This window comes from Tachypleus tridentatus, chromosome 3 (genome assembly GCF_004210375.1).
Source record: "Tachypleus tridentatus isolate NWPU-2018 chromosome 3, ASM421037v1, whole genome shotgun sequence".
Taxonomy (NCBI): domain Eukaryota; kingdom Metazoa; phylum Arthropoda; class Merostomata; order Xiphosura; family Limulidae; genus Tachypleus; species Tachypleus tridentatus.
In genome coordinates, this window is record NC_134827.1 from 118,485,270 (window position 1) to 118,545,193 (window position 59,924).

Sequence of the window (59,924 nt, forward strand, 5' to 3'; positions counted from 1 at the left end):
ACAGTGTTCACTATCAACATATCACTCATACAGTTAATTACCATCAGTTAACAGTGTTCACTATCAACATATCACTCATACAGTTAATTACCATCAGTTAACAGTGTTCACTATCAACATATCACTCATACAGTTAATTACCATCAGTTAACAGTGTTCACTATCAACATATCACTCATACAGTTAATTACCATCAGTTAACAGTGTTCACTATCAACATATCACTCATACAGTTAATTACCATCAGTTAACAGTGTTCACTATCAACATATCACTCATACAGTTAATTACCATCAGTTAACAGTGTTCACTATCAACATATCACTCATACAGTTAATTACCATCAGTTAACAGTGTTCACTATCAACATATCACTCATACAGTTAATTACCATCAGTTAACAGTGTTCACTATCAACATATCACTCATACAGTTAATTACCATCAGTTAACAGTGTTCACTATCAACATATCACTCATACAGTTAATACCATTAGTTAACAATGTTCACTATCAACATATCACTCATACAGTTAATTACCATCAGTTAACAGTGTTCACTATCAACATATCACTCATACAGTTAATTACCACAGTTTAGTGTTCACTATCAACATATCAGTTAACAGTTGTTCACTATCAACATATCACTCACTCACAGTTAATTACCATCAGTTAACAGTGTTCACTATCAACATATCACTCATACAGTTAATTACCATCAGTTAACAGTGTTCACTATCAACATATCACTCATACAGTTAATTACCATCAGTTAACAGTGTTCACTATCAACATATCACTCATACAGTTAATTACCATCAGTTAACAGTGTTCACTATCAACATATCACTCATACAGTTAATTACCATCAGTTAACAGTGTTCACTATCAACATATCACTCATACAGTTAATTACCATCAGTTAACAGTGTTCACTATCAACATATCACTCATACAGTTAATTACCATCAGTTAACAGTGTTCACTATCAACATATCACTCATACAGTTAATTACCATCAGTTAACAGTGTTCACTATCAACATATCACTCATACAGTTAATTACCATCAGTTAACAGTGTTCACTATCAACATATCACTACAGTTAATACCATCAGTTAACAGTGTTCACTATCAACATCACTCATACAGTTAATTACCATCAGTTAACAGTGTTCACTATCAACATATCACTCATACAGTTAATTACCATCAGTTAACAGTGTTCACTATCAACATATCACTCATACAGTTAATTACCATCAGTTAACAGTGTTCACTATCAACATATGACTCACACAGTTAATTACCATCAGTTAACAGTGTTCACTATCAACATATCACTCATACAGTTAATTACCATCAGTTAACAGTGTTCACTATCAACATATCACTCATAATTACCACAGTTAATTACCATCAGTTAACAGTGTTCACTATCAACATATCACTCATACAGTTAATTACCATCAGTTAACAGTGTGTTCACTATCAACATATCACTCATACAGTTAATTACCATTAGTTAACAGTGTTCACTATCAACATATCACTCATACAGTTAATTACCATCAGTTAACAGTGTTCACTATCAACATATCATACAGTTAATTACCATCAGTTAACAGTGTTCACTATCAACATATCACTCACAGTTAATTACCATCAGTTAACAGTGTTCACTATCAACATATCACTCATACAGTTAATTACCAGTTAACAGTGTTCACTATCAACCATACAGTTAACAGTGTTCACTATCAACATATCACTCATACAGTTAATTACCATCAGTTAACAGTGTTCACTATCAACATATCACTCACATATCACAGTTAATTACCATCAGTTAACAGTGTTCACTATCAACATATCACTCATACAGTTAATTACCATCAGTTAACAGTGTTCACATATCACTATCAACATATCACTCATACAGTTAATTACCATCAGTTAACAGTGTTCACTATCAACATATCACTCACTCACACAGTTAATTACCATCAGTTAACAGTGTTCACTATCAACATATCACTCATACAGTTAATTACCATCAGTTAACAGTGTTCACTATCAACATATCACTCATACAGTTAATTACCATCAGTTAACAGTGTTCACTATCAACATATCACTCATACAGTTAATTACCATCAGTTAACAGTGTTCACTATCAACATATCACTCATATACCATCAGTTAACAGTGTTTCAACATATCACTCATACAGTTTACCATCAGTTAACAGTGTTCACTATCAACATATCACTCATACAGTTAATTACCATCAGTTAACAGTGTTCACTATCAACATATCACTCATACAGTTAATTACCATCAGTTAACAGTGTTCACTATCAACATATCACTCATACAGTTAATTACCATCAGTTAACAGTGTTCACTATCAACATATCACTCATACAGTTAATTACCATCAGTTAACAGTGTTCACTATCAACATATCACCTCATACAGTTAATCAACATACCATCAGTTAACAGTTGTTCACTATCAACATATCATCACTCATACAGTTAATTACCATCAGTTAACAGTGTTCACTATCAACATATCACTCATACAGTTAATTACCATCAGTTAACAGTGTTCACTATCAACATATCACTCATACAGTTAATTACCATCAGTTAACAGTGTTCACTATCAACATATCAGTGTTCACTATCATACAGTTAATTACCATCAGTTAACAGTGTTCACTATCAACATATCACTCATACAGTTAATTACCATCAGTTAACAGTGTTCACTATCAACATATCACTCATACAGTTAATTACCATCAGTTAACAGTGTTCACTATCAACATATCACTCATACAGTTAATTACCATCAGTTAACAGTGTTCACTATCAACATATCACTCATACAGTTAATTACCACAGTTAACAGTGTTCACTATCAACATATCACTCATACAGTTAATTACCATCAGTTAACAGTGTTCACTATCAACATATCACTCATACAGTTAATTACCATCAGTTAACAGTGTTCACTATCAACATATCACTCACTATCAACAGTTAAGTTTACCATCAGTTAACAGTGTTCACTATCAACATATCACTCATACAGTTAATTACCATCAGTTAACAGTGTTCACTATCAACATATCACTCATACAGTTAATTACCATCAGTTAACAGTGTTCACTATCAACATATCACTCACACAGTTAATTACCATCAGTTAACAGTGTTCACTATCAACATATCACTCATACAGTTAATTACCATCAGTTAACAGTGTTCACTATCAACATATCACTCATACAGTTAATTACCATCAGTTAACAGTGTTCACTATCAACATATCACTCATACAGTTAATTACCATCAGTTAACAGTGTTCACTATCAACATATCACTCATACAGTTAATTACCATCAGTTAACAGTGTTCACTATCAACATATCACTCATACAGTTAATTACCATCAGTTAACAGTGTTCACTATCAACATATCACTCATACAGTTAATTACCATCAGTTAACAGTGTTCACTATCAACATATCACAGTTAATTACCACAGTTAATTACCATCAGTTAACAGTGTTCACTATCAACATATCACTCATACAGTTAATTACCATTAGTTAACAGTGTTCACTATCAACATATCACTCATACAGTTAATTACCATCAGTTAACAGTGTTCACTATCAACATATCACTCATACAGTTAATTACCATCAGTTAACAGTGTTCACTATCAACATATCACTCATACAGTTAATTACCATCAGTTAACAGTGTTCACTATCAACATATCACTCATACAGTTAATCACCATTAGTTAACAATGTTCACTATCAACATATCACTCATACAGTTAATTACCATCAGTTAACAGTGTTCACTATCAACATATCACTCATACAGTTAATACCATCAGTTAACAGTGTTCACTATCAACATATCACTCACAGTGTTCAGTTAGTTACCATCAGTTAATCAGTGTTCACTATCAACATATCACTCATACAGTTAATTACCATCAGTTAACAGTGTTCACTATCAACATATCACTCATACAGTTAATTACCATCAGTTAACAGTGTTCACTATCAACATATCACTCATACAGTTAATTACCATCAGTTAACAGTGTTCACTATCAACATATCACTCATACAGTTAATTACCATCAGTTAACAGTGTTCACTATCAACATATATCAACACTCATACAGTTCACTATTACCATTCAGTTAACAGTGTTCACTATCAACATATCACTCATACAGTTAATTACCATTAGTTAACAGTGTTCACTATCAACATATCACTCATACAGTTAATTACCATCAGTTAACAGTGTTCACTATCAACATATCACTCATACAGTTAATTACCATCAGTTAACAGTGTTCACTATCAACATATCACTCATACACAGTTAATTACCATCAGTTAACAGTGTTCACTATCAACATATCACTCATACAGTTAATTACCATCAGTTAACAGTGTTCACTATCATCAACATATCACTCATACAGTTTACCACAGTTAACAGTGTTCACTATCAACATATCACTCATCATACAGTTAATTACCATTCATACAGTTAACAGTGTTCACTATCAACATATCACTCATACAGTTAATTACCATCAGTTAACAGTGTTCACTATCAACATATCACTCATACAGTTAATTACCATCAGTTAACAGTGTTCACTATCAACATATCACTCATACAGTTAATTACCATCAGTTAACAGTGTTCACTATCAACATATCACTCATACAGTTAATTACCATCAGTTAACAGTGTTCACTATCAACATATCACTCATACAGTTAATTACCATCAGTTAACAGTGTTCACTCATCACTCACACATATCACTCATACAGTTAATTATACCATCAGTTAACAGTGTTCACTATCAACATATCACTCATACAGTTAATTACCATTCAGTTAACAGTGTTCACTATCAACATATCACTCATACAGTTAATTACCATCAGTTAACAGTGTTCACTATCAACATATCACTCATACAGTTAATTACCATCAGTTAACAGTGTTCACTATCAACATATCACTCATACAGTTAATTACCATCAGTTAACAGTGTTCACTATCAACATATCACTCATACAGTTAATTACCATCAGTTAACAGTGTTCACTATCAACATATCACTCTCATACAGTTAATTACCATTAGTTAACAGTGTTCACTATCAACATATCACTCATACAGTTAATTACCATCAGTTAACAGTGTTCACTATCAACATATCACTCATACAGTTAATTACCATCAGTTAACAGTGTTCACTATCAACATATCACTCATACAGTTAATTACCATCAGTTAACAGTGTTCACTATCAACATATCACTCATACAGTTAATTACCATTAGTTAACAGTGTTCACTATCAACATATCACTCATACAGTTAATTACCATCAGTTAACAGTGTTAACTATCAACATATGACTCACACAGTTAATTACCATCAGTTAACAGTGTTCATTATCAACATATCACTCATACAGTTAATTACCATCAGTTAACAGTGTTCACTATCAACATATCACTCATACAGTTAATTACCATCAGTTAACAGTGTTCACTATCAACATATCACTCATACAGTTAATTACCATCAGTTAACAGTGTTCACTATCAACATATCACTCTCATCAGTTAACAGTGTTCACTATCAACATATATACAGTTCAGTTAACAGTGTTCACTATCAACATATCACTCATACAGTTAATTACCATTAGTTAACAGTGTTCACTATCAACATATCACTCATACAGTTAATTACCATCAGTTAACAGTGTTCACTATCAACATATCACTCATACAGTTAATTACCATCAGTTAACAGTGTTCACTATCAACATATCACTCATACAGTTAATTACCATCAGTTAACAGTGTTCACTATCAACATATCACTCATACAGTTAATTACCATCAGTTAACAGTGTTCACTATCAACATATCACTCATACAGTTAATTACCATCAGTTAACAGTGTTCACTATCAACATATCACTCACAGTTAATTACAGTTAATTACCATCAGTTAACAGTGTTCACTATCAACATATCACTCATACAGTTAATTACCATCAGTTAACAGTGTTCTATCAACATATCACTCATACAGTTAATTACCATCAGTTAACAGTGTTCACTATCAACATATCACAGTTATCACTCAGTTAACAGTGTTCACTATCAACATACTCATACAGTTAATTACCATCAGTTAACAGTGTTCACTATCAACATATCACTCATACAGTTAATTACCATCAGTTAACAGTGTTCACTATCAACATATCACTCATACAGTTAATTACCATCAGTTAACATATGTTCACTATCAACATATCACTCATACAGTTAATTACCATCAGTTAACAGTGTTCACTATCAACATATCACTCATACAGTTAATTACCATCAGTTAACAGTGTTCACTATCAACATATCACTCATACAGTTAATTACCATCAGTTAACAGTGTTCACTATCAACATATCACTCATACAGTTAATTACCATCAGTTAACATATGTTCACTATCAACATATCACTCACACAGTTAATTACCATCAGTTAACAGTGTTCACTATCAACATATCACTCATACAGTTAATTACTCATCAGTTAACAGTGTTCACTATCAACATATCACTCATACAGTTAATTACCATCAGTTAACAGTGTTCACTATCAACATATCACTCATACAGTTAATTACCATTCAGTTAACAGTGTTCACTATCAACATATCACTCATACAGTTAATTACCAGTTAACAGTGTTCACTATCAACATATCACTCATACAGTTAATTACCATCAGTTAACAGTGTTCACTATCAACATATCACTCATACAGTTAATTACCATCAGTTAACAGTGTTCACTATCAACATATCACTCATACAGTTAATTACCATCAGTTAACAGTGTTCACTATCAACATATCACTCATACAGTTAACTATCAACATATACCATTAGTTAACAGTGTTCACTATCAACATATCACTCATACAGTTAATTACCATCAGTTAACAGTGTTCACTATCAACATATCACTCACTCACACCAGTTAATTACCATCAGTTAACAGTGTTCACTATCAACATATCACTCATACAGTTAATTACCATTAGTTAACAGTGTTCACTATCAACATATCACTCACAGTTAATACCATCAGTTAACAGTGTTCACTATCAACATATCACTCATACAGTTATACCACAGTTATCAACATACTCATACAGTTATTACAGTGTTCACTATCATCATAACATATCACTCATCAGTTAACAGTGTTCACTATACCATCAGTTAACAGTGTTCACTATCAACATATCACTCATACAGTTAATTACCATCAGTTAACAGTGTTCACTATCAACATATCACTCATACAGTTAATTACCATCAGTTAACAGTGTTCACTATCAACATATACTCATACAGTTAATTACCATCAGTTAACAGTGTTCACTATCAACATATCACTCATACAGTTAATTACCATCAGTTAACAGTGTTCACTATCAACATATCACTCATACAGTTAATTACCATCAGTTAACAGTGTTCACTATCAACATATCACTCACACAGTTAATTACCATCAGTTAACAGTGTTCACTATCAACATATCACTCATACAGTTAATTACAGTTAACAGTGTTCACTATCAACATATCATCAGTTAACAGTGTTCACTATCAACATATCACTCATACAGTTAATTACCATCAGTTAACAGTGTTCACTATCAACATATCACTCATACAGTTAATTACCATCAGTTAACAGTGTTCACTATCAACATATCACTCATACAGTTAATTACCATCAGTTAACAGTGTTCACTATCAACATATCACTCATACAGTTAATTACCATACCAGTTAACAGTGTTCACTATCAACATATCACTCATACAGTTAATTACCATCAGTTAACAGTGTTCACTATCAACATATCACTCATACAGTTAATTACCATTCAGTTAACAGTGTTCACTATCAACATATCACTCATACAGTTAATTACCATCAGTTAACAGTGTTCACTATCAACATATCACTCATACAGTTAATTACCATCAGTTAACAGTGTTCACTATCAACATATCACTCATACAGTTAATTACCATTAGTTAACAGTGTTCAACATATCAACATATCATCAGTTAACAGTGTTCACTATCAACATATCACTCATACAGTTAATTACCATCAGTTAACAGTGTTCACTATCAACATATCACTCATACAGTTAATTACCATCAGTTAACAGTGTTCACTATCAACATATCACTCACACAGTTAATTACCATCAGTTAACAGTGTTCACTATCAACATATCACTCATACAGTTAATTACCATCAGTTAACAGTGTTCACTATCAACATATCACTCATACAGTTAATTACCATCAGTTAACAGTGTTCACTATCAACATATCACTAATTACCATCAGTTAACAGTGTTAAGTTAATACCATTAGTTAACAGTGTTCACTATCAACATATCACTCATACAGTTAATTACCATCAGTTAACAGTGTTCACTATCAACATATCACTCATACAGTTAATTACCATCAGTTAACAGTGTTCACTATCAACATATCACTCATACAGTTAATTACCATCAGTTAACAGTGTTCACTATCAACATATCACTCATACAGTTAATTACCATCAGTTAACAGTGTTCACTATCAACATATCACTCATACAGTTAATTACCAGTTTGTTCACTATCAACATATCACTCATACAGTTAACAGTGTTCACTATCAACATATCACTCATACAGTTAATTACCATCAGTTAACAGTGTTCACTATCAACATATCACTCACAGTTAATTACCATCAGTTAACAGTGTTCACTATCAACATATCACTCATACAGTTAATTACCATCAGTTAACAGTGTTCACTATCAACATATCACTCACTCATACAGTTAATTACCATCAGTTAACAGTGTTCACTATCAACATATCACTCATACAGTTAATTACCATCAGTTAACAGTGTTCACTATCAACATATCACTCATACAGTTAATTACCATTAGTTAACAGTGTTCACTATCAACATATCACTCATACAGTTAATTACCATTCAGTTAACAGTGTTCACTATCAACATATCACTCATACCACAGTTAACTATACCATCAGTTAACAGTGTTCACTATCAACATATCACTCATACAGTTAATTACCATCAGTTAACAGTGTTCACTATCAACATATCACTCATACAGTTAATTACCATCAGTTAACAGTGTTCACTATCAACATATCACTCAGTTAATTACCACAGTTAATTACCATCAGTTAACAGTGTTCACTATCAACATATCACTCATACAGTTAATTACCATCAGTTAACAGTGTTCACTATCAACATATCACTCATACAGTTAATTACCATCAGTTAACAGTGTTCACTATCAACATATCACTCATACAGTACCAAGTTACAGTGTTCACTATCAACATATCACTCATACAGTTAACAGTTAACAGTGTTCACTATCAACATATCACTCATACAGTTAATTACCATTAGTTAACAGTGTTCACTATCAACATATCACTCATACAGTTAATTACCATCAGTTAACAGTGTTCACTATCAACATATCACTCATACAGTTAATTACCATCAGTTAACAGTGTTCACTATCAACATATCACTCATACAGTTAATTACCATTAGTTAACAGTGTTCACTATCAACATATCACTCATACAGTTAATTATCATCAGTTAACAGTGTTCACTATCAACATATACTCAGTTAACAGTTAATACCATTAGTTAACAGTGTTCACTATCAACATATCACTCATACAGTTAATTACCATCAGTTAACAGTGTTCACTATCAACATATCACTCATACAGTTAATTACCATCAGTTAACAGTGTTCACTATCAACATATCACTCAACATACAGTTAATTACCATCAGTTAACAGTGTTCACTATCAACATATCACTCATACAGTTAATTACCATCACTCATACAGTTAACAGTGTTCACTATCAACATATCACTCATACAGTTAATTACCATCAGTTAACAGTGTTCACTATCATCATATCACTATACAGTTACTCAGTTAACAGTGTTCACTATCAACATATCACTCACACAGTTAATTACCATCAGTTAACAGTGTTCACTATCAACATATCACTCATACAGTTAATTACCATCAGTTAACAGTGTTCACTATCAACATATCACTCATACAGTTAATTACCATCAGTTAACAGTGTTCACTATCAACATATACCATCAGTTAACAGTTAATATACTCATACAGTTAACAGTGTTCACTATCAACATATCACTCATACAGTTAATTACCATCAGTTAACAGTGTTCACTATCAACATATCACTCATACAGTTAATTACCATCAGTTAACAGTGTTCACTATCAACATATCACTCATACAGTTAATTACCATCAGTTAACAGTGTTCACTATCAACATATCACTCATACAGTTAATTACCATCAGTTAACAGTGTTCACTATCAACATATCACTCATACAGTTAATTACCATCAGTTAACAGTGTTCACTATCAACATATCACTCATACAGTTAATTACCATCAGTTAACAGTGTTCACTATCAACATATCACTCATACAGTTAATTACCATCAGTTAACAGTGTTCACTATCAACATATCATACAGTTAATTACCATCAGTTAACAGTGTTCACTATCAACATATCACTCATACAGTTAATTACCATCAGTTAACAGTGTTCACTATCAACATATCACTTACCATCAGTTAACAGTGTTCACTATCAACATATTATACAGTTAATACCATCAGTTTACAGTGTTCACTATCAACATATCACACAGACAGTTAATTACCATCAGTTAACAGTGTTCACTATCAACATATCACTCATACAGTTAATTATCATCAGTTAACAGTGTTCACTATCAACATATCACTCATACAGTTAATTACCATCAGTTAACAGTGTTCACTATCAACATATCACTCATACAGTTAATTACCATCAGTTAACAGTGTTCACTATCAACATATCACTCATACAGTTAATTACCATCAGTTAACAGTGTTCTACTATACAGTTAATTACCAGTTATCACACTATCACAGTTCATACAGTTCATCAGTTAACAGTGTTCACTATCAACATATCACTCATACAGTTAATCACCATTAGTTAACAGTGTTCACTATCAACATATCACTCACACAGTTAATACCATCAGTTAACAGTGTTCACTATCAACATATCACTCACACAGTTAATTATCATCAGTTAACAGTGTTCACTATCAACATATCACTCATACAGTTAATTACCATCAGTTTACAATGTTCACTATCAACATATCACTCATACAGTTAATTACCATTAGTTAACAGTGTTCACTATCAACATATCACTCATACAGTTAATTACCATCAGTTAACAGTGTTCACTATCAACATATCACTCATACAGTTAATTACCATCAGTTAACAGTGTTCACTATCAACATATCACTCATACAGTTAATTATCATCAGTTAACAGTGTTCACTATCAACATATCACTCATACAGTTAATTACCATCAGTTAACAGTGTTCACTATCAACATATCACTCATACAGTTAATTACCATCAGTTAACAGTGTTCACTATCAACATATCACTCATACAGTTCACTATCAACATATACAGTTAATTACCACCAGTTAACAGTGTTCACTATCAACATATCACTCATACAGTTAATTACCATCAGTTAACAGTGTTCACTATCAACATATCACTCACCACAGTTAATTACCATCAGTTAACAGTGTTCACTATCAACATATCACTCATACAGTTAATTACCATCAGTTAACAGTGTTCACTATCAACATATCACTCATACAGTTAATTACCATCAGTTAACAGTGTTCACTATCAACATATCACTCATACAGTTAATTACCATCAGTTAACAGTGTTCACTATCAACATATCACTCATACAGTTAATTACCATCAGTTAACAGTGTTCACTATCAACATATCACTCATACAGTTAATTATCATCAGTTAACAGTGTTCACTATCAACATATCACTCATACAGTTAATTACCATCAGTTAACAGTGTTCACTATCAACATATCACTCACACAGTTAATTACCATCAGTTAACAGTGTTCACTATCAACATATCACTCACACAGTTAATTACCATCAGTTAACACAGTTGTTCACTATCAACATATCACTCATACAGTTAATTACCATTAGTTAACAGTGTTCACTATCAACATATCACTCATACAGTTAATTACCATCAGTTAACAGTGTTCACTATCAACATATCACTCATACAGTTAATTACCATCAGTTAACAGTGTTCACTATCAACATATCACTCATACAGTTAATTACCATTAGTTAACAGTGTTCACTATCAACATATCACTCATACAGTTAATTACCATCAGTTAACAGTGTTCACTATCAACATATCACTCATACAGTTAATCACCATTAGTTAACAATGTTCACTATCAACGTATCACTCACACAGTTAATACCATCAGTTAACAGTGTTCACTATCAACATATCACTCACACAGTTAATTATCATCAGTTAACAGTGTTCACTATCAACATATCACTCATAGTTACCATCAGTTTACAATGTTCACTATCAACATATCACTCATACAGTTAATTACCATTTAAGTTAACAGTGTTCACTATCAACATATCACTCAGTTAATTACAGTTAATTACCATTACAGTTAACAGTGTTCACTATCAACATATCACTCATACAGTTAATTACCATCAGTTAACAGTGTTCACTATCAACATATCACTCATACAGTTAATTACCATCAGTTTACAGTGTTCACTATCAACATATCACTCATACAGTTAATTACCATCAGTTAACAGTGTTCACTATCAACATATCACTCATACAGTTAATTACCATCAGTTAACAGTGTTCACTATCAACATATCACTCATACAGTTAATTACCATTAGTTAACAGTGTTCACTATCAACATATCACTCATACAGTTAATTACCATCAGTTAACAGTGTTCACTATCAACATATCACTCATACAGTTAATTACCATCAGTTAACAGTGTTCACTATCAACATATCACTCATACAGTTAATTACCATCAGTTAACAGTGTTCACTATCAACATATCACTCATACAGTTAATTACCATCAGTTAACAGTGTTCACTATCAACATATCACTCACACAGTTAATTACCATTAGTTAACAGTGTTCACTATCAACATATCACTCATACAGTTAATTACCATTAGTTAACAGTGTTCACTATCAACATATCACTACTCAGTTAATTACCATCAGTTAACAGTGTTCACTATCAACATATCACTCATACAGTTAATTACCATCAGTTAACAGTGTTCACTATCAACATATCACTCATACAGTTAATTACCATCAGTTAACAGTGTTCACTATCAACATATCACTCATACAGTTAATTACCATCAGTTAACAGTGTTCACTATCAACATATCACTCATACAGTTAATTACCATCAGTTAACAGTGTTCACTATCAACATATCACTCACACAGTTAACTATACCATTAACAGTTAACAGTGTTCACTATCAACATATCACTCATACAGTTAATTACCATCAGTTAACAGTGTTAACTATCAACATATCACTCACACAGTTAATTACCATCAGTTAACAGTGTTCACTATCAACATATCACTCATACAGTTAATTACCATTAGTTAACAGTGTTCACTATCAACATATCACTCACATCAGTTAACAGTGTTCACTATCAACATATCACTACACAGTTAATTACCATCAGTTAACAGTGTTCACTATCAACATATCACTCATACAGTTAATTACCATTCAGTTAACAGTGTTCACTATCAACATATCACTTGTACAGTTAATTATCATCAGTTAACATTGTTCACTATCAACATATCACTCATACAGTTAATCACCATTCAGTTAACAGTGTTCACTATCAACATATCACTCACACAGTTAATACCATCAGTTAACAGTGTTCACTATCAACATATCACTCACACAGTTAATTACCATCAGTTAACAGTGTTCACTATCAACATATCACTCATACAGTTAATACCATCAGTTTACAGTTAAAGTGTTCACTATCAACATATCACTCATACATTTAATTATCATTAGTTAACAGTGTTATCAATCAACATCTCAGTTAATCACCATTAGTTAACTGTGTTGACTATCAACATATCACTCATACAGTTAATACCATCAGTTAACAGTGATCACTATCAACATATAACTCACACAGTTAATTACCATTAGTTAACAATGTTCACTATCAACATATCACTCATACAGTTAATTACCATCAGTTAACAGTGTTCACTATCAACATATCACTCATACAGTTAATTACCATCACTCATACAGTTAACAGTGTTCACTAACAACATATCACTCATACAGTTAATTACCATTAGTTAACAGTGTTCACTATCAACATATCACTCATACAGTTAATTACCATCAGTTAACAGTGTTCACTATCAACATATCACTCATACAGTTAATTACCATCAGTTAACAGTGTTCACTATCAACATATCACTCATACAGTTAATTACCATTAGTTAACAGTGTTCACTATCAACATATCACTCATACAGTTAATTACCATCAGTTAACAGTGTTCAACATATCAACATATTACCTCATACAGTTAATTATCATCAGTTCACAGTGTTCACTATCAACATATCACTCATACAGTTAATTACCATCAGTTAACAGTGTTCACTATCAACATATCCCTCATACGATTAATTACCATCAGTTAACAGTGTTCACTATCAACATATCACTCATACAGTTAATTACCATCATACAGTGTTCACTATCAACATATCACTCATACAGTTAATTACCATTAGTTAACAGTGTTCACTATCAACATATCACTCACACAGTTAATTACCATCAGTTAACAGTGTTCACTATCAACATATCACTCATACAGTTAATTACCATCAGTTAACATTGTTCACTATCAACATATCACTGATACAGTTAATCACCCTTAGTTAACAGTGTTCACTATCAACATATCACTCATACAGTTAATTACCATCAGTTAACAGTGTTCACTATCAACATATCACTCATACAGTTAATTACCATCAGTTAACATCAGTTAACACGTGTTCACTATCAACATATCACTCATACAGTTAATTACCATCAGTTAACAGTGTTCACTATCAACATATCACTCATACAGTTAATTACCATCAGTTAACAGTGTTCACTATCAACATATCACTCATACAGTTAATCAACATACCATACAGTTAACACATGTTCAATATCAACATATCACTCACACAGTTAATACCATCAGTTTACAGTGTTCACTATCAACATATCACTCACACAGTTAATTACCATCAGTTAACAGTGTTCACTATCAACATATCACTCATACAGTTAATTATCATCAGTTAACAGTGTTCACTATCAACATATCACTCATACAGTTAATTACCATTAGTTAACAGTGTTCACTATGAACATATCACTCACAGTTAATTACCATTAGTTAACAGTGTTCACTATCAACATATCACTCATACAGTTAATTACCATAAGTTAACAGTGTTCACTATCAATATATCACTCATACAGTTAATTACCATCAGTTAACAGTGTTCACTATCAACATATCACTCATACAGTTAATTACCATCAGTTAACAGTGTTCACTATCAACATATCACTCATACAGTTAATTACCATCAGTTAACAGTGTTCACTATCAACATATCACTCATACAGTTAATTACCATCAGTTAACAGTGTTCACTATCAACATATCACTCATACAGTTAATTACCATCAGTTAACAGTGTTCACTATCAACATATCACTCATACAGTTAATTACCATCAGTTAACAGTGTTCACTATCAACATATCACTCATCACAGTTAATTACCATTAGTTAACAGTGTTCACTATCAACATATCACTCATACAGTTAATTACCATCAGTTAACAGTGTATCACTATCAACATATCACTCATACAGTTAATTACCATCAGTTAACAGTGTTCACTATCAACATATCACTCACACAGTTAATTACCATTAGTTAACAGTGTTCACTATCAACATATCACTCATACAGTTAATTACCATCAGTTAACAGTGTTCACTATGAACATATCACTCACAGTTAATTACCATCAGTTAACAGTGTTCACTATCAACATATCACTCATACAGTTCACTATCAACATATCACTCATACAGTTAATTACCATCAGTTAACAGTGTTCACTATCAACATATCACTCATACAGTTAATTACCATCAGTTAACAGTGTTCACTATCAACATATCACTCATACAGTTAATTACCATCAGTTAACAGTGTTCACTATCAACATATCACTCATACAGTTAATTACCATCAGTTAACAGTGTTCACTATCAACATATCACTCATACAGTTAATTACCATTAGTTAACAGTGTTCACTATCAACATATCACTCATACAGTTAATTACCATCAGTTAACAGTGTTCACTATCAACATATGACTCACACAGTTAATTACCATCAGTTAACAGTGTTCATTATCAACATATCACTCATACAGTTAATTACCATCAGTTAACAGTGTTCACTATCAACATATCACTCATACAGTTAATTACCATCAGTTAACAGTGTTCACTATCAACATATCACTCATACAGTTAATTACCATCAGTTAACAGTGTTCACTATCAACATATCACTCACACAGTTAATTACCATCAGTTTCACTACAGTGTTCACTATCAACATATCACAGTTAATTACCATCAGTTACATGTTCACTATCAACATATCACTCATACAGTTAATTACCATTAGTTAACAGTGTTCACTATCAACATATCACTCATACAGTTAATTACCATTAGTTAACAGTGTTCACTATCAACATATCACTCATACAGTTAATTACCATCAGTTAACAGTGTTCACTATCAACATATCACTCATACAGTTAATTACCATCAGTTAACAGTGTTCACTATCAACATATCACTCATACAGTTAATTACCATCAGTTTACAGTTATGTTCACTATCAACATATCACTCATACAGTTAATTACCATACAGTTAATCAGTTAACAGTGTTCACTATCAACATATCACTCATACAGTTAATTACCATCAGTTAACAGTGTTCACTATCAACATATCACTCATACAGTTAATTACCATTAGTTAACAGTGTTCACTATCAACATATCACTCATACAGTTAATTACCATCAGTTAACAGTGTTCACTATCAACATATCACTCATACAGTTAATTACCATCAGTTAACAGTGTTCACTATCAACATATCACTCATACATTTAATTATTATCAGTTAACAGTGTTAATTATCAACATATCACTCATACAGTTAATTATCATCAGTTAACAGTGTTCACTATCAACATATCACTCATACAGTTAATACCATCAGTTAACAGTGTTCACTATCAACATATCACTCATACAGTTAATTACCATTAGTTAACAGTGTTCACTATCAACATATCACTCATACAGTTAATTACCATCAGTTAACAGTGTTCACTATCAACATATCACTCATACAGTTAATTACCATCAGTTAACAGTGTTCACTATCAACATATCACTCACACAGTTAATTACCATTAGTTAACAGTGTTCACTATCAACATATCACTCATACAGTTAATTACCATCAGTTAACAGTGTTAACTATCAACATATCACTCATACAGTTAATTACCATCAGTTAACAGTGTTCACTATCAACATATCACTCATACAGTTAATTACCATTAGTTAACAGTGTTCACTATCAACATATCACTCATACAGTTAATTACCATCAGTTAACAGTGTTCACTATCAACATATCACTCATACAGTTAATTACCATTAGTTAACAGTGTTCACTATCAACATATCACTCATACAGTTAATTATCATCAGTTAACAGTGTTCACTATCAACATATCACTCATACAGTTAATTACCATTAGTTAACAGTGTTCACTATCAACATATCACTCATACAGTTAATACCATCAGTTAACAGTGTTCACTATCAACATATCACTCATACAGTTAATTACCATCAGTTAACAGTGTTCACTATCAACATATCACTCATACAGTTAATTATCATCAGTTAACAGTGTTCACTATCAACATATCACTCATACAGTTAATTACCATTAGTTAACAGTGTTCACTATGAACATATCACTCACAGTTAATTACCATTAGTTAACAGTGTTCACTATCAACATATCACTCATACAGTTAATTACCATCAGTTAACAGTGTTCACTATCAACATATCACTCATACAGTTAATTACCATCAGTTAACAGTGTTCACTATCAACATATCACTCATACAGTTAATTACCATCAGTTAACAGTGTTCACTATCAACATATCACTCATACAGTTAATTACCATCAGTTAACAGTGTTCACTATCAACATATCACTCATACAGTTAATTACCATCAGTTAACAGTGTTCACTATCAACATATCACTCATACAGTTAATTACCATCAGTTAACAGTGTTCACTATCAACATATCACTCATACAGTTAATTACCATTAGTTAACAGTGTTCACTATCAACATATCACTCATACAGTTAATTATCATCAGTTAACAGTGTTCACTATCAACATATCACTACAGTTAATACCATCAGTTAACAGTGTTAACTATCAACATATCACTCATACAGTTAATTACCATCAGTTAACAATGTTAACTATCAATATATCACACAGACAGTTAATTACCATCAGTTAACAGTGTTCACTATCAACATATCACTCATACAGTTAATTATCATCAGTTAACATTGTTCACTATCAACATATCACTCATACAGTTAATTACCATCAGTTAACAGTGTTCACTATCAACATATCACTCATACAGTTAATTACCATTAGTTAACAGTGTTCACTATCAACATATCACTCATACAGTTAATTACAGTTAATCAGTTAACAGTGTTCACTATCAACATATCACACTATCAACATATTACAGTTAATTACCATCAGTTAACAGTGTTCACTATCAACATATCACTCATACAGTTAATTACCATCAGTTAACAGTGTTCACTATCAACATATCACTCATACAGTTAATTATCATCAGTTAACATTGTTCACTATCAACATATCACTCACACAGTAAATTACCATTAGTTAACAGTGTTCACTATCAAAATATCACTCATACAGTTAATACCATCAGGTAACAGTGATCACTATCAACATATCACTCATACAGTTAAGTTAATTACCATCAGTTAACAGTGTTCACTATCAACATATCACTCATACAGTTAATTACCATCAGTTAACAGTGTTCACTATCAACATATCACTCATACAGTTAATTACCATAAGTTAACAGTGTTCACTATCAACATATCACTCATACAGTTAATTACCATTAGTTAACAGTGTTCACTATCAACATATCACTCATACAGTTAATAACCATTAGTTAACAGTGTTCACTATCAACATATCACTCATACAGTTAATTACCATCAGTTAACAGTGTTCACTATCAACATATCACTCATACAGTTAATACCATCAGTTAACCGTGTTCACTATCAACATATCACTCATACAGTTAAATACCATCAGTTAACAGTGTTCACTATCAACATATCACTCATACAGTTAATTACCATCAGTTAACAGTGTTCACTATCAACATATATCATCAGTTAATTACCACCAGTTAACAATGTTCACTATCAACATATCACTCATACAGTTAATTACCATTAGTTAACAGTGTTCACTATCAACATATCACTCATACAGTTAATTACCATCAGTTAACAGTGTTCACTATCAACATATCACTCATACAGTTAATTACCATCAGTTAACAGTGTTCACTATCAACATATCACTGATACAGTTAATTACCATTAGTTAACAGTGTTCACTATCAACATATCACTCATACAGTTAATTACCATTAGTTAACAGTGTTCACTATCAACATATCACTCATACAGTTAATTACCATTAGTTAACAGTGTTCACTATCAACATATCACTCATACAGTTAATTACCATTAGTTAACAGTGTTCACTATCAACATATCACTCATACAGTTAATTACCATTAGTTAACAGTGTTAATATATTATTTTACCATTCATTTTATACATGAATTGTATTTCCTTTATGTTTTTCCATCTGACCTTGTCCAGGTTGTATATCAATATTTCACAACTGGTTCTGTGTGACAAGAGTTCATTTGTATAGATATATTTTAAACTCTAAGACTATTCTTTAGAGTTTTTTAAACTACGTAGGAGTACGTTAAGTAAAGAGAAGTAGAAATTACAACTTAGATTTTAGGATGATGACAGGTCCCCTAGTGGCCGATTTGAATTTCTTGTGATTTCTGGATGAAGTAATGACAGCACTGTCCAAACTGGTCATCTCTTTATTACATTACTTTATATTTATCAACACATATTTACATGAGATTAAAAGTTTCTAGGCAGCAGATCTGAAAAATTAAAACAAATATTCTAAAAAGCCAGAGTAAATCTCATATTTAATCATGTGGTTTACACTTTGTGGAAATTGTTCCCTTATACAATGAACTTCAGTCTGTGATCCACAAGAATATTTGCATATCGCTATAAAAACAAACTAGGTTTCACTGTTATTACTTTAACGAAATAAAATGGAATGAAATCTGTAAACACTGAGGTAATAACCTCCTTCATTTGTTTTACTGTACAAGAAAATTAAAACATATTACAACAACTTACAAAGAAAAACAACAATCTAGCCCTTCAAGACTCTCCATTTTGTCATGTAGTTACCAATGGTTTCTTTCAGAAATACTGACAGATGGTTAAAGTCCAACTAAAATATAACATAAATATTCATCTCACTTGTTCTCCCAACCAATTCAGCCAAATCTACAAACAAAAACAGAACAGCATCTATCATCGTGTTCACCTCTGCTCTTCCATAATCTATAAAAGATACAATAAAAATGTGCTACTCTTGTATGCTTTGTTTTAAAATGCATCTACTGCCACATGATACCAGTAAATTAACAACTTATCTATTTAGTTAAGGTAGGCTGAAAAGACAGATAACCAACCGGTCTGGAATGACAACTTTCTACATCTATAGCGACGTGAGTACCTTCTCATAAAACATACTACACTGAAACATTTGAGGAGTATTGGATTTGCAGCTCAAGAACTACGTCCTAGATCCATGTTGTAAGTTGGTAAAACCTTATTTGTAACTACCATGTCAGAGGGATCCACTGTGACATCACAAACTCTTGCACGGCACCAGTCTTGAAGACGAAGACGAACTCTCCCATGACACCAGTCTCAATGACAAACTCTACAATGGCACCAGTGTTGATGACAAACTCTACAATGGCACCAGTCCCAATGACAAACCCTACAATGGCACCAGTGTTGATGGCACAAATGCACATGGCACCACTCTTGACAACAACCTAACACAGCATGACTGGATGGCATAATCTCACCTGCCGTATTTTCACGACAGATTAACATAGCACTTCTCAGTCTAGTCTCGTTCGGCACGTCCGGACTCAGTCCGTCTTGATGGCACAACATGTCTCGACAGTACAATCACATGCACAACACTAGTCTCCAGAAGAAAACTCATGTTAACGAGAAAAGCGTCATTTTAGCATTCATCCTAGTGATAGTATTACACAGCAGCAGTCTTGATATGTGAGCTGCCACCCACAACACCTACTCTGTTTGTGAAACAGTTTTATCCTAATGAGAACTTTATGTTCATAATATTGAGCACGTACCACTGCAGCACCCACTGCTCCTGTCTTTGCTCTTGTGTCTCTGATCTAAAAATAAAAAAACAAATCTCACATCAACTTTTAATGTTTCACATAATATCGGTTTCAACAACATTTAAATTAGCAAAGATTCAATAGAGAGAAATAAATTTAACTAACCACACAATATTTAAAAAAATAATTAAACAATAGTACAATTTTAGATAGGTCATTTTTCTTATATAATAAAAGCAAACAACTGATATTTTCTGAGAACCCAAAACAGGAAACTAGAAAACTGTTTTCATGCGGAATACAATAATTGATTTGTTACAACAAGCAATACGTTAAGTAACATTAGCTTGTTAAGTTACCAAAATAGAAATTGTGTTCAACTTCTCAACAAGCAATACATTAAGTAACATTAGTTTGTCAAGTTACCAAAATAAAAATTGTGTTCAACTTCTCAATGAGCAATACGTTAAGTAACATTAACTTGTCAAGTTACCAAAACAGAAATTATGTTCAACTTCTCAACTGTACTTTTAATTTAAAACTAGCAAAAAAATAAAGTTCAACTAAAGTTACAAAAGTAAAACACTTTTAACACGTTGAAAGAAGATCAGATACAACACCAATTTGTCATTAATTATTTGTAAATATGTGATGTAATGAACTAAGAAATAATAACACCATAATAATAGTAAATAATAATATTTAGTGAGTATCCTTTCCTTAAAATACTTTCATGTACCTTGGGAATTTGGTTCAGGTAGATTTTCTCTGGGTACAAGATGCATCACTGTGGTTCTACCTAGTGGAAGCTGAAGAGCTGAGAAAAAAACGTCACAAGTTGTTACTGTAGGAGTTAGCAGAAAAACTGTTCTCCTCAATTAGGAATATTCTGAGATAATACCATGATAATTCAACAAGTGTTTGATAGCATTTTCTAATGCATAATATTGTCAGAACAAGTTGAACCATTACTTAATTCTAGTGGTTAACTTTAACAATTTTCAAGCTATGTTAATGTTGTATTTATAAAAACATTATCAGAACTGATTAGTTTGCGTCTACCATAATTTATTAAATCTAATATTTATTGTTTTTTATCAGCGACTTTAATACAAAATTAACAAAGAAACAACAAGTGAAAACAAAACGACATTCCCACTTCCCTACTACTTTTCTAGTTTAAAACTACCACTTAAATTCTGAGACTTTAAAATAGTTAATATCAGCTTAGTTTGAATCCAACGTGAATGGCTGAACCTGGCTGATTTTAATTAGTTACCTCCTAAAGTAACATTCCCATGTAAAATCGGCCTTGATAAATCAATCGTAAAATCTCTGCCTTGGACACACCTTCTTCTGCCCACTCTGTAAAGAAACAAAAACAATCTATATTTCTGGACACTAATGACATTCATCATGTGTAAGCATCTTCATACAATTGGCATATCTTGTTAAAACACACGTGGACAGAATAATTGGATATAGTTGACTGACTGATTTAGTGAGTTATGGCACAAAGCAACAAACGTCCGGTAAAAAGGTAAAAATAAATTAAATGTAGTAAAATACATAAAAGGAAATGAAGGTAAAACAAAATATCATTGAAAAACAGAAAAAGCATAAAACCAATGTTGACACCTAGTTTACAACATTAAGAGAGAAAGCAGAGTAAGAGAAGTTGTAAAGGACTTTCTCTAACATAATGGTAATTATCATAACCCGCCAGGAAGACTAACAGGTAAGTACAAGAACCACCGTCAGTCACCTGAAGTTGGCCTTTCCAGTCCTGGTTCCGGGTTGTGTGTCATTATAGCCAGTACCAAAAGGTAAAGTAATAAAAGTGTTAAAAGACATGCAGCAAAATTGTAATAACAACTCGCCAGGATGACTAACGGATAGTTCAAACAGCAGCGTTAGTCACCTGAAGTTGGTCGTTCCAGTCCTGGTGTTGGGTTATTTAATGCTATGGCCATTTTCCAATTTCAAATTAAACTAGAGAGATTGAGATTCTGAAAAGGAAACCACAATTAAAAAGGTGTCATGAATAAATATCAAACACTTAAATGAGGTTAAAAACATTAATGGCCATTAAAAAACTAAAAACTTTATCAAGGTGGACAGTGTCACCATCACCAATAACACTGTCCAATGTTACAGACAAACCGGGGGTCAAAACGTGTTTAAAATAGAGCCATCGTTGAGAGTAGTAACAATGGCAAGAAAGTAAAATGTGGCTTACAGTGATTTGAGTGTTACACAAACTACACACTGGTGTATCAGCTCCAGAAAAAAGAAAACGATGAGTTAAAAAACTGTGACCAATGCGTAGTCTACTTAGAACAACTTCCTCCTTCTGAACCTTACGGAAGCTAGACGGCCAAAGCTCAATATAGGGTTTTATTTGAAAAGGCTTGTTGTCACGTTGCTCACCCCAAGTGAACTGCCAGCTGGCACGGAGCCAAGACTTGAAAACAGGACCATAGTCCATGTATGGAATGGAACAGGCACAGCGGTGATAGTGCTAGAGCAGATAGATTTAGCTACCGTGTCTGCAAGCACATTCTCGCAAATACCAATGTGGCCTGGTATCCAGAAAAACTGGATACAAATAGATGTTAATGAGAAATGGGCCAGTGGTTTTGAATATCAGTGAGAACAGGGTGTGAACCAACGTGAAGTGATTCCAAGGCCAGCAGAGAGCTAAGGGAGTCAGTATAAATAGTGCAGGCAGAGTACTGCTCAGCTTCAACATGATCCAGTTTAAGAGATATGGCGTACAGTTCAGCAGTGAACGCAGAAGCTGTAGAGGGGATTCTGCGTGCAACCACCGAACCGCAACAAACCATGGCAGAGCCCACATAATTATCTGATTTGGAACCATCAGTATAAATTGGAATGGAATGATTGTTCGAAAGATGTTCAGTTAATAAAAGACGGTACTTCCAATCGGGAGTATCTGCCTATTTCAGATGACTTAAAGAAAGGTCAAATTTGGGGGCTGCAATAAGCCATGGGGGGATAGGCTGACTAGTGGATTCTACAATGTTATCCAACAACAGATCCAATTCATCCAATTGCACCTGGATGAAAAGGCCAAAAGGAGCAATGGCAGATTGTCTGTTTTGATAAAGTAAGGCCCACTGAGGAAGGAAAACACAACCCCAGGTGGGATGCATTGGTAAGGAATGAAGTTTTGAAGAATATAGTAAAGACAGTTGCAAACGGCAAAAATGCAGAGAAGGTTCATGAGATTCTACATTATACGCTTTGAACTGGGGAGGTGCAGAAAGCCCCAGTGCAGAGTCGAAGTTCTTGATGATGAATGGGGACCAGCATCTTTAAGGCGAGGTCTGGCAGAGCCATAGACCAGTGATCCATAGTCGAGTTTTCAATGAATATTAAGGCCGAGGGTCTAGCACAGCTATAGCCCACTGATTCATAGTCGAGTTTTCAATAAATATTACGGCCGAGGGTCTGGCAGAGCCATAGACCATTGATCCATAGTCGAGGTTTCAATGAATATTAAGGCCGACGGTCTGGCACAGCCATAGCCCACTGATTCATAGTAGAGTTTTCAATGAATAAGAGCACGATATACCTTTAACATTGAACATCGATCCGCTCCCCAACTGGCGGTAGAGAGAACACGGAAGATGTTCAGTGCTCTTTTGCATTTGACCCGTAGCTGCTTTAAGTGTGGTATAAAGGTCAGCTTATGGTCAAAGATAAGCCCCAAGAACTTGGTCTCAGGGACCACTGGCAACAAAACTTCACCGATACAGAGTTCAGGATTAGGGTGAATACCCATTTGGCTGCAAAAGTGCATGCAAACGATTTTAGAGAGAGAAAAATTGAAGCCATTCGCTATAGTCCACTTCAGTACACGATTGAGGGCAGTTTGTAGTTGCCGCTCAATATATCTCATGTTCGACGACTGACACGAGATGTGAAAGTCGTCGACATAGAGCCCGTTTTCCAACTGTGAGAGGGAGTTATTCAGTGATGGCATTTATCTTTATACTGAAAAGTGTGACACTCAAAACACAGCCCTGAGGGACCCCAAGTTCCTGTACAAAAGAACGGGAAAGTGTCGAACCCACACGAACTTGGAATCTCCTGTACATTAAAAATTTTTTAATAAACATGGGTAAATGGCCACATAACCCATATATATGGAGGTTTCACAAAATGCCATACCTCCATATTGTGTCATAAGCCTTCTCAATGTCAAAGAATATTGAAACAAGATGTTGGCGTTTGAGAAAGGCTTCTCTGATTGATGTTTCAAGTCGAATTAGGTGGTCCATGGTGGAGTGCTGTCGTCGAAACCCACACTGGGTGGGGGGAGAGGAGGTTGTTTGATTCAAGGAACCAAACAAGACAAGCATTAACCATCCTCTCTAAGGTCTTACAAAGACAGCTCGTCAAAGCAATTGGACGGTAGTTTGAAGGAATCTTGGGATCTTTCCCAGGTTTAGAGAAAGGTAAGATAATAGCCTGGCATCAGGCATCAGAAAAAACATTCTCCTGCCAGACCTGGTTGAAAACAATTAGAAAAATATCAAGAGAAGCAGGAGAAAGATGGTGCAGTATGTCATAGTGTACATCATCAGGTCCAACAGATGTACTGCCAGACCAATGAAGGGCCATTTTCAGTTCCACCAGTGTAAAGGGACAATTATAGTTAAAGAAACAGTCAGTTCGAAATGAAACAGGAAGCAATCAGTGTTTTGATATCATACATATTAGAAAGTAAACCTCGACAGTTCCATTGTATCAAGATGGCCATTTTTAATGACGGGTAGGCAAAGTGGCTGGAGAACCCTTCTGTTTACGACCACGTCTTTTTTCCTTACTGTCCTTATTCGGAGGAGGTCTATCGACCTCCATGGATCCTGCCCTGGGTTGATTGGGCAGGTCTTTGTTGTTGGAAGAGGATTCCAGTGACTGAGGACGCGAACGAATGATTGTTTTGCATCGTTGGGTGGGAGGAAAAGATGTATCAGAAGAAATGCCTGTATTTGAAACTGAAGGATGTGATCTTGAGGTTTGTTGGAATGTATGGGAGGAACAGAGATGGGTGTAGAAGTCGATTCATCAACCTTTTTAACCATGGAGGTCAAAGGCTTTTCATTTGTTTTGAAAATGATTTTCTCTTGGAGGCACAGAGAGATCTGTCTGCACTCCCACTGTAGTTGTGGAACGAAGTGCAGCAGCATATGTCCGAGATGAAGTGGTAGACAGCAATTTCCGAGCCTCAGGATAACTAATGTTATGAGTTGTTTTCAAATGCTGCACCTCTTTTTCCTCCAACCATTTTTGGCAAGAATGAAAATAGGAAAGGTGGGAACCATTGCAGTTGACACAATGTGGGTCCATGTGACACTCATAGACATCGTGGTCCTTGCCACCACAATGAGCACATGTCAGGGAACCACGACAGGATGTCTTTGAGTGGCCGAACCTCTGACATTGGAAACATCGAAGAGGGTTTGGAATGTACGGCCGTACCCTGCAAAGTAGATAACCTGCCTTGATGGTGGCAGGTGCACATGGTGATGTAAATGTCAAAACGAGGATATCTGTCGGCAGTGTAACTCCGTCTTTGCGAGTGCAGATGCGCCTCACTACAGAAACTCCTTGAGTGGAGAGACCAGCGAGAATCTCTGACTCTGGGACATTCTTCAAATCCCTCTCAACAATAACTCCTTATGATGAATTCAAAGTAGCATGAGGGGTAACCTCAATAGGTACATCCCCAATTGCCTTTGAATTCAAGAGGAGTTTACTGTGTTGGGATGTGGATGTTTCAACCAATATGTCTCCAGATCCAAGCTTCTTTACTGACTTTGGAGAGCCAGCAAGTTCCTCTAGTCACTTCTGAAAAAAAAAGGGGGACATTTGCCCTAAAGGTTTTTCTGAAAGAGAATGTAATATAAGAAAATGGGGTACAGGTGTTACAGATGTTGAAGATTGCTGCTCAGAGTCTTCAAGACGTGGTTGTTTACCTATTGACTGTTTTTTCACTATTTTATTTAAATTTTTGTTGAAGGATCCATAGGAAAAAAGGAAAATTTTGGTACTCACTGACCACACCCACCATGGAACCTTACAAGGGGATGCACTACAATGTCATGCAAGGACACTGCACAAATACCAGGGTTTCATGAGCACTATACCCAAACACCAGCATCAGACACAATGTCCACAACACTCATTGAGAACCTCCAACACTGGTACTTGGTTGACTCTAGCCCAAGGGGACCAGCCGACTGACCCAAGGGGCCACCCAAAGGCCAACCGTCTACAGGAATTCAAGGCCAAAGTGGCGTGCTAGGGTTGGACCCCTCAACCACCAGGATCCTCTCCTCCCCTTCACGGGTCACCACGCACGGCAAACACGTGGGTGGATGTTTAGATCTTAGAGGAGGTAAACTGAAAGATCAGAACCTTCCTTGGGTGGTCCCCTCACCACGTACAGGAATTCACACCGAGGGGAACAATTGGATATAGATTGCTTCTTGTTAATTTATAAGAAACATTACATTTCCCTATCAGATAACACTCCAATTCCATAAGATACCACATGCTTTTCATCATTATTATGCATACATGTACATATTAGGCCTAGTAAAATAAGCAGCTCTTGAACCAAATATAATGACAAGGATTAACATAAGCCTGACTGCCTGAAATGTAAGAGCTTGTCCCACCAGTTTTAAGAAGGCTACATTGCAACAGTAGTCTGTTTATCACAATGTTTTATTACCCTACACAAAATGAACATTTGACAGTTTTAATCATTTTGTATATTGTATCCTAATAACATAACTTAGTTATCACATCTCAAGAACCATGGTTTCTGTTACCAATATACAAAATATGCTCACCCATACACACATGGGGATATCATAGTTCCTTCTGGAAAAACAACTAAGGTAAACCAACTTTGCACCACAGACAGAAGAAAACTGTAAGTACCCACCATACACCCTTGGACTATTCTTCACCGATGAATTCAGGTGCCATGATCTTGTGATTGTCTTCTGATCACTGATTAAATATTCCAGTTCCAATAAACATGTTCATACCTTCAGTGGTATGGAGAACATTTCACTAATAGAACTACTACCACATACAGATTTTAGTTGATTTTACATACATATAAGTATGAACAATATTAAACCTGTAGAAGTAAAGATTTGACATTACTTATGACCTGTTGAAACCAAACAGGTCTGACCAGGTAGGTTCTGTAAGTAGTTATCAAACTGGTAAAGTATTCTCAAATTTTTAATGTTGAATAAAGAACCTTGTGTTTTTTACTACATAAGATGTTCAAATTTGCAAGATATTGAAATAACTTGCCAACTGGGTGAAGCATAATATATTTACATTTTTAAATTTAAATTGCAACACCTTGAAGTGAATCTACTCAACGAAAACCCGAGCTTAAGATACATCATACACATTTAATAAAGATTCTAACTGTCCACTGCTTGTGTTAACACATCATACACATTTAAGAACAATTCTAGCTGTCCACAGCTTGCGTTAACACATAATACACATTTAAGAACAATTCTAGCTGTCCACTGCTTGTATTAACACATAATACACATTTAAGAACAATTCTAGCTGTCCACTGCTTGTATTAACACATAATACACATTTAATAAAGATCCTAATTGTCCACTGCTTGTGTTAACACAATACACATTTAATAAAGATTCTAACTGTCCACTGCTTGTGTTAACACATATATATTTTATAAATATTCTAACTACTCACTGCATTTGTTTGTACGTCATACACACTGAATAATGATTCTAACTGTCCACAACTCTTGTTAATACATGAACATACACCATAAACAGAATGCCATAACTCACAACAAAACTGTGAGAGAGATCACACATGGTTAAACTAGAACATCAATGTCTACATTACCTTGAGGCCAGTTATCAAATATGTGTTGGGCAATATCCGTAGCTGAATCACTAGGACTGAAAATGAATTCCTTTGTTTTTCCTGTTACAAGGATGAGTCTCAAATTGATCTACAAAATTCAAACATAGCCTGCTTTATGTAATACATCCCCAGAGTTTGACAAAAATAAAACACTTTTATCTGAGAAAAACACACATTCACAATCTGTCATATAATAACATGTAAAAAGAGATTCACGATGTTAGAAAAACATGCAAGTTCAACAAGTCTTGATAGAAATTAATATAAACCACTGTAACCCAAATGCTTTTAAAAGGTAGACCTTTCTTCTTCAAGGGTAAACTGGTAATAGTGGTGTAATTTAATTGTGTGTGTATATATAAAGGGTGTTTAGTGACATCATGAAGACCATCCAGTTCTCCAGAAAATGTCTATTTCTCCATATACTGTTGTAAGTATCTCATTTCTGGTATAGGGTAGCCAATGCTGAGAGTGTGTGATAAAATATATGTATATTTAAACCATACTTAGGTGTGCAAGTAAAATAAATGTGACATCTCAATACATATCTTTAAAATCTATAATATAAATCTGACACTATAAAGGTCCCTAACCACTTTACACTATCTCTGACACCACAAGGTCCCTAACCAGTTTACACTATCTCTGACACCACAAAGGTCCCTAACCACTTTACACTATCTCTGACACTATAAAGGTCCCTAACCACTTTACACTATCTCTGACACCACAAAGGTCCTTAACCACTTTACACTATCTCTGACACCACAAAGGTTCTTAACCACTTTACACTATCTCTGACACCATAAAGGTCCTTAACCACTTTACACTATCTCTGACACCACAAACGTCCCTAACCACTTTACACTATCTCTGACACCACAAAGGTCCTTAACCACTTTACACTATCTCTGACACCACAAAGGTCCTTAACCACTTTACACTATCTCTGACACTATAAAGGTCCTTAACCACTTTACACTATCTCTGACACTATAAAGGTCGTAACCACTTTACACTATCTCTGACACCACAAAGGTCTAACCACTTTACACTATCTCTGACACCACAAAGGTCGCTAACCACTTTACACTATCTCTGACACCACAAAGGTCCTTAACCACTTTACACTATCTCTGACACCACAAACGTCCCTAACCACTTTACACTATCTCTGACACCACAAAGGTCCTTAACCACTTTACACTATCTCTGACACCACAAAGGTCCTTAACCACTTTACACTATCTCTGACACCACAAAGGTCCTTAACCACTTCACACTATCTCTGACACTATAAAGGTCCTTAACCACTTTACACTATCTCTGACACCACAAAGGTCCTTAACCACTTCACACTATCTCTGACACTATAAAGGTCCTTAACCACTTTACACTATTTCTGACACCACAAAGGTCCCTAACCACTTTACACTTTCTTGTGAAAAAAAAAAAAACCTACAATGTACCAAATGTAACACTGCATTAATTTGATGAAAATAAACTCTGCTTACAGTTATTTTTCACACACAAGGACTTTTCAAGGAACTTAACAGTCAGTGCAATTAGAAAAGTCCATCTACAAGTAAGCTAACTATTGGAACTTTATTAGAAACAGAGTTTCTCAATCATTCCTTCTTATGCACAGTTTTATTTAATTTTATACTAATAACAATATCATACACTTCAGTTAAACATAATCCACTGTTCATCAGACTACTCACAGTTTTATTTAATTTTATACTAATAACAATATCATACACTTCAGTTAAACATAATCCACTGTTCATCAGACTACTCACAGTTTATTTAATTTTATACTAATAACAATATCATACACTTCAGTTAAACATAATCCACTGTTCATCAGACTACTCACAGTTTTATTTAATTTTATACTAATAACAATATCATACACTTCAGTTAAACATAATCCACTATTCATCAGACTACTCAGTTTTATTTAATTTTATACTAATAACAATATCATACACTTCAGTTAAACATAATCCACTGTTCATCAGACTACTCACAGTTTTATTTAATTTTATACTAATAACAATATCATACACTTCAGTTAAACATAATCCACTGTTCATCAGACTACTCACAGTTTTATTTAATTTTATACTAATAACAATATCATACACTTCAGTTAAACATAATCCACTGTTCATCAGACTACTCACAGTTTTATTTAATTTTATACTAATAACAATATCATACACTTCAGTTAAACATAATCTACTGTTCATCAGACTACTCACAGTTTTATTTAATTTTATACTAATAACAATATCATACACTTCAGTTAAACATAATCTACTGTTCATCAGACACTATTTTAAAACTACTTTAATCTTGTCAAACTAGTTTTGAATTTATACATTCTTGTAACCTGTTATATTGTTGAATGGATTTGTAGTGAGAATACAAAAACCAGTCCAGGTAACATATCCTTTGTACACATTACTTGGACAACTTTACCTTATCAGCAGGAAATCTGGATTCCATTTTCAAGAGATATTAGACTGAAATAAACAAACTTTAAAATATTAGTTGTCATCTTAATAAGTTTCACATAAATGTAGAGAAACACATATATTCAATACATTAATTACATTTAACATACAAAAATAACCCAGAATAATAATTACATGCCTTTTGTTTCCATAATAATTGGAGCTTGGAAACAAAGAATGATCCTTAAGATACATTGACTTACTTAATCACATCATATAGTGCATGGTACTTGACCTTAGGAAAACTTATCAACCAACAATGAATGTAAAACCAGAAAACTGTAATATATGAATGTTACTAAAATCTCCAAACAGTTTATATTATAAACTACTGACTTAAACTTGTTACAGTATAAAAGTTTTCTAGCTTGTGACTTACACTCAGATGTTTTTCATATTCAGATAAACATATTAATCTAGTTTTTCCTACAACAGTTATGATATAAATAATTTCATAACTTGCAACTTACACTTGATTTTAATTTATGTAAAAAGACAGTAATAGTTTATTACTGTTACATAAATAAAAGTAGTTATTAATAGGACACATTTTCATCTTTTAAAAGATATTGTCTAACAGAGAAATGAAAAGTTTAATTCTTAAGAACTAGATTCCAAGCTACATTAGAGAAAACAACAACATTCTCTGAATGACACCAGGCAGTTTGTTTTTATGGTGTTTGATAGCTAAAGAACAAAAACATTTTTTTTATCACAATCACAAGTGGAATATGAAACAATTTAAACCAAACACTGGATGTTTTTCACCTCAACCACGTATTTAATAAATATTTTGATGATTTGTAATAATGCAATTACAAAAAACAAACGTTCAAGATCCTTCCAACACAGAAATGAAACTACATACAGGAGACACCCCCAACTGTGATTGGCTGATGAGTGAGCATGCCAACACCAGAGATGCCAACTATTTCAAAGGACTGAGCAAAAAGATTGTAGACAAAGCCCTTTATCATTTGCGGCTACTAGGCCTGACCAATGTCTCTAAGCTGTTTATTATTACATTATTATTATAACTTGTTATTTATTACTGCTATAGGTTGCTCATTTATGACTGTGTTTTGTGAATTTAATAAATAAATTTTAAAATTTCTTTTGAACTTGTCTTTTATTGAGTTCAGAGTAACAAACATACTGGTAAAACAACATTGAACATGCACAAACAGTAAGCAGAAAAAGCCTTCGTGTAAGGACTAGTTTATATCATGTTTATGACACTTATTGTAATAGTTTTGTAGCTGTTGCAGCCTTTGCTTTCATGAGAATGTCTCTGGATGGTTGGGAGTTATAACAACATTGTCTATTTGACTGCATACACATCTTGTGTGTTATAATACTGTTCAAAACTGAGGTGCTCGAGTTTGGTCTGAACTTGCTTTTGTTTTTAGTCACTAAACTAAAAATCCTTCCTCTGTCAGCATTAGAATGGAAGATTGGAAGAATTCCAAGCATAACCCTACACAGAATGTCATACTTCTGGTTGTCATTTCCATCCTTAACTGTAGACATCTGAACACAAAATTTGTCAACATTCAACTGAAGGAGAGTTTCTGAGAAAGTATCAATTTGATAATTCAAATATTGCCCTTCCAACTTGTCAATAGTGTCATGCTCATGTGTATTGACAAGGACAGGATACCCGTCTGTGAAGAAGTGTAGAGAAGAGAAATCTTTGGTGACTTTTAGTTTTGGATCAGCAATCTCTGCATGAATCAGAAATTCATCATATAAAGGGAAAGGTTTCATCATGTAATTTGTAGCTGCAATATAGTATTTCTTGAGACTGCTGTAGAAGCTGATTAGGTCCAGGTACTTTTCATAATTAACAATGCATTCCTTGGCAGCATTTCCAATAGAAACTGCCTCATCAGATTTGTGTAAGGATTCATTGTTGTAGTCAAGTTCAGTGATGTTGTCTTCAAGATATTCTGGCTTGATGTCCCTGACAAGTATATTTTTAACTTGTGTAATCAGAGTTCTATGTATAATGTGTATGCAAGGTTCTTCTATTTGCAATATCAAATTGGCTTGTTTAAGTAGAGGAATTGCAGATTGAAGAAAAAACAATATAACAAGTTCACTTTGTTGTCCAAGAAAACTGTTAACTTATCTAACTTGCTGTGTGCACAACTTTTCTTGGTTACTTCCTTGTTAGTTTTCATTTTCTTCTTATTGATTGTCTCTTCTTTAGTTCAAGGTCAGACAGCCTAAACATATATTGAGTTATATCAAATGTTTCTTTGTCTGCTTTTAGAGACTGTTGTCTTGTGTCCCTGTGTGGTTCAGAGGATATCCTGACTGTTAAAGTCTTGCTGCCTTTTGAATCTAGTTTTTCCTTTTCACAGTGAAAATACTTCTTCAATGACTTCCACATGTCCAATATTCTGTTGAGGCACACCCCAAGTGATAGCCATCTTGTGTTGACAAGTTGTAGAATTTTTCTTGTTTCTTTGTAATACAATCCTTGAAACTCTTTGAAATGTTGTTTTCTGCTAGAACTTTTGTCCAGAAAATAGTGGATATCTATCAATATATCAGAAACTGGACAAGGAAGTTCTCTGGAAGCTTTCTGGGCAGCAATATTCATGAGGTGACAGACACAGCCCATGAAGTAAATGCTAGGTTGTCATCTTGAGATGTGTCCCATCACACCTTTACCTATACCAGACATAACTGAGCCATTGTCTGAAGAAAAACTAAGACAGTTTTCCCATGAAATTTTGCTCTTTGTCAATTCGTGGTCCAAAATCTTGAAAATATTCTCTCCCATTGAGGCTTCTTTCCATTCCACCATTGTCAAAAAAAGAACAAACAATTTTTCCAAGCAAAGGGTCGGGATATCGTACAACCACTGGATACAGTTTTGAGTCACCCATGTCTGTGGATTAGTAAGTATGCTTGAAATCATTTTGTCATCTTCACAACCCAACATTTGTACAATGGCTGTAGTTTTGGTTCTAGCACAGCCGTATTTTTTTGCTATATCAGAGTCTGGGAACATTTTTCTGAATAGATGTCCTGCCTGATCAGCTACAGCTAGGGGTAAATTATGAGCAATGACAAATTGTGTGAACATCTCTTCTGCATTTATGGTTTCATATTCTGAATTCTTACTCATAAATGTTGTTATCTGCATCGTTTTTGTCTTCGCCTCAGCCTTTTGTTGGCAAGTTGCTGATTTTATATGTCTGGAACAATTGTTTTTCCTGCCATGCACCACAGAAAAATCGATGTGACAAACTGTACAAGACGCATGAGTGTCACTGACTTTTAATGCAATGACCGGATATTTTGCACTATACTCTTTCCTAAATTTTTGATTCATAGTTTTAGTTCTTTTAGATTTGCCAGAAACAAGACAATCTGGTAAACGAGGCCTCTTTTTTTCCATCTTATGAACAATTGCATTGGTGTTTCTATGCCGCTTAGAAAACGAGAAATACCCATCTACGCGAGCACTGACGACGTAACTATGGATTCCCCCCAGATACTCAGTATGGAGAAGCACCGCACTCAAACTATTGGTAGACGTCGGAGATAAAAATATTTTTCTATTATTTCAAGCACAAACATGATTATCACAAGTAGCCATTTGGACTATGTCTTTATTTATTATCAAAATTTATTTGTATCTCACTAGAAATTTTCTTTTCACTCCTTTCAAGCCCTGGGGGAACAATTTATCACTTTATTGTATAGGCCTATATAATAATTTGGGAGTTGCAACAAGTCGAAATATTTGTCTGTATGAGTGTATAGTCGTATTGCATACACCAAAATCGTAATTATTATGCTCAAACTGTAATGGTTGGCATCTCTGCAACACAGAACTGAAACCAGAGAAACCTAAGTCATAATAGCAACAGAAACCAATAAAAGTCTAAAAAAAAAAAAAAGGAGAAAATCACCAAATTAACAAAATATTTAACAGCATTTATGTAAATCATTACAAAACCAATATGTGCCACTAACAACTGATTAAGAACCAAGTATCATTTGGTTGTCCATAACCAATAACCAGATATGATTTTAGAACAATATCCACTACTAACAATTAGCAACTGATAACACTATAGGATTTTTAAATTTTGTGATTTAGTAATTAGCTTTAAGAATATATAACAATCAAAAGGTCTATTCAAAATAAATGACCAAATATTTTAAAAAAGAAATTCAATAAATTTGTGAATCTCCTAAGAGTATTTACATAAATCACACTATATATAACTTACTTAGTCTTAAATTTCTACAAAATTAAAAGAGTTTAGATAAAATCTCTTCACTGATTTTTTGAGAGAATTTACGCATTACTGCAATCACTGGAGAAACTTTCTGTAACATTAACTAACTAATCAGTGATGTCAAGAAAACCCACTTGTAGAGAAATATACGTAAAAATGGCTCGTTTGGGTTGAGAAAATTTTTTACATAAAGGAGTGAACAACGTTTCGACCTTTTCCGTCATCGTCAGGTTCACAAAAAAAGAGAGGTAACTCTCTTGTGAAAAGCTTTCCAATAGTTTTATAGCAATAGATGTTGTCTTTGTTATCACTTTATCACTCAGGATAAACACAATATTCACTATATTTAAGATCCACAGTACTTGGAATTCTCCTGGGCAGCATTAATCTACAAGACCTACTCATCCTTTTTTACCAGGTATATTATTGTGTGCCAGCAACACCAAATATGAGATGCATTTATACCTGATTAGATATTTATTACTCATCAGAATCTCTAAGCAGGACTAGACCTAAGGCACGGTCAAATAGATCAATCAAAAGAGCTTGGCCTCCTGAGTACTAAACTGTATACAGATCTCAAGTTGATCAAGAGATGACAGAGCTGAGCTAAAGGCCTGTACTTAAAATAAAACAACAAAAAACAACTCAAGAGCCATTCCATGAAATGCAGCTGATGACTTGTACTAAACTTACAATCAAACTGAGTTATTTTATCTTTCAACCACAGGTTATGTTGAATATATTCAATACATTTTACACTGTTTAAATTAACTTGTATAAATATTCTTTGGTAACATTTTACTTATTCAAGGAGTTACTTAGGCTGACAAAATCTGATATAAACATGGTATAACAGCAGCCTTATTGTTAAAATATAATGCAATATGGTCAAGAGCAGTATCATCCAGCTACGCCAAACATCTGTCAACTTTATCTAGTTCCGGACCTGGAAGCTAAGATAGGCATTTTACACCAGACCATAACAACTACAACTTTAAAATACTAATTTTCTTTAAATAAAAAAACTTATGAAAGCTACAGAACTTACGTGTTGTTAAAGAACACTTCTATGGGGCTATGAATGTTGTATTATGCTAAAATATTTAAAATTTCAATAACAACATTTGTATTCAGAGCATGCTAAAATCAAGCAAAAATATAACTGTACAATTACAAAAATGTTAATGTATGGAATTAAACTTTAATAAATACATTTAAACCATTGAGATTTATTGTAAGAAATGTCCATTTTCTATAAATTTTTATTCCAATGGTTTTAAGCAAAATGCTCACCTCACAATAGTTCACAAAGTAAAACCTCATAACAAACAAAAGAAATAAAAAAGCAGCAATTTGTTTTTATTTGTAAACAAATACTTAAATAACCAAACCAAAACTACAGATTATTATGCAGACATGATTTCTGTAAATATAACATACTGGAGTGATATACACTTCAAAACAAAAACTGTTCACAAACATACATGTAGCTCACTAATATAAATAAATACTTAATAGTAAACAACATACAGTTAAATGGTAAGTGGGTTTGTAATATGTACACTGAAGCTTATTTTTGTATGTATATACAAACTACTAATTAGTAATAGAAAATCCTAGTGAATTATAAATCCTGATCACAGAAGTATATGAGTGTAGAGTCACAAATATATATATAAATCTTCCAGAAACATATTAAAATATTGCATGCCAAACAACAAGCATGGCCACCATGACTAATCAACTTTCATGCACAATATTGTGGAGATGAATGGGTGAACATTAGAACCTATGAGTGGGTGTTTGACCAGTAAAAGTCAGTGATATATAAAACAGCTGCTCTTTACATGTTCTACATTGATCTGGTCTATTTTAAAACACACAAACAAAACTTTAAAACCATTAATAAATACTTTTTATTCATTACATTTAAAAACACAAAGCCATACAATAAACTATGTGGTCCATATTACATAAAGCAATATATATATGTCTGCCCACACCAACGAACATGTCAAATGAGCAATGAACTGCAGGAAGTGTTCATTATGTATAACAAGTATGTATTTATTGGTAACAAATATAAACTTTCTATTTAACATGTAAATATGAAAAGTTCATACTTGATTCTGGACACCTGGTTGTTAAACAGTTTTCATTAATTTACCAATATAATATAAATTTACAGGTTTTCAACTAAGTATTTCATTAAGACATTTTTATTTTATATTTTCAATAGTTTCTCAGGTTACCAGGTAAAGTTATTTTATATCAATCACAGATATTTTGTTGGTATTATTTCAACGAGACATTTGCATGGTGTGAGAGGTTAATTTACAAGTACAATTATTAATTTTTCCATTAATTATTAAATATGTAAATCAAATTTCAGTGTAAATGTAATGATTTTCTGACTGTGGAATATAAACTATTCATGTTCACTATTTAAAAAACTCATCAAGGTAATAGTAAAATATGAAAGAAACTTGGTTATGCTAAAAAAATTATTTACTAATGTTAACCCAAATACAAAGAAACAGCAGTACATAACTGTTGTAAAACGAATGAACTTTTTAAAATTACATTACTTTCTATTAAGCAAGAATTCTAGCCAGTAACATATTAAATCACAATATACTAACTATTAAGAACATGCTGTACTAATACACTACTTACATTAGATCATCCAATTCAAGTAAACAGTGTCGGTGGCTGCAGATGTTCGTGGCAGTTTTAATATATAACTTGATATGAATATGACGTTTACATAGAATTTATTATATATTTAGATATAGGCCTAACCAAGTATGGCTAGGCCTGAAATACTTTGGTCAGTCAGAAACAGTACCAGTTCACTACCATTAGGATAACACTGGTAGTTCTACCAACAGTCTGAGAACCAATGTTATTGATACACAATACCTGCTGTATTTAGTATTTTTAGTACAACCAGTACATTGTATCATTAGTACGTAGCTTAGTAGTAATGCTTATTCTAGTAACAGTAGAAGAGAAAGTAGGGTAAAGCAATATAGTTTTTACCACAGATGCACTTTGATTATAATACATGTAATTATCTTTGGGCATATGTCATTCTTCTTATACTTTAAAATATACCGCATATTAACTTCTTTCTTAAATAATTATATATACTAGTAACTAATGTAGCACCATCAAGTAACTAAAATGGCGAAGTAATACAGAGGAGAAATAAATTGCATTATGGGGTACGTCATATTAAATGTACTTTTTTATCCGCGCCACCTTCGATTAAGTTAAATTTTATGTTTTAAAGTATTTTTATTGTAAATTTAAAAATATGATAAAGTTTTAAAACTTATAAAATTTAACTTACATATAATTTTAAATTTTAAATATTTATTTATTATTTATTTGAAAAATTTATTTGTTTTTGAAACTTTCGTAAAGCTACACGAAGGCTACCTGCGCTAGCCATCTCTAATTTAGCAGCGTGAGACTGGAGGGAAGGCAAATAGTCATCACCACCTATCTCCAATTTCTGGTCTACTCTTTTGACCGAGCTTTATAACACCCCATGGGTGCGCCTACAACAATGATCAAATACCCGAATTTAAGCGATATTAGCCGTTCAAGCTTGTTGCTAAGCAACAGAATGGATCTCAGTTGATTACACTTTCTGTATTCATTAGTCATGTCTATTTTTCAAACCTAAGAGCAAAATATTATTTTCTCTAAATATAAACAATTTTTATAGAGCAAGTAGAATGCTGCTGCCTCACCCCCTCTCTGTGGTTCAGTGATAACTTAAGGGCTCATAACATTACAATTTGGAGTTCCATTTCTGCAATTAAGATAACCCATTAAGTAGACACGCTTTAAAACAAAACCTTTAAATAAACAAGGTGATTTGCCACTTTAATTATTATTATCCTCTTCGTTATTTATATTTTCGGAATATATTCTGTCTGTTTGTTTGTTTTCACATCTTGATTTAATAATCGTTGAAATAATGGTTAACTACAAGATATACAAATGCACAGAATAAAAAACACCACCTGTTGTAACCTTAATTTGCACATTATCATCTGTTTTCCCCTTTCCTGATTTGTATTGGGTAGGTGTTTAAAGGGATATATTTGTGCCATTTCGTCTATAATTTCACACAGTCTCTGCATATAGGTGATCTAATCCGTGTTGACCATATGTTATAACTTCTGTTTTCAAGTTTCAAGCTAGTGTTTCTTTACGGACTTCTATAAAATTCACTTCTTCAAAACTGTAGAGGACGATGTTTCGAAAGTCTTCCGCCTTTCAAAACGTCGTCGTCTACACTTGTGTCTCCACAACAGGCAGTTGCCGTCCATTTTATAAAGTTTCATCATGAATACTCTGCCAAAACAATCTATCAAAGGTGGTACAGAAACTTGTGCAAACTAGCTATAGGTAGTTATAATTGCATTTGCAGGCTGGTTGTTGAAATAGAAGCTGACTGGTGTGAGCAAATATATTAAAAGCACTGCAAATAAGGTCACTGTATTATTTGTTCACTTATGTCATTTGACTTCTTTTATTCTGTGCATTTAAGTTCCCGTACTTGTATTTTGTGCGTACCTTGTGTGTTTATGTGTTTGATACTACTACGTTTGAACACACAGATTTAGCTTGTCTCTTCTTACAATCAATATAGTTATTGTTTTAAATCGGCTAAATAAAACATATGTAAAATATATTAATTTAATTTTTACAATACTAGTTGTTGTACCCGTTCAACACATATGTAAGACTTAAAGAGTCCGCTAGGTAGTGACATAGGGTCCAGACTTGAGTACCGACCTACATATATAGCTTCCCTAGAACCTTAAAGGTGGGTGATAAATTTGGTAGAATATTGCTTGTTTATAACTATGCATAAAGTTAAAAAATTAGTTCTGACAAATGTGGGTTTTAAAACTTTTTTTTTTTCATCGTAATAAGCCCTAAGAATTACTGTTGAGCCACTGGGGAACAATTCGGTAGAGATTGGTTAAAAACGTATAACTATCAAAAACAGAGGCACAGATGACACCTGTGCTTGATATATATATACATTTAACTGTTCGGTAAACATTTGAAAATAAAATTGTATTAGTTTAATAATAACCAATCAATGCATGGAATATTTTTTCATGTTGAAGATTTTGTGAAACTGTTACGGGCACTATTAACAATGACAGAAAACGAATGTATAAGATTTTGTTCTTAATGTACGATTGTTTTGTGATTCGTCGTGAAAAGGTTTGAGAAATAAGATATGTTACAAATATTTTATCACATGGTGATTTTGACTACATATAAGGATTTTTTATGAAGTACGTTTATTTTAAAAATCAAAGTCAATTGTTGGTTCGAGGACAAGCATGTGTGGTTTATGAATGAGCCATGTGTTTTTATCTTCTTGTTATATAATAATATTATTTCTGAATTTATTATTTGTTCTTTATCTATGAAAGTTTCACATAACACATGGTCGAGGAAAATGTTACATTTACTTTGCTGTAAGCCAAATTTGTTGTTCTCAAAATGAATATTTGTTTTCACCTTAAAGAAATATTTCTCTTTACTGTACTTTGTGTAAAGATGTCAACAGAGTGTCCTTTAACAATTGTTCAGGTGATATCTAGAGGTTACAATCCCTCTTCAGATATCAAACACAAAGTGAAACTATCAGTCTTTATTAATATCAAGCTTATAGTGTTTGCACTTGTTTTTATGGAATGACAGATTGTCACTTTTATGGACTCTTCCATTCCTCTACTTACTTTTCCAACTTGTGTTCCAGATGGACTAAATCCAATGAGCCGTTCTGTAGAAGAAACATATTTATCCAGAGTGACCAGTTCTACCCATGTGACTAGTCATTCTCATTCAACCATAGTCAGGTTGAGATTTCACTTAAACTACCACTGAAGGACATACTCACACAATTTGATATTACAGCATCAACACCATGGACAGCACAGGTATTATCTCATAGAGAATAATAAAAGAACAGAGGCAGCTGGAATGAAGTGAACTTAAAGGCTTCTTTCTTTATTACATGTTATTTGAAGCCTGGATATATATACAGAATAAATGATAAACCACAATTTCTTCTCTTCAGCCTCCTGCTAGTACAGCTGTAAGTCTACGGTTTACAACACTAAAATCAGGGATTCAATTCCCTCGGTGGGCTCAGCAGATAGCCGATGTGGCTTTGCTATAAGAAACACACACACTTTCCTCTCTTCAGCCTCCTGCTAGTACAGCTGTAAGTCTGCTGATTTACAACACTAAAATCAGGGATTGATTCCCCTCGGTGGGCTCAGCAGATAGCCGATGTGGCTTTGCTATGAGAAACACACACACTTTCCTCTCTTCAGCCTCCTGCTAGTACAGCTGTAAGTCTACTGATTTACAACACTAAAATCAGGGATTGATTCCCTCAGTGGGCTCAGCAGATAGCCCGATGTGGCTTTACTATAAGAAACACACACACTTTCCTCTCTTCAGCCTCCTGCTAGTACAGCTGTAAGTCTACTGATTTATACACTAAAATCAGGGATTCGATTCCCCTCGGTGGGCTCAGCAGATAGCCCGATGTGGCTTTGCTATAAAACACACACACTTTCCTCTCTTCAGCCTCCTGCTAGTACAGCTGTAAGTCTGCTGATTTATACACTAAAATCAGGGATTGATTCCCCTCGGTGGGCTCAGCAGATAGCCGATGTGGCTTTGCTATAAGAAACACACACACTTTCCTCTCTTCAGCCTCCTGCTAGTACAGCTGTAAGTCTGCTGATTTACAACACTAAAATCAGGGATTGATTCCCCTCGGTGGGCTCAGCAGATAGCCCGATGTGGCTTTGCTATAAGAAACACACACACTTTCCTCTCTTCAGCCTCCTGCTAGTACAGCTGTAAGTCTGCTGATTTACAACACTAAAATCAGGGATTCGATTCCCCTCGGTGGGCTCAGCAGATAGCCCGATGTGGCTTTGCTATAAGAAACACACACACTTTCTTCTCTTCAGCCTCCTGCTAGTACAGCTGTAAGTCTGCTGATTTACAACACTAAAATCAGGGATTCGATTCCCCTCGGTGGGCTCAGCAGATAGCCTGATGTGGCTTTGCTATAAGAAACACACACACTTTCCTCTCTTCAGCCTCCTGCTAGTACAGCTGTAAGTCTGCTGATTTACAACACTAAAATCAGGGATTCGATTCCCCTCGGTGGGCTCAGCAGATAGCCCGATGTGGCTTTGCTATAAGAAACACACACACTTTCCTCTCTTCAGCCTCCTGCTAGTACAGCTGTAAGTCTGCTGATTTACAACACTAAAATCAGGGATTGATTCCCCTCGGTGGGCTCAGCAGATAGCCGATGTGGCTTTACTATAACAAACACACACACTTTCCTCTCTTCAGTCTCCTGCTAGTACAGCTGTAAGTCTACTGATTTACAACACTAAAATCAGGGATTCGATTCCCCTCAGTGGTCTCAGCAGATAGCCCGATGTGGCTTTACTATAACAAACACACACCGCGTTCCTCTCTTCCCTACCTTAGTCTTGTTCTCAAACTAAAATTAATTTTAAATTTTAAAACCAACATGCTTTAAACTTGTGCAATAACTTCTTTCTCGTCTCTCAAAACACACATACACACACCACATACACATTGAACAAAGAAAATCATAAAGAAAACCTTTTAACACTGATGCATGCAAAATATACACAAAGCCTTTAACAGATACATAATAAATACAGTGAGATACAGTTAATTTATAATTGTATTGAAAACAAAAACGAATTTTATCACATAATTCAGTATCATAACACCAACTCTTTAATAAATAAAAAAACAAAAAATCCTTTAATATTGGTTAATAACTACAGTCACCAATCAGTCTAATACAACACATGCAATGAAAATTAATCAACAGATCTCAAACACACTGAACTCATTCGCAAGTCACTATACAGACCCAAAATGTTGAAATTCATGTTATTTAACAAAATAAACCTCATGATAGTGATATGAAAGAAATCACATAATACAGTCTTTTAATGAAACATAACATGATATTATCTTACAGAATGAAAATACAACTGTATTTAATAAAACTGTATTAAAATAATATTAAAAATTAATGCAAAATAAGAAATTCTGTAAAATAACACACATAAATAAACATTACAAACCTAGAGAGGTATATTAAACTATACACAACTGTCCAATAGAAGTATGAAGTTCCATTCCCTTGCCTATAATTTAGGCCAATCAAGATGTCTTGTAAAGTGGTAGTTATCTAACTGTTATGTCTTGGACAGGGTCCTTCTTGTGACTGCCAGCTCATTTCACAGGTGAAAGACTTCTTTGAAGTACAATGGACACTTGTCTTCTGTAAACAGACTACTTTCTCTTTAATTATACAAGTTCAGGACCCCATTTGCTTTGTGGAAATCTCCTCACAGTGCCATTTGAGGACAACCTGCTTAGGTGTAGTGTAATTGGTGTATTACTGAGGAGAACCTGCTTAGGTGCAGTGTAATTGGTGTATTTCTGAGAATGTCTCCTATTGGCTCAACCTGTCACTGATAGTGGTGCTGGTATTGGCTCAGGCAATAAGACTTTGTCAGCCAGCTGGCTCCAACCCTAGATGGTGGTACTGAAGAAGTTTCTTATTCTCCTGCCCCTTGAGGCAACCTTAACTTCTGGAAGTGCTTCCTCAGATTCAGGATGGAGTGGTTCACAATCAGTGCCTCTGTTGACAAACATCCTCTAACAGGACATCTAAGGGGGCATTGTGAATGCCAAGATGTCACCATCTTTCCTTCTCAGCTACTAACGTTTGGCAGTCAGCAGCTGTGGCTGGACGTAACTGGCACAGAGGTGGCTCTGGCTAATTCTTGATGAGCTCTATCTTTTTTTCCAATGAGGACTACAATTCTTGAGGATTTCGGGATGTTCAGCCTCCAGAGACATTAAATTAAGTGCCAATCATTTGATGCATAATTCAGCAATGTGTCTCCATTCCAAGTAACACATCAACCATACTTCTTCAGTTTGGTGGGTAACTTCAGAAAGTTGTTCATCATAGCTTCTTCCTTCTAACATTATTTGTTGGGGCATCAACACATTAATGATTGAAAGTGGCCAGTTGAAGAACAGGATAGCCAAAATGTCCATGACCTTGATCTTAGTACGAAACTGAATTGAGGATAGAAGATTGGATAAATTTCAATTGGTCACAAGGTCAGCAAAGTGTATAGGTTCAAAGAGGTTATAACCACCCAACAATAATCATTATTCTCTTCTAACAAAATACCTTTAAATGAAGAGTTATCAAAAACCTACCTTGGTCAAGCAGTACTTGTACAGGATTCACATTTACTCATGTTTTAATCACCCATAATACATGTACCTCTAGGAACCATAAGCTTTTCATCTCACAAACTTCATAGATGTTTATTTAACCAATACTTTATTAGTCATGAGTAAAACCAATACATCTACCCACTGACCCAGATTCATCCCATTGACTACATCTGGCATGTTACCTAAATAGCATACAGTTTGAAGGGAAAAGGAGGAAGTCAGTAATGCAGGATTGGATCCTATACATGAGCTGACTTGGGTTAGCAACCTACACTTTGACCATTAATATTCACTAACACCCACATCTTCTTCCAATTAAAAGTTTGGTACCAGACGTTATACATCTGCCTTGTGGATGTTACACATCTGCTTTGTGGATGTTACACATCTGCCTTGTGGATGTTACACATCTGCTTTGTGGATGTTACACATCTGCTTTGTGGATGTTACACATCTGCCTTGTGGATGTTACACATCTGCTTTGTGGATGTTACACATCTGCCTTGTGGACGTTACTTTCTGCTTCCTCCAGTAAAACCAAAGCTTGCATTTTTAGACACCTTGTACTGAAATAATATTATTAAAATATCTAGAAAACTGTGTACCTTACAAAATAAAGGGAAGTCATGAAGACATTTTTGCAGTTCAGCGAGTAATAATTCACAAACTGTGTAACATGGAAATAACAAAAGGTATATTGTACCTTCAAACAATACTATAACAAGAGATGAATTACAGTCTCATTATTAAGATAAATTACCTCATTTTCAATGTTTCATAGTTTAATACCGAGTTCTTTGCACAAATAACCTCTCTGGTTATTAAGCACTCAAGAGTGACTATGTAATGCTCCTAAATGTATGTGGGGCTGCACAAACATTTATTTAGACACATTTAAGGCCACATACAAACAGCTTTCTTACACATTGTTACATACAGTAACAGTTTACAACAAACTTTCTCTGGCAATCTCACAGATTACTCCATAACATGTCTGGTTAGTCTCTGCAGCTATCGCTAGTAGTTAGTCACCAAGAAAATTAAACTAACAACTTTTCACCTAAAACTCTCATAAGAAGCGATTAATATTTTTGCTGTTATTACCTTATATATCATTACAGACTCTGATGAACCACAGTTCCCTCAGTGCATGTGCAAAAGTTATACACTCTTTAGATGTTCCAAGGCTATGCAGTACAAAGGCTTTCATTAGTCAGCTACCCCTGGTGAGTGATTTGCACAAAATGGTTCTACCGTTTTGCTTAAGGAAAATCACTTGATAGCTTGGAAAGTATGATTTTCTATTATTTAATTAAGCATAATCAAATTTGTCACATAGAAGGGTTTATAACTCATACATTTAAGATTTTATATATAAGAAAATTCATGTTTTGTTAAGCAATGACTCCACACTGTAACACCACACAGGGGGTCTTCTATGTAGAAGACCAAACAACCACATCTACCGGGAACAAAATTTCTTGGCTAAATATGAGCATAGCATACAATTGTCCCCATATTCTATCTGCAGGAATATCTCTGTTGAGGAAAGACAGTAATTATTTGCTGAAGTTCAACTTGTATAGATCAGAATTTTCTCTGGGTTGGTTGTTGTTGCTGTGACAGAATTGGTCTCAATTCCCACAGAATCAGAAAATTTAAGAAACCAGCAGGGCCTCACTGTTTGGTCACAGTTTATTTGTATATCCTCATAGAGATTGTTATATAAAAAAAAGTAATTTTTATTAAGAAACCAAAAGAGAAATATATAAAGAAAACTAAAACAGATAGACTGCTTTTTTGTAGCACTCTTGTTATAGTGTTGTTAACACAGAGAAAGAGAAGGTAAGTTTATGCTGTAAACAATGAATATATGTTCATGTAATGTTTTGTTAAAATGCAAAAAAAGTCTAACAAAAATTAACGTTATTAAAGTAATCAAGAAATTTTATTGTGAACACAAAAAACCACTTGACATGAGAATCCACTTGTAGACCTATTAAAATAAGTTTATTGTTGGCAAACGTCTCAACAATACATTGTAGTTTTTCAAACATTAATAAAACTTTGATATATTGCCCAAATATCACTCATTTTTCTTTTATTTTAGATTTGCTAAAAAATTGTAATTTTCTAGATTTATATATCACAGATATTTTATCAATTTTCCTGCTCTAAAATACAAAAACAATAATTCCAATTTGTGGCCCAAGTATTAAAAATTTTGGTGTTAATTTATTGTAAATCAAAACAAGATTTATTACACAGAAACACAGCATTTATGGGAAGCCTATTTTAGGATTCATATATGGTCGCATATTCATCTGTAGGATATACACTTCTCATGCAATTTACATACATAAATCACAGAACAAGAAAGTAGAAGACAAGCAAATCTGGTTGCTAAATACATGCAGATGAACTGAAAAAAAAGTTACATTTCAGTTCATGCACATACAATACTGACAAAAGAATAAGGCTCACTCTGAAAGTAACCAACAAAGATTCTTTTTTGGAAGTAACAAAGATTACCTCTGTCATAACCAATAGAGATGTACTCTGGAAGTAACCAATAAAGATTCCTTCTGGAAGTAACAAAGATTACTTCTGTAAGCAACCAATAGAGATATACTCTAAAAGTAACCAATAAAGATTCCCTCTAGAAATAACTGATAAAGATTTCCTTTCCAGTAACCAATTAGGCCCAACTCCATTGTAGCATGCTCTTCATTGACTGACAAAGGACATCCACTCAAATCCTCACATAAAATAAACTAGAAAATGTTATAATTTACATGTGTCAATTTAGTCTTTATTATTCATCCAACAACTTTAAGTAGCATTTTGAAAAAAAACACACCCAATAAGCATACTAACCAATGTAACAAGTAAAGCTTAGCATAAAAATAATTCTAGCAATCTTCAGTAATCATTATAAAACAAAGTTATAATATCAATTACATGTATAGCGAAATAACAAGTCAGTTACACATTTAGATTGCTTTCTGTTTATTATTGTTAACGTACAGCTGCTTAAGGGGGACCAAGCTGAGAAGCATGATATGGCGTTTGTAGATCGTTACTGTTCTGAAACTGGATATCTGTCCCATGCAGTCGATCCAAGACACCTAGAACTCCATAATTCTGGTTGAATCTACAGACAGAGATAACTTCAATAATCGTATAACAAAATTAACTGATTCTCACATCTTCACCCCTAAGTTACTTTGAATTTCAAATAATTTATGTTAACCCTTGAATCAATGTCTTATATGTTATTAGTTATTAACCTTTCTTCCTAACAGAGGGGAAATCACACTACTTAAAAATGAAAAGAACAGCTTCATTTTCATAGTAACATATTAACTGAACAGTGAAATGGAATCCATTTATATAAGCATTTAAACCACTAGAAGAAACATACATTTAAGTTAATTTTAAACCATCTAGTTAATAGAGAAAGAACAACAATGTTTTCACATTCTCAAAGGGAAGGCAAATTCCCCCTTTACCCTCACTTCCAGGGGAAGTATGTCCATAAACAAAAATATAATAACCATGAAAATATTATTGTCAGCATTTCCAAACTAAAAAAAAACAGTTCCACAAAATCTTGCAACAATATGATAATCATAAAAATATTATTGTTAGTATCCTTAAACTAACAAAACAATTCTACAAAATCTTGCAACAATATGATAATCGTAAATATATTATTTTAGTGTTCTCAAACTAACAAAACAATTCTACAAAATCTTGCAACAATATGATAATCGTAAATATATTATTTTAGTGTTCTCAAACTAACAAAACAATTCTACAAAATCTTGCAACAATATGATAGTCGTAAATATATTATTTTAGTGTTCTCAAACTAACAAAACAATTCTACAAAATCTTGCAACAATATGATAATCATAAAAATATTATTGTTAGTGTTCTCAAACTAACAAAACAATTCTACAAAATCTTGCAACAATATGATGATAAAAATATTATTGTTAGTGTTCCCAAACTAACAAAACAATTCTACAAAATCTTGCAACAATATGACAATCATAAAAATATTATTGTTAGTGTTCTCAAACTAACAAAACAATTCTACAAAATCTTGCAACAATATGATAGTCATAAAAATATTATTGTTAGTGTTCTCAAACTAACAAAACAATTTTACAAAATTTTGCAACAATATGATAGTAATAAAAATATTATTGTTAGTGTTCTCAAACTAACAAAACAATTCTACAAAATCTTGCAACAATATGACAATGATAAAAATATTATTGTTAGTGTTCTCAAACTAACAAAACAATCCTACAAAATCTTGCAACAATATGATAGTGATAAAAATATTATTGTTAGTGTTCTCAAACTAACAAAACAGTTCCACAAAATCTTGCACCAGTATAGTTGGTACAAATGTCTCATAAAGAAGTTAAGAAACAATCTTTTAGTACACACAACTTGTAAAGTAAATTATCACTTGAAATGCATTTGTGGAACTGTTTTAATTTTCATGCATAAAGAGAAAAAAAACTATACTTACTTTAGGTGGTGGAAATCATGTGCTTCAGGTGAAGGGAAAAATGGAAAGTGGTAACCAGAATGGGCATTTAATGTTGAGAAGGTGGCTAGTATAACCCATAACCAACAGGTTGCAGTGTGACTGCCCATAAAGAGAACTCCAAGGATTGTTGGCAAAACACTGGATAAAACATATTCCACTGGATGACAATAAATTGCACTTATAGCGATTGGAGCTGTCCACTCGTGATGTTGTTTATGAATGTATTTGTAGATGTGAGGATGGTGAAGAAACCTTCATTATATACATAAACATCTTTAACCTATATTAAAACTAATATAAATCAAGGTACATATCATTTGTCTTAACTAGGAATCTATTAAGTGTTTGAGTGTAGAAATTTTAGTATGTATATAAACACAGCAAAACTAATGTCAGGAGAATGTGATAAATATGCACTCATGATACCTTAACGTATAAAAACTGATGTTAGAAATTCTCCAGAATAAACAATTACATTCTATAGTTTTAAACATTTTAATAGTTAAATCTAAACACATTATAAGAAAAATTATAATTTTCCTAAATTAAAATGTATTTCCAATAGGTACTTCCCTTTTCTCACCCAAACTTTGGTTTTTCTTGTTTTATGCTGCTCTCTGTTTGAAAACTTCTTTGAATGCATGCCACAAGCCTTCAATCTTCCTTCTGTTGGACTCCCAACACATCTCTCATTTAAACAAGCTCTCGCCAAGAACAAAAAAGGAAGAAAATTCACATAGGAGAGGATGGTGCAAGAAACAGACATGAAACAAGTAGAATCATTCAACACCATGACAGAAAATTGGTAAGAAATGATGTGTCCCAAGATGTAGAGTGGCTAGGGCATGGCATAGCAACAATCCTCTTCTGTTCTACTCTATTGGTGGTGTGGTCCTGAACAGGCACATTAAGATGCAAATATCATGAGGACTTTACACTCTAGTGATCTTACATGATAAACAATCTCAAGGATAAGTGTACACAGCCATGGAAACATAGGGATCAACATAGCCAGTACAGACAGAATATCTGGTCAGTTACCACCCGTGACAGAATGGGGTCCAAAAGGAAGCTGAAGCACTATCTACACTACATCTCTGTTTCTGCATCCACAGGATATCACCTACCAACTGTGGCTGTTCACCTGATCTTGATGTGGGTGTGGCACGAGAACATACAAGAAATCCTCAACAGTATAATCTCCTCCATTGTCCAATAAAGATGAGACAAATGAGAAGACAAGGTGAAACAGATGATGGGTGAAAGAGATTACACCAGGAAGGAGACATTGAATCCAACTGGCTAGTGTATCCAAGGAAAGATAAGAGGGCTGTGAAGGAGGAAACAAGAACCCTGGAATGAATAGGAGCATACAAGGGGATTCGATTCATGGTTCCACTTGCCATGTAAAGCCCACTGGAGCAAATGCAAATAAGCCCTGCCAAGGAGTATGAAAGGTTTGTGAGTCAACCACCACCACCACCACCACAAACGCTATAGAACCTTTCTAGTAGAAAGAGCAGACAGGACAGTCCAAGTGGTCAGCTGTATAAAATGGAGTCTCAGAGGAGAATGTAGGGCCCAACCAAGATGGGTGTTGAAGAAAACAGAGCATTAAGAAGGAGCTGATGAGGTAGGATTGTCTGACTCCTGTTTGGAACTGGAAAAACATACGGGACAGAAGACTGAAGGACAAGACCCTAAGGTGTATACCATTCCACAAAAAGGGCAAACTGGCAGTCGTAAAACCCACATGGTAGGAGGACAAGAACTGCCTCAGATAGATAGTGGCATGACCAGGGATTCCAAAGAGGAAGGAAGGAAATGCCATGTACTGTTGCCAAAAATGGCAAACAGCAATACCATGAGAAGCTGTGACAGAAAAAGCTGGAAAGGATAAGACAAAAACAGGATTTGGAGCCACACCACAGCTCTGATGAAGAACACTGGGTATCTCACAAGAATAGACCGAGCCCTGTTGAACATGAGCAACCCACGACAACAAGGACACAGGAAAACCAAGGTTGGAAAATGAAGCAGAGGTAGGATGAACAGGAAAGTTTGGGACTCATCCTCCCAAATAAGTAAACTGAATCACAACTGGTGATCCAAAATGTGGAAGTCTACTAAAACAAATTACAAGCACAGACTGATCCAAAGCTTATAGGAAAGAGGCATATTATTGCTATCATAAAATAAGAGGGTAAAAGCACAATATAAACCTGGACAAAAAAAAAAACAATAGCAAGAACTTAAACAACACATACCTGAGATATAAGCTCTGAGAGAACCAACAAAGGCTGAACAGAATCCTCAGAAAGGTGTAGTTAAGCACAGCAAATTTTGGGGTGATCAAAATTATCTTCAGCATATGCCTGTAAAGGTTCAAAAGTACAGGAAGAATAAAGCCACAAACAATGTGGTTTCCATATAGTGCTTCATCCCTGTGAGAACAAAGGTCATGAAATCCCCCAATGGGTCACCATGCTTTTGGCTAACAGATGAGTGATATGCACACAAAGTAGTAACAGTGACTTTGGAATTAACGGGTGATACAAAACCAGCAAAAAATGTAGAGCAAATAAAAGATAGTTCAACTAAGGGAATTTGAAGTAAGTTAATTCAAACAAAGTTAAAGAATGTTAAACCACTTATAGGGTGATAATTATAAAAATAATTATTCTAAAGAAAAACATCTTCTCTCTCAATAATGATGTAATGAAAAGTGATAGCTCCATGGTGGGGCATGAGGAGTCATATAACAGTAGTGCTCTCTTATTGGTAGAGACATCATACATAAGAGATGTAATGAAACTTTGTGTTCTATCAGAAAGAGGTAAGGCTGTTGGCATGCATTCAAAAATATTTGCAAATAGAAGGAAGCACAAAGTGAGAAAAGCTAATCTTGTGAAAATAGGTAGTGTATCAAAATATGTGTTTATTATTACAACCACCAGTGCAATATTAATTACATAGTATAATATACACTGGTACTGTAGCAAAAAATAAGTAATAAAGCATGTGTTATTTCGACATGCTGTTTATAAACTACAATTATTCTTAATGTTTTATTGTCACTACAACATGACTTTTATATGAAAAATTTGAATCTGGGTGTTGCTTAATAATGTTATTTAATTATGTGACACTTCTGTGTAGGAACAATATAATCTTATCCTCCTCTCTGTAAGAACAATAACATCTTATCCTCCTCTGTAAGAACAATAACATCTTATTCTCCTCTGTAAGAACAATAACATCTTATCCTCCTCTGTAAGAACAATAACATCTTATTCTCCTCTGTAAGAACAATAACATCTTATTCTCCTCTGTAAGAACAATAACATCTTATCCTCCTCTGTAAGAACAATAACATCTTATTCTCCTCTGTAAGAACAATAACATCTTATTCTCCTCTGTAAGAACAATAACACCTTATCCTCATTTGTAAGAACAATAACACCTTATCCTCCTCTGTAAGAACAATAACACCTTATCCTCCTCTGTAAGAACAATAACATCTTATTCTCCTCTGTAAGAACAATAACACCTTATCCTCCTCTGTGTAAGAACAATAACACCTTATCCTCATTTATAAGAACAATAACATCTTATTCTCCTCTGTAAGAACAATAACATCTTATTCTCCTCTGTAAGAACAATAACATCTTATTCTCCTCTGTAAGAACAATAACACCTTATCCTCCTCTGTAAGAACAATAACACCTTATCCTCATTTATAAGAACAATAACATCTTATTCTCCTCTGTAAGAACAATAACATCTTATCCTCCTCTGTAAGAACAATAAATATCTTATCCTCCTCTGTAAGAACAATAACATCTTATTCTCCTCTGTAAGAACAATAACATCTTATCCTCCTCTGTAAGAACAATAACACTTTATCCTCATTTATAAGAACAATAACATCTTATCCTCCTCTGTAAGAACAATAACATCTTATCCTCCTCTGTAAAACAATATAATAATATCCTCCTCTGTAAGAACAATAACATCTTATCCTCCTCTGTAAGAACAATAACATCTTATCCTCCTCTGTAAGAACAATAACATCTTATTCTCCTCTGTAAGAACAATAACATCTTATTCTCCTCTGTAAGAACAATAACATCTTATTCTCCTCTGTAAGAACAATAACATCTTATTCTTCTCCTCTGTAAGAACAATAACATCTTATTCTCCTCTGTAAGAACAATAACATCTTATTCTCCTCTGTAAGAACAATAACATCTTATTCTCCTCTTTAAGAACAATAACATCTTATTCTCCTCTGTAAGAACAATAACACCTTATTCTCCTCTGTAAGAACAATAACACCTTATCCTCATTTATAAGAACAATAACATCTTATCCTCCTCTGTAAGAACAATAACATCTTATCCTCCTCTGTAAAACAATATAATAATATCCTCCTCTGTAAGAACAATAACATCTTATCCTCCTCTGTAAGAACAATATCTTATCCTCCTCTGTAAGAACAATAACATCTTATTCTCCTCTGTAAGAACAATAACATCTTATTCTCCTCTGTAAGAACAATAACATCTTATTCTCCTCTGTAAGAACAATAACATCTTATTCTCCTCTGTAAGAACAATAACATCTTATTCTCCTCTGTAAGAACAATAACATCTTATTCTCCTCTTTAAGAACAATAACATCTTATTCTCCTCTGTAAGAACAATAACACCTTATTCTCCTCTGTAAGAACAATAACATCTTATTCTCCTCTGTAAGAACAATAACATCTTATTCTCCTCTGTAAGAACAATAACATCTTATTCTCCTCTGTAAGAACAATAACATCTTATTCTCCTCTGTAAGAACAATAACATCTTATTCTCCTCTTTAAGAACAATAACATCTTATTCTCCTCTGTAAGAACAATAACATCTTATTCTCCTCTGTAAGAACAATAACATCTTATCATCCTCTGTAAGAACAATAACATCTTATCCTCCTCTGTAAGAACAATAACATCTTATCCTCCTCTGTAAGAACAATAACATCTTCTTCTCCTCTGTAAGAACAATAACATCTTATCCTCCTCTGTAAGAACAATAACATCTTATTCTCCTCTGTAAGAACAATAACACCTTATTCTGATCTGTACAAACAATATCATCCTATCCTCCTCTGTAAGAACAATAACATCTTATTCTCTCTGTAAAACAATATATAATAATATCCTCCTCTGTAAAACAATGTAATAATATCCTCCTCTGTAAGAACAATAACATCTTATCCTCCTCTGTAAAAACAATATAATAATATCCTCCTCTGTAAGAACAATAACATCTTATCCTCCTCTGTTAAACAATGTAATAATATTCTCCTCTGTAAGAACAATAACATCTTATCCTCCTCTGTAAAACAATGTAATAATATCCTCCTCTGTAAGAACAATAACATCTTATCCTCCTCTGTAAAACAATATAATAATATCCTCCTCTGTAAAACAATATAATAATATCCTCCTCTGTAAGAACAATAACATCTTATCCTCCTCTGTAAAACAATATAATAATATCCTCCTCTGTAAAACATATATAATAATATCCTCCTCTGTAAAACAATATAATAATATCTTCCTCTGTAAAACAATGTAATAATATTCTCCTCTGTAAAACAATGTAATAATATCCTCCTCTGTAAAACAATGTAATAATATCCTCCTCTGTAAGAACAATAACATCTCATCTTCCTCTTTACAGAAGAAATTAAGTGATTACAGCTAAGCAGTAAATAGGTTATCAATAAACCAGTTAGTTATTTCTAGTTAAACATTAAACGTATCAGGTTTACAAGACTTTACCTGTGGGAGTAGTAAAATGCTATTTCTTCGACCAACACAAAACAATCAATTCTAACAGAACCCATTGAAAGGTAGGAAGTTCTGGACCTATAGAATAACCTATCACATTTCTCAGGTAATAGGCACAAATTAAGACAGGTATTCCAAAGATAAACTGATTTACAAGAGCCTGTTTGATTACTTGGATGACTTTCACATGTTCCACCTACAATAACCACAACAAAAAATATTTAAAATCAGATATTACCCAATTCAATCAAAGCAAATAAGAAAGAGATCTCTAATTATGTTCCTATAAATTCAAATAAATCTACTAACATAAATTACATACACCTGTTACAAATATGCATGTAATGAAGTGAAATATCTAGAGGATATCCACTATTGGAATCAGTTGATGTATTAAAGATTGAACCCTACTTCAAGCCATGAAAAAACTGTTCAACAAGATGTGTTGTGAAATCAGCAATAATAGAAAACCCATTTGTAGAGAAATATATATGTAAAATGGCTCGTTTGGGTCTACATAAAATATTTTCTCAACCGAAACAAGCCACATTTACATATATAAGATGTGTGAAACATTTGAATGATGATAAAACTGAAATCATACAATTAAAGAAACAAATACAAACTTTGAAACTGTTCCAATTGAAAACAGTAATTCTACAAATCCAGTAGACAAACATCAAGTAACTCTTACACACTATGAGCTTAGAAGTGTGTAATGTAACTAATCTAAGTTTACTTTAGTCAGTGTAATGTAACTAATCTAAAATTTCTTTAGTCAGTGTAATGTAACTAATCTAAGTTTACTTTAGTCAGTGTAATGTAACTAATCTAAAATTTCTTTAGTCAGTGTAATGTAACTAATCTAAGTTTACTTTAGTCAGTGTAATGTAACTAATCTAAAATTTCTTTAGTCAGTGTATAATGTAACTAATCTAAGTTTACTTTAGTCAGTGTAATGTAACTAATCTAAATTTTTCTTTACTCAGTGTAGTGTAACTAATCTAAAATTTTCTTTACTCAGTGTAATGTAACTAATCTAAAATTTCTTTACTTAGTGTAGTGTAACTAATCTAAATTTTCTTTACTCAGTGTAATGTAACTAATCTAAATTGTCTTTATTCAGTGTAATGTAACTAATCTAAGTTTTCTTTAGTCAGTGTAAATGTGACTTAATCTAATTTTCTTTACTCAGTGTAGTGTAACTAATCTAAATTTTTTCTTTACTCAGTGTAATGTAACTAATCTAAATTTTCTTTTTTACTCAGTGTAATGCTTAACTAATCATCTAAATTGTACAGCTTTATTCAGTGTAATGTATAAACTAATCTAAATGTTTCTTTATACTCAGTGTAATGTAACTAATCTAAGTTTTCTTTAGTCAGTGTAATGTAACTAATCTAAATTTTCTTTACTCAGTGTAGTGTGTAACTAATCTAAAATTTCTTTAGTCAGTGTAATGTAACTAATCTAAATTTTCTGTTTACTCAGTGTAATGTAACTAATCTCAAATTTCTTTACTCAGTGTAGTGTAACTAATCTAAATTTTCTTTAGTCAGTCCTTAGTGTAACTAATCTAAATTTTCTTTACTCAGTGTAATTGTAACTAATCTAAATTTTCTTTACTTTCAGTGTAATGTAACTAATCTAAATTTTCTTTAGTCAGTGTAGTGTAACTAATCTAAATTTTCTTTACTCAGTGTAGTGCCAAACTAATCTAAATTTCTTTACTCAGTGTAATGTAACTAATCTAAATTTTTTCTTTACTCAGTGTAATGTAACTAATCTAAATTTTCTTTATTTCAGTGTAATGTAACTAATCTAAATTTTCTTTACTCAGTGTAATGTACGCTGTGTGCTAATCTAAATTGTCTTTACTTCAGTGTAATGTAACTAATCTAATTTTCTTTAGTCAGTGTAATGTAGCTAACTAATCTAAATTTTCTTTACTCAGTGTAGTGTAACTAATCTAAAATTTCTTTAGTCAGTGTAATGTAACTAATCTAAATTTTCTTTACTCAGTGTAATGTAACTAATCTCAAATTTCTTTACTCAGTGTAGTGTAACTAATCTAAATTTTCTTTAGTCAGTGTAGTGTAACTAATCTAAATTTTCTTTAGTCAGTGTAGTGTAACTAATCTAAATTTTCTTTAGTCAGTGTAATGTAACTAATCTAATTTTTCTTTACTCAGTGTAATGTAATCTAATCTAAAATTTCTTTGGTCAGTGTAGTGTAACTAATCTAAAATTTCTTTAGTCAGTGCCTATAATGTAAACTAACCTACTAAGTTTTTCTTTAGTCAGTGTAATGTAACCTAATCTAAGTTTTCTTTAGTCAGTGTAATGTCTACCTACAGTCTAATCTAAAATTTCTTTACTCAGTGTAAATTGACTAATCTAAAATTTCTTTAGTCAGTGTAGTGCAACTAATCTAAAATTTCTTTACTCAGTGTAATGTAACTAATCTAAATTTTTCTTTAGTCAGTGTAATGCAACTAATCTAAAATTTCTTTACTCAGTGTAATGCCCAACTAATCTAAATTTCTTTACTCAGTGTAGTGTAACTAATCTAAATTTTCTTTACTCAGTGTAATGTAACTAATCTAAATTTTCTTTACTCAGTGTAATAGTAACTAATCTCAAATTTCTTTACTCAGTGTAGTGTCTTGTCTAATCTAAATTTTCTTTAGTCAGTGTAGTGTAACTAATCTAAATTTTTTCTTTAGTCAGTGTAATGTAACTAATCTAAATTTTCTTTACTCAGTGTAATGTAACTAATCTCTAAATTTCTTTACTCAGTGTAGTGTGACTAATCTAAAATTTCTTTAAGTCAGTGTAATGCAACTAATCTAAAATTTCTTTACTCAGTGTAATGTAACTAATCTAAATTTTCTTTAGTCAGTGTAATGCCAGCTAATCTAAATTTTCTTTACTCAGTGTAATGCAACTAATCTAAAATTTCTTTACTCAGTGTAATGTAACTAATCTAAATTTTCTTTTACTCAGTGTAATGCTTTAACTAATCTAAAATTTCTTTACTCAGTGTAATGTAACTAATCTAAATTTTCTTTTACTCAGTGTAATGTAACTAATCTAAATTTTCTTTTACTCAGTGTAATGTAACTAATCTAAATCTTTACTCAGTGTAATGTAACTAATCCTATTTCTTTACTCAGTGTATGTAACTAATCTAAATTTTCTTTTAGTCAGTGTAGTGTAACTAATCTAAATTTTCTTTACTCAGTGTAATGTAATCTAAATTTTCTTTACTCAGTGTAATGTAACTAATCTCAAATTTCTTTACTCAGTGT

General features: G+C 33.3%; 2 pseudogenes across 2 annotated transcripts in view; both read right to left on the reverse strand.

Moving 5' to 3' along the window:
• Positions 1-21,876: 21,876 nt before the first annotated feature.
• On the reverse strand, positions 21,877-32,682 carry LOC143247862 (ubiquitin-like protein 3; annotated as a pseudogene). Its single transcript, XR_013026731.1, has 5 exons — positions 32,521-32,682; positions 30,013-30,121; positions 23,342-23,427; positions 22,802-22,879; positions 21,877-22,116 (listed from the first exon to the last, which is right to left on the reverse strand). The product of XR_013026731.1 is annotated as a ubiquitin-like protein 3 (transcript).
• A 15,639-nt stretch (positions 32,683-48,321) lies between these two features.
• LOC143246000 (fatty acid hydroxylase domain-containing protein 2-like) overlaps positions 48,322-59,924 on the reverse strand; it is a 28,857-nt pseudogene continuing 17,254 nt past the window's right edge. Inside the window, exons 2-4 of the transcript XR_013025714.1 lie at positions 56,605-56,809; positions 50,748-51,020; positions 48,322-49,352 (exon numbers count right to left, since the gene is read on the reverse strand). The product of XR_013025714.1 is annotated as a fatty acid hydroxylase domain-containing protein 2-like (transcript). The remainder of the gene's footprint in view (positions 49,353-50,747; positions 51,021-56,604; positions 56,810-59,924) is intronic.